Source organism: Sceloporus occidentalis, unplaced genomic scaffold, assembly GCF_023333645.1.
Source record: "Sceloporus occidentalis isolate IW3139 unplaced genomic scaffold, rSceOcc1.0.p SCAF_8, whole genome shotgun sequence".
Taxonomy (NCBI): domain Eukaryota; kingdom Metazoa; phylum Chordata; class Lepidosauria; order Squamata; family Phrynosomatidae; genus Sceloporus; species Sceloporus occidentalis.
The window spans coordinates 49,746,219-49,812,680 of record NW_028316988.1 but is presented as its reverse complement, the minus strand read 5'-3'; the positions used below and the strand labels follow the sequence as shown (position 1 = coordinate 49,812,680).

Below are 66,462 nucleotides of genomic sequence, written 5' to 3'. Positions count from 1 at the left end.
AGGACTGAGCCAGAGGAGTTGAAATGGTTTCAAAGTGGATTATTTCTGCAGTGTGTTTGGGTCCAGTGATACCTTTATTGGTCCCACCAAAATGGCTAAAATATATCTTGCAAGCTTTCGAAGCTCCACTGGCTTCTCCCTCAGGCAAAGAGGCTAAAAACCTTCTGCCTGTTTGTGCCTTCAAGTGATTTCTGAGTGACTCATGGCGACCCTGAGGCAAACCTATCGTGGGGTTTTCTGGTGCCACAACAAACTCCCATTACTAGATTTCCACCACACAGAGCCATGGCAGCCAAAGTGGTGTGAAACCGGTTTATTCCTCAAGTGAGGATGCAGCCTTGGTGTTGTTGGATATTCTCTTGCACCATGACACCACCAAGAGCCCAGGAAAGGGAACCAGGTCTCTTCGAAAGATTTACAAAGGAGTTTATCACACGAGAGGAGGAATTTCTCTTAATTTCAAATGAAAAGAAAGTGGGGCCAGAACGCATTCATGTGAATTCGCTAGTTCAGTGAAATTACGTGAATGCGAATTGCGTTCGAACTGACTCCCCATTGCCTGAAATTGCGTGTGGTAGTCTGTCACGCAATAACATGAAACCCCATGATTGCGTTCGAACTGACTTCCCATTCCCCAAATTATAATAATAATAATAATAATAATAATATTTATTTGTATACCGCCCTCTGGCAAACCAATCCGGGCGGTTAACAACAGTAAAATATAAAATATGACAATTAAAAACCCTTTATCCCTCCCCCCCTTAAGACAGTATTAAATAGTATAACGTATTAAAAACACAATATCAAGCATAAAAACAGCAATTAAAACTAAAAACCCTGATATCCCTCTGTTGATCCTCGACCATCACTAGGATGGGGCCACGGGAGGAATGAGGGAATCAGGGAACCTGGGCCGGGATGGTTAATCTGGAAAGGCCTGCCGGAAGAGATCCGTCTTGACCGCTTTTTTAAAGCTGTCTAATGATGTTATCTGACGGATCTCATCCGGCAGGTCGTTCCAGAGTTTGGGGGCGACAGCAGAGAATGCCCTCTGGGAGGTCGCCGCAAGCCTAGATTTTAGAGGCTGCAGTAAGTTCCTCCCAGAGGACCGGAGAGCGCGGGGAGGATTGTACGGGAGGAGGCGGTCCCTGAGATAGCTTGGACCCAAGCCATTTAGGGCTTTAAAGGTGATAACCAACACCTTGTACTGGGCCCGGAAGCTGATAGGCAGCCAGTGGAGGGACCTCAAAACCGGAGTAATGTGGTCCCTCCTAGATGTACCTGACACAAGCCTGGCTGCCATGTTTTGAACCAGCTGTAATTTCCGAGTCAAGCACAGGGGTAGCCCCATGTAGAGTGCATTACAGAAGTCAAGGCGTGAGGTTACCAGCGCGTGCACAACCGTCTCGAGATCCCTTACTTCCAGAAAAGGGCGCAGCTGGCGTATCAGCCGAAGCTGATAACAGGCACTCCTGACCGTCGCATTTACCTGATTTCTCATCAGGAGCGACGAGTCAAGGAGCACCCCCAGACTGCGAACACAGTCGCTGGAGGAGAGTGTGACCCCATCCAGGACTATTGCGTGTGGTAGTCTATCATACATAACATTAAACCCCATGATTGCGTTTGGTTTGCCATTGGATTATACTTCCAATTCCCCTTGTCTGATAATGTCCAGAATGTCTCGTTTTCTGGAGCTTTTGCTCTTGCAACCAGCTTTCCCATTAACGGTGCCTCCCACACACGACGCCACCAGTTTTCTATAGAGAAATTACCAGTTTTCCAGTTGTTGGCCATTTTAACCCTAGTTGCTGCCATTAAAAAAAAACACTGATTAGTCTTTTATGTTTCAAATTTCCGTTCACATTCAAAAAGGTCTTCTATTCCTTCCTTGGAGTATAATTCCTTTATGAAATCTCTTGTATTGTGTTATATTTTTAACCCCTTTGCCTGATGAAGAAGCCAGTGGAGCTTCGAAAGCTTGCGACGTATATTTTAGGTATTTTGGTGCGCCTTATAAATCCACTGTTTTGTGGGTTTTGCAAGGCAAACGGTATCAAAATCTCAGGGAACTATTTTATTATGGCCCTTATCTGGGTTATTGCCTGTATTTATTGTTGTTTTGGTGTACTGTTTGTTGTCATGTTTTGTTTTAAAACATAGCAATAAAATTTTAATTAAAAAATCATTATGGGCTTGCGTGATTAATTGTGAGGCGACAATGCTGAGCATTTAACAGTAGATGGCACTAGCCATCTATCAACAAATAGTTTTATTATATGATATCATCTTTAGAATTTTTATATCGCTTGTATAATTACTTCAATACATAATTGATCATTCACTTATACTTTTATCTTAATCTACCGCAAATCTAATTCAACCTTTTGTGTGAGACAACTTGCATCTGTGTAGCAAGTACATATCAAAATTAATTTAATCTTAATTCCCTTTGTCTCCAGTAAAATAATCTTTTAGGATTAGCCTGCCTCCTTTATTCTTTGGTCTTCCTCATGTTTTGCCAGCTAAAGAAATTTATTTCTTGGACTTTTTGTCCACTTCTCTTTATTTGGCTGCTCTCTATGTTGTTACTTCAGTATATCTTAATTTAAAAAAACTTTAATCAGAAAGGTAAGAAATAGAAAAAGAGAAGAAAATAAGTCAAAGGATAAAAAGTCATAAAAGGCAGGATTTTAACAGGATAAAAGCATCTTTGGCTGGTATTTATTGCATCGTGTTGTGCCCATCCTGTTGCTGCCTGGCTTTCCATTCGTTACTATGGTGCACCTTTTCTTTGATGGGCAAAATGCGTCAATAGGCTCTCAGTGTCACTGCTATTCCATTCCTGCCTTCATGTGATAGGGTCCTTCTGCCACAGTTCTGCTTCTCAAGCCGTCACATCATGTGAGTGGGCCTGAATCTGTGTAGCTATGTGTACCTAAGTAAAAGGTAAAAGTATAGGTCAGTGATGGTGAACCTTTTAGAGGCTGAGTGCCCAAACTGCAACCCAAAACCCACTTATTTATTGCAAAGCGCCATGTCTCTCTGGCTTTCTAGTAACAAACTCTGGCAAACTCTGTGCTGGGGCAACAGTAGATGTGCCCACAGAGAGGGCTCTGAGTGCCACCTCTGGCACACGTGCCATAGACAAGCCCTCCCTTCAGCCACCGTCTTGAGGGAGAGGGAGGCAGGCTAGCTCCAACTGTCTGCCTGGAAGAAGACAAGCCCTCCCTTCATCCTCCATCTTGAGGGAGAGAGAGGCAGGCTAGCTCCACCAGGCCTGCCTGGAAGAAGATAAGCCCTCCCTTCATCCACCATCTTGAGGGAGAGAGAGAGACAGGCTAGCTCCAACTGTCTGCCTGGAAGAAGACAAGCCCTCCCTCCGGTCCATCTGCCTTGGTCCAGGCCTCAGAGGGAGACAAGAACTGCTGAACCTGATCCCCCTCCCTCCCTCACCATTCCCTTCTCCTTTTGTTTCGTGTCTTTTTAGATTGTAAGCCTGCAGGCAGGGAAACGTCTATTATCCTTATCCCCTCTGTTGTAAACCGCTCGGATTCCCTGTGATTGGGCGGTATATAAATAAAATAAATAAATCCTATTATTATTATCACTGGTATAGGTAGTCCCTTGACATGAATGTCAAGCCATAACCGACTATGGAGGGTGGTGCTCATCTCCATTACTAAGCTATTAAAACAACTGGGTGACTTTGGAAAAGTCACACTGGACTTTATCACACGTGAGGAATTTCTCTTAATTTCTAATGAATAATAAATAATAATAAAATATTTATTTATATCCCGCCTCTTCCGTTTTGGGGATCGAGGCAGGTAACAACAAGGTTTATACAATATGCAACAATAAAATAACAAGACCCACAAGACCCTGGCCCAACCCTCCCTCTAATGAAAAGAAAGTGGGCCAGAACGACCGAATTGGTGCATGGTAGTCTATCATGCAATAACATGAAACCCCATGATTGCATTCAGATTGCCATTGGATCATACTTCCAATTTCCCTTGTCTGATAACGTCCAGAGTCTCAGACAGAGGCAAAGGCAAACCTACTCTGAACAAATCTTGCCAAGAAAACCCCACAATAGGGTCTCCATACATTGGAAATGAAACAATAACAATAACAATGCCCTCTAAATTGGCCTACTGCCCCAAAAAGCAGCCAGTGCTGAAATAAGTTTGACATATCAATCTGGTTAGCATCTGTACATAAAACTGGAAAGAGGAATTTCTCAGGCAGCAAAACATCTTTGGAAGGCCCTGGATATTGTGGCATTTTGAGAGTCACAAATACCATCATTGAATGACTGCTATGCAAAGAGATGTCACTTCACACAATATGAATCACAGCGGGCAAGGGGCATGATTTGCATCTTTCTGGATCCTATTACCTTCTATCCCACTCCCACAACTGTATAAATATGCTTTATGCCTGAGGCCTTAATACCACTCAGTACAGTGGGCCCTTAATATTCACTGGGGTTTGGTTCCAGCAGAACCCTGTGGATCTGTGGATGCTCATCCCATTATATATAATGACATAGTAATATGGTGCACCTTGTAAAAAATAGCAAAATTAAGGTTTGCTGTCAGATTTTTTTAAAAAGTATTTTCAAACTGTGGATCCATGGATGCAGAATCTGTGTATACGGAAAGCTGGCTTTACTGCTTGTGAAGAAGTGGGTTTATGTCCACAAAGGCTTATGCTAAAATAAAAACCAGTTCATCTTAAAGGTGCTGTCGCATTTTATTTTTTGTCTTCCCCTTCCTTCCTCCTATTCAGCTGAAGAAGTAGACTCAAGTGTAGGAAAGCTCATCCAACTTCTTTACTTCAGTTATTCTCAAAGGTGCTCCCAGATCCCTTTGCAGACTGATTTTCCAGACTAACACAGCTATGCATTTGAATTCCTTCTTTCTTTTTATACAGAGACACAGATGAAAGGGAAACTACATAGGGAGGGGGGATCATAAGCAAAGAGGAAACACACCAGCATCATGTAGCATTCTTTTGCATGCCTTATTTCCCTTCAAGCTGATATTTTAATTATTCAACTCTCCCTCCCCATCTTATAATCTTCTGTCCTTTAAAAACATTTGTACAAGGTTACTCCGCTTTCTGCTCAGCTGTTGATCTCAGCCTGGAAAAGTACACAAAACTGAGAGAGGAAATTGGAAACAGCAACACTTTTTTCACTTTCTCACCTCTATGTTCACTGCCAAAGTAGTGGGATAGGGAGGGGGCAGTGCAGAAGGACTCAATAGAGTTTTCACAGGAGCTGGAAGCGGGGGGGAGGGGGTCCTCTATGTGTACCATTGTGCCCGATTTAGGGGAGGGGGGACAGATTGGTGTCTTTTTCTACTGCTGGGCTGCCAAATGAATCTTTCTTCATAAGCTGCTGGGCTGACTATGGAAGAATATCTTCCATTATACTTGAAAGCAGCAGGTCATATAGGTGCAAGCCAGGCCACATGGCATACCACTCTCTTTCCTCCAAATCTTCTGCCAGAACCCACCATCCAAGGCATTCCCTCCACCGAATAAATAGGGCCCCACCAAAATGGTCGGCAACAAGAATGCCAAATGTTCCTCACAGCACAGTAGTAGATGATGTCTTGAGCTCATTTGAAGAAGACTAGGATAAGGGAAAAAAAGTTATCTGCAGTCTCACCATTTAAATTTGCTTATATTTAAATTAATTGTCATAAACAAATTTGGGCTTTGACATTTATATTCTGCCATTCCTCCAGAGCAAGTGTGGTTTAATGGACTAGAACTCTTGAGACCAGACTTAAATCTCTGCTTGGCCATGGAAACCTAAGTGGACCTTGGGCAAGTCACATTCTCTCAGCCTCAGAGAATGGCAATAGCAAACTCCCTCTGAAGAAACCTACCAGGTAAAACTGCATGTTATGTTCAGCTTATGGTCGCCATAAGTTGGAAGGAACTTGAAGGCACACAACAACATACTGTATTGTAATGTGTTGTTCACCGCCCTGATCATGGGAAGGGCGGTATACAAATAAATTTTTTATTTATTATTATTTATTTAACAACTGCAAACATCAATTCTTCCTAAAAACATTGGCCCATACTCATTTTATCCTCACAACCCTATGAGGTAGATTAGACCATGGGGGGAACGGAGATTGTCCCACTAGGGCCAATTCCACAACAATTGGGCTATTTGAAGGTAACAGAAGCATAGCGCTATAGTGATCAATATTGTCTCACAGTAGTGCAATTGTGCTATAATGATGATATACAAACAAAAGAGAAACACAGTTGCGTTCCGCATACAAAAATGACCCTGTTCATGTATTGTTATTATATCGTGATTGAACCTTTCATGCATGCACCGTTTTGGTGCTATTGCGCATGTCTGAAAATCATGGTACCATCCCAAACAGAACAAATTTTTTAAAATCCCACATTATTTTTATCCAGCTCAAGCAAACTTGTGCTCTACAACTCAAAATTCGACAGAAATCTACTCCAAAAACAATCCTAGCAATGAGAATGAATCGCCTGTACCAAAATGCAGTCTGGGAAAAGGTCCCAGATTGCTCCGTGATGACATGAATGAATCACTGTTGGCTTCCACACCTTCACAATAGTGCAAATGAAGCAGCATCGGCAAACCATTCAGAGTGTTTCCCCATTAATAAGAAGTTACAGGACAATTCCAGGTTATTCATAGTGGAAATACTGGATGAGTGCAACATCGTGTGAAAATCTTTGTGCGGCTGCACTATCATGATGGTGATCATCTCCAATGACTGGGCCAGACTCTAGTTAGCTTCATAACTTATTACAGATTTGAACCTAGTCTCTGGTGGAGTTGAACACTCGAATTACTACATGAAAAAAAGTTTTGCTTTAGAACAGTAGAGGCCCTTTTTCCCACCCTGCAAGCATATTATGTGGTGATTTGTGGTGGGATAGTTAAAGGCTGGTTCCATCAATTTAAAGTGAATGATTAAAAACAAATTTGGACGGAAGTCAGACTGGACAATTTCTCCCCTAACTTGTCCTCCCTACTTAAAGGTTGGTTAGAAAACTGTTTATCCTGGTTTACTGACTCTGCTTTTCTTTTAGCCATTAATTTATGACTCATGAAGCCTTATTGTACAACCGGGAATGCTCAAGAGGGCTGGAAATGTTGTAAGTCTGCTAGAAAGGTTGCCTGCTCTTTATTAAGTGAATTTTTTTTACTGAGAACTCTTCCTTTCTTACAGATACACAAACTTTATGAGCAGCCTGGTTTTTCTTGTGGGCCTCTTTTCCCCCACCACCGCTTAGTCTTTCTCCGCCTCTTTTAAGGAACAGTACGGTGTTAAATAAACATCTGGCAAACACTGGCTGCCCCACATCTGGGCAGTATTAGCAGAGTCTGGGACCTGCTCAGAAGAACAAGCGGCTTGTTTTCAGGAGGCTGAAGAATAGGTTTCCTGTATGGACTGAAAGAGAGGAGCAAGTGGGTTCAGAACTTGTGCTGAGATCCATAACTCATCAGGTAAGAGACAACCTACTTATCCCAATCCTTTGCAATGAACCAAAGTGTTCAGGGGAGACAAAGAGTATCTATTTCATTAATGTGTTACAGTAACTACTTTTTGGCTGAGGTTTTTAGAGTGGCATCCACAATTGTCATTAGGCTGCAATCCTGTGCACATTTTTCAAAATCTATTGAATGTATTGTCAGATACATGTATCTACCTGAAGATGTTAACAAGCTGATCTGAGAATAAGGGCTTTATAGCACAAATAGCCATAAGGACCTGCTGTGTCCGAACATCTCCCTTACTGCCTACAATCTTAAATGCCCACATCTTTTCAACATGTTAATTCATGCAGGAGGTGCTGGCTTTGTCCTTGCTGCTTTTTGTTTGTTAACCTCATGCCTTGGTTTCAGCCTGAATTTTCTTCTGCAACCAATTCATATTACTCTGATGTCTGGAGTCATCATCTGCACACTTTACAGATGTTTCAAAGAGTATTCCCCATCCTCCTGCTCCTCTGGTCCAAAGTGTTTTCATCCACATGGTATGAAGGTAAGCGCACTGACAGACTCATGCAAGCACAAAAGAAAGGACTTTGCTTTAACAGCATAAGAACAATAGTAGATCTTTCTTGGCTCAGACCAAAAGCCTACATAATGCAGAACTTAGGAAGTTTATTTAAAATGTAATTAGTTATAGCTGGCATCTCCCAGATTAGAGGTATAGTCACAGGGCTTAAAACGTTAATTTGCTTTTTTTAAATAAGTAAAAGTAACCTGTACTTTGGGACATGGGAGAGGACCTGCCCAACCATGGCACCTCAACTGTAGAATGCCCTTCCTTTGGAAGTCCAACTGGGGCCAACACTCACTTCATTTAGGTAAGAAGTTAAAACTTGCTTGTCCATGAAGATCTTTAGGCCTTCAGCACAAATACTGTTATACACCTGTCCCTCCATATTCGCTAGGATTAGGGGCACAAGACCCCTTGTTTTTACCTGAGAGGATGCCTCTCTAAGAATCTTTGGGTCCTACAGTGAAACTATGCGGTCAAAGTCCGACAGACACTGACCACAGAACTGCGCTGGAGGAGCTACAAATGCCTAGTAGAGTGTCCTCTCTAGGAATCTCTAGGTCTTTCAGTGCAACTTTTAGTTAAAGTTGACCATAGAGTTGCACTGGAGGACCTAGATATTCCTAGAGAGAACATATTAATCAAATCTGTGAATAATCAAATTCGCAAATATCAAAGCTGCAAATATGGAGGGATGACTGTACATTGTTTTAAAAACTTTTCATAGAATCATAAACTCATAGAGTTGGAAGAGACAGTCCACCTCAGTGCCATGCAGGAACTCACAATCACAGCACCCCCTGACACATGGCCATCCAGACTGCCAAAGAAGGAGACTTCATCACGCTTTGAAGCAGCATATTCCACTGTCAAACAGCTCTGACCATCAGGAAATTCCTCCTGAGATTTAGGTGGAATCTCTCATCCCGTAGTTTGAATCCATTGCTCTTTGTCTTCCCTCTTCAATATGACATCCCTTCAAATATTTAAACATGACTATCATGTCTCCTCTTAACCTTCTTGTCATCAGGCTAAACATTCCCAGCTCCCTAAGATGCTTCTCATAGGGCATAGCTTCCAGACTTTTCACCATTTTGGTCACCTTCTCTGGACATGTTCCAGCTTCTTGAATTGCGGAGACTAGAACTGGACACCATATTCCAGATGAAGCCTGACTAAAGCAGGGTACAATGGTACTATCACTTCCCTTAATGTAGACATTATACTCCTATTGATGCAACCAAGAATCGTGTTGGCTTTCTTGGCTCATGTTCAGCTTGTGGTCTGCTAAGACACCGAAATCCATTTCACAAGAATGGTTGAAGAACTTGATAGGGAAGAATGAAGTCCGTTAGTTTCTGTCAATGACAGTCTACCACTATTTTCAGTCAAATATATTTTGACAGCCAGTCTTCATCAATGGCTGGAATTTTTTTTTAACTTCCTTCGCACAAATGGATCAATCAATATAAACAATATTCTCCTGCTTTGCAGGAGAATAACTGTGAACTACTGTTCATATTGATTGATTCATTTGTTGTAAGGAAATTCAAAACAACATTCCAGCCACTGATGAAGGCTGGTTGTCGAAATGCGTTTGGCTGAAAATAGCAGTGGACTGTCATTGACAGAACCAACAGACTTCGTTCTTCCTTATCAATTTTTTTACTATGGTCATTTGCCTTCTGACCCTTATACCATTTGAGACTGATTTCCTCTTTGGCCTTGAAAATGACAGGTGACTGTTGGTCTCCCCAGAGGACTCTGGTTCTTTTTACTTTATACAGCCCACCCTCCCCAATCACGGGCTTGCTTTCCATGGATTTAAGCATCTGCAGATGGCAAGCCCCATTGATCTTAATAGCCACATGTGCATACACTGCCATTGAAAACTGTGAAGCTCAAGGTCCCATGTTTTTTTCATCTGTGAGGGAGTCCGGAACAACCCCCTGGATTTGAAGGGCTGAGTGTACTTTGTATATTGTTCAACTTATTTGATTACTGTATATACTCATGTATTTTTAAAAAAATTGTCAAAAAATCAACCCCAAAAACTTGGGTCAGCTTATCCACGAGGCAGTGTATGTCCTGTACTTTAACTCTTATCAGAATAGAAACTATACCTTTTTCTGAGTAGTGAATGGCGAGAGCATAGTCCATCCTGAGAGAATCTAAAAGAAGCACCAGCCCCCTCTGCTTCCTCCATTGCTGCTATGCATTTTTTAAAGCCTGGGTGGGAAAGTGGTGCTCTTTGGCATCATTTTTCTTTGCTTTGTCCTTTTATATCGCTTGTTATCCTCGACTTATTCATGGATCATATCAAAATCCATAATTTTGGCTCTAAACCTTAACCTCGACTTACACATGAGGTCAACTTATAGTCAAGTATATACGGTATATTCTTTGGCTTATTTGAGAGGGTATTTTTTTAAACAGCATTCACACTCTCACTCTCTCTCTCTCTCTCTCTCTCTCACACACACACACACACATATATAATTTTTCTAGATTGAGTGACATTTATAACCCCTTAACTTCAGTTCCTTTTTCCTTATTTAGGAAGCAAACATTCTGTTTTGGCAAAAGCTTCCCAATGCCAATGTGCAGCAGTTCGTCTTGCTTTGTTGTCTGCTATGTCTGGATTAAGTAGACAAAGCAGGTCTCCATTGCACCACAGACTGCAAACCCAGGAGGCTCCTGCCTCTAGCAAGATGCTTGCCTTAACAATACCTGCAGGGGGGAAGAGCTAACAGAGTCTCAGGAGCTCATGTGTCTCCAATTAGTTGCTTCCAAAGCATCTAGTTTTCCACACCAGGCAACCAGATAATCACAGGAAGCCCACAGGCAAGGCATAAGGGAAAAGATATTGTTTCTTGAGGCAAAGGAGATATTGCCCCATGCACAAAAGCTGACTAGACTGGCAGCTGAATTTTTCTCTCGTATTGATGATGAGACTGTCCTGTATTATACTTAAGGGAAAGCAGGGTAGAATGAAGAACTGGCGAAATGGCACTTTCCTCCAACACCTTGCCGCTTTATCCCAGCATCTGCTGCCTGCCTCACTTTGCTCTATAGGAGGGTTAGGCCTCTTCTGAGATAGCAGAGAGCAAGGGTGGGAAAAGGGGTGTCTAAGGCCTTCAGGTATTGCGTACTGTATTGTGGTCTCCAGGGCCCACTAGAGTCCATTTACAAATAAATTAATATATTTTCACCACAAAGATCCTCCAAATTTCAACTAAAATTTCACAATAGTATAGGAAAACCATAGTCAATTGTGTTTACAGTTTGATTGGGGAGAGCTTTATTTGTTTGGCCCATCCCCCCCCCTCCAACTTCAATCTGCATCTGGATCAAGGATTGAATTAAGATGAGCTGAGGCCTTAAGCAGGTTTAAGAGGCCCAGCAGCATTATCAAAACAGAGGGGTAGTTGTATTTTGCGGCGCTTACGTATATATCTGGCATTGTCCCTACACTTGTGTTTGGGGAATAAAGCTGCCACTGGAGCAAATAAAAGACCTTTCCTCACATGCCGACAGCATGTTCTTGGGGTGGAAAAGCATCCTGACTGGGACTGCAAAGTGAACAAAGGTCAGTCATCCTTCTCCCCATTCCACATCCAGTCATGCTCCTGATAAAACTCAGCACCCTTCCAGCTATTCATAGAGGAAAATTTTGTTCCCAAGAGCCAATCCAAATGAAAGACTTCACATCTGTACTTTGATTCTTAGGAAGCAAGGGTCAGTGACCCCTGTCTTGAAGCCTTGGAAAATTGCTATTATTTGAGTTCAGGGCTGTGAATGTGTTAGCCATACAGATGTTCTTGAACTATTGCTCTCATTACCCACAGCTAACATAGTCAATAATGAGGGATGATGGGAGTCACTATCCAACAGCATCTCAAGGGTCACATTCTCATCCCTGAGCTAGGTTGCTCAGAATAGTCTGACTCCTGTAAGATATATTTATATCTGTTTTCTAACCAACTGTTGTCTGTCTGCTGAACTGTCCTTCAGACAAGACCACAGTCTGCATATAAAATGTCATGGTCAAGTTTTGTCTCTAAAGACCCAACATTGCTAGAAAAACTTAAAGAAATAAACCACTAAAATGATGCATTCACACACATTGCCCTGGCAATTTCAGTGGTTTAATTGATCAGGTTTCTCTGCCTACACAAGTTTGGCAATTGGGTGCCTGCCCAGCCCCACAGATGTCTGCCTTGCTAGGGATAACAATTATAGGAGAAATTTGGCATTAGAACAACCTCCTACTGAGTAAATACAACTTTCCTTTGTCTCTTGTGGTCATAATAGCAGAAACTGTAAATCTTGCCAAGAAAAACCTGTGATAAGGTCCTCTTAGGGTCATCGTAAGTTGGAAACAACTTGTAGGCACACAGTGATAACAACAGCATGAATTAAAATTTTATTATGAAAAGTTTGAAAATAGTTAAATAAACAATTGACCCTCTGTACCCACATGTTCTGCATTTAATAGTCCACAGCATGAAAATATTCAAAACAACAAAACTCTAAAAAACTAAACCTTGATTCTGCCACTTTATATAAGGGACAAATTTTACTATGGCAATGTATATAGTGCGATTTGAGCATCCTCAGGTTTTGGTATCCATGAGGGGTCCTGGAACCAAGGGCCCACTGTGAATACATCAATATTCAGCTCATAGTCATAGTCCTAGTAAACTGATTCCAGATTCAGTGCAGACATGCCTAGTCTATCTCTAGACTTTTAGCTATGAGTTGTGGCTAAACGAGAAGGTTTTGGTTTCTGCATTCCATCTTCAAGAGGAGGCAGTAGAACAACCATAGTTATGGTCCTTGAACTGTAGTTGTTCTAACCCATGAGGGCTGATTCAGCCCTTTCCATCTCAAGAGAAGGTAGGGCAGGCATCAAAATTTCCCTTGAGGCTGGTGGTATGAAAATGTGATGCTACAGACAGCAAACAATTCTGGAGTGAGTGGGAAAACAGTACATTATAGGAATTTGTTGCACATAGTGCATACATCTCATAGAGATGGTGATCGCTTTGGCATATCTAGACCAGACCTCTTTCTTACTTTGCCCCAGCAGCTGCTTAACTTTGTAGCAATGCGATTTCTTAGCAGGAGAAAATCTAGACAAATACCGCATGGTTCTACAAAACGGCAAACATTTTATTAGGATCAACCAAAACACCATAGAGCTTGGAGCCAATTTTTAAGCTTTCTTGAAATGTTTTTCCTACTGATGTCAAGCAAAGTTGGGACTGGTGTGTATGTGCGTGTGTGCATGCACACACACACACACTTAAATTCACCTTTCAGAGTAAAGAGCAGACTAGAAACGTGTACCTTTACAGGCTAGTTGTCCATCAGCAAAGAATGTCAATCTGCAGGGGTTTTTACTCCTTGCTTTGTAAAATAGTCCCCATTCCCACCTCAGTCTTAATAACTGCTTGGGAAAAGAACTTTTTGGACTATAGTTCTCAGTAGCCATGCTGTTTGGTGAATTTGGAGGACTATAATCCAGAAAAGCAACTTTTTCCACTTTGGTCTCCACTGGTGCTTCCCAAAAGTTTTTTCAGGCATCTTTCAGCCCAAGAAGCCTGTCCTGTTCCACAAACATTAAGGGCTTCCTATTAAAAAAAACTGCTATGGCAACCAGCTCTGCCAACTCCTTCAGTGGTTGAAAATGATTGCCTTAGGCTGAACTTGTAATTGACTTCAACAAAATTTAAAAGTTTTTGCAGGAGGGAGCTTGAGCAAGATGATTGGGCCCTGAGGGAACCCCCCTTCCCTAATACCACTTTTTAAAAATCACTCTTGCTTCTGCTCATTTGCTTGCCCTCTGTCTTGGGTAGGTTTGAAGGGTTCTGTGCAAAATTACATCCTGTGGTTCCTTCTCCATCACTATGCCCCAGGAATGGTGTACCTAGCATGTATGAGACCTGGCGAGGGCCAAGACATCATAATTGCTTTCATTTCATTATTATTACTGAAAATTTTGTTGGGGCGGTGTGTTAAAATATGATCTGCACTGGCTATCAGACATGCTACGTAGACCACTGCCGGGACATATTGATGGAGAAGGGAACATACAGGAGGCAGTTTTGCTCAATGCGGCATTTCTCACCTGCTGGCCTTCAGTATTTGGGGAGCAGTGGCATCACCCCCCATAGCATGTCAGCTGGCATTCTCCACATATTCTGGTGATGCCCATGTATCCCAGCAGGCTTATCTGATAACAACTCTAGCAGCACTCTGTGTAGGGCTCTAGGCACCATTTTAATTTCCCACAATACCTAGAGGTAAAGAATACCTGGCTTTGATGCCAGTCTGTCCTCACAGCTCAGTTTGCAACAGAATAAGGTAAATTAAGTTTGTTGCTGCTGGTGGTATGTGCGTTCAAGTCATTTCCAACTTAATGATGACTCTAAGGTGAACCTGTCCTGGGGTTTTCGTGACACACCAAGAAAATCTTCAGTGATGATTTGCCATAGCATTTCTCTGAGGCTGACAGCATGTGAATTGCCCCAGGTCAACCACTGGGTTTCACGGCTGAGCTGGGGACTGAACCCTTGTCTCCAGAATTGTAGTCCAACACTCAAACCAATATGCATGCTGCCTCTCTAGTTTGCTGTTACTTCCCTGCATTGTTCTCATTCATTTGGGAAAAGTTGGGTGAAAAAGCAACAATAGAAGAAGTAGAAGAATAAAGGGTTGTCGTAATGCCCTATCTAGAACTGGGCCCTTGGCGCACTCGTGGTTCACAAGCGCAGCGCAAAAAGAACCCGCTTTTTGCGGGTTCTTTTTCTGCCGGCGGAAAGCCACGCGGTTTGTCCGCTGCATTCCCCCCCCCCCCTCCCCCCTGGTGGAAAACTAGGCACCAGCAGATACCCTTTTTGGGCGATCTGTACCAGGCCAACATCTGGCATTCTGCTTAGCAGAGCTGTGGTTTCAGAGCTAATGTAAAAAAAAAAAGTGCCTCATTTCAGGCAAGGGAAAAGGTGATGGGCCCATTCATAAGCAGGAAATGGAATAATTCAAATAAATCCCTGGGTGGTGGAGAGGATGAGCTGTGCCTTTGGTATGAGAGGGAACCCAGTGGAAATGTGACTTTATGCATCTGGAATGTCCAATTCATTCGGTTCCATTTGCCACAGAAGATATTTTTATCTCCAGAATCGGTTATGGAAACAGTCTTTGCAGAAACAGTGAAGGAACAAGAAAAAAAGACAATGGACAGTTGCAACATGCCATGTGGCATATTTAAGATGTTCCAGTTGGTGTTTTGATGCAGGAAAGCATCAGCAATGAAAGCATTGCTTTTCCTGGAATCTGGGATCCCGCTTGTAATTCTTCAAGTGGGATCCCAGATCCTTCTCCAAGTCTGCTCTGGAAAACTTGTACAGACACCTCATTTGAAACCAAATTTTCCACATGCTAGATACCCAGAGGATCTCTTGAAAAAGGCATTCTATGAATGCCAAACATTACATCACAGTAGATACAGAAAACTGCCTTTTCCTGAGTCAGACATTAGTCTGTTTAGGCTAGTAAAACTGATGCTAACAGACAGCAAATTGCAAAGGCCCTGATCACTTTTATATTACATATTACACAACTCATATGTTCATATTACAAACAAACAGGTTCATTTATATACCACTTCATACTGAACTAACAGTGTCTAAGCGGTTTACAACTGTAAGCTAATTTCCCCCAACAGTCTGGGTACTCATTTTAGTGACCTCAGAAAGATGCAAGCTTGAGTCAGGCTTGAGCCCTTTCGCTGGTATTGAACTCGCAACCTTATGGTTTTGAGTGAGTGGCTGCAGTACAGGCATTTAACCACTGCACAATCCAGCGAAGAAGGAGAGGGTTGAACATGAACTGGGATGAGATCTAAAATAGCTGATCCCCTAGTTGCCTCTTCCAACTTTTGGATAATGAAATTGTTTGCAAGGCAAGTGAGGAATTTGTTATACCTTAAATTTTTGTCAGAGTTTGACTTTCAACAAATATTGGGATAGTTAAAATCTCCCTTTATTGCTACAGTCCACCATCTGTATCAGCAGACTTGCCATCTGTGCATGTGTGGCTACTAGTGCAGTGGCAGGCACTCGCCGCCATTAACAACGGGACTTGGGCATGCACAGATTTTGGTATCCATGGAGGGGGGTCTAGAATGGATCCCCCGCGGATACAGAGGTTCAACTGTATATCTCTCCTTTCTGAATGTCTGGTCATCTTTTCCAGGAAGACCTCATTCTCCTTCATTTCTCAGTGAAGTCGGGTGCCGCAAAGCAGAAGTGTTGTAATATAGTTGTGAGCAAAGGGGCCACTAGAATTCTCACTGGGACCAAGAGATACAAGAAGTGTTTATTAAATCCTCTCCACAATCCTAACTCAGACCAATATTCTGAAATTCTCATTTGAATCAGAGTATTAAATTCATTCAGCTGCACTGTGTTCAGAACAAAAAAAAAATTCCCAGCTGTCACTACTGCTATTGTTTAGCTTGGGAAGAAGGCTGCTCTTTAGCATGGGAAGAAAGTTGATATCAGTGATGTTTTTTCCTATACCAAATTCCAGGTCCAAGATTATACACAGTTTGAGATATATTCACAGAGCAGGGATGTAGCTAGGATTTTAGGAAGGGGGGGTCCAGACTAAGTGCCACCATTATAATGGGGCTTGGGTGCAGCAGCGCAGCAGCACACACCATTCATGTTTCTAATGGAAGGGGGGGTCTGGACCCCAAGTACCCCCCCTTGGCTACGTCCCTGCACAGAGGTTGTTTTAACCTTAGCAGTAGCACAATTTATCAGATTTATCCCACTAAATCAGAATGTTCTGAGCTTCTGTCTGTTTATTCTGTCAAAGAAATGTTTCTTTAACACACTGGAGAATAAAAATATACCAAGCAATCACTTCTGTATACATTCTAATGGAGAACTAATAAAGTCATAAGCAACAAACAGTCCTATGCACTCTACTGAAGTGGCCAGTAATCAATCTAGATTTTTTGGTTTATGAATACAGTAGACGTAAGTCATCTGGCTATGTCTGCTTCCATATCCTTTCCTGTGCTTCATAGACCTGGAATACAAATCTGTTTAGTCTGGTGCTGCATGCTAACCAGGCTGGTGTGTGTGTGTGTGTGTGTGTGTGTAAATATTATAGAAGAGTCCTTTTTAAGGGGACAATGTGCTTCAATTATAGCTTTCTTTTGAGACTGGGTAGGCAGTTGTCAGACACATTTACACTTGCACAAAACTCTCCTCTTTCTTTTATTAAATATAGTAAATTCAGCATAAGTTGTTCTTTACAAAGCAGGTGACACCTGTCCTGGGAATGTAGCTAATTCCAGCTAGACATTCTCAGCATCCTGTCTTCCTCAGTCTCATAGCTCAGAACTGTAGCTACCTGGGTTTGGGGAGGTTTTTTTTAAGGTTTTTTGGGTTTTTGCAACAGCAAAAATAGCCCCCCAAAAAACTATTAAAAAACTATTCCTGACTTCTGTCCATATAGAGAGTTTCTGGTTCCTGGTCATCTAGGCTTAACAGTGCAAATCTGTCCATAAATGTTCTTTAAATTCTGTTGGATTCTTCTTCAGATTATATTTTGGAGTCATGATTGATTTGGTATACTTCAGCTTTGTTCTACTTTTGGATATTGAAGTTTGCAGTCTGTGCTGCAGTCTGTGCCTGGCCTCGTTTTAGCAGGAATAATGGAGCTTCTCCATCTTCTGTTAGCTATTATGTGATCTATTTGAGTTTTGTGTTAACCATCCAGTGATGCCATGTGTACAGTCTCCTCTCTGGTTGTATGAAGAAGGCTTTTGCAGTAAATAGATTTTTGGCTTCACAAAACTCTTATCAATTGTTTTCCTGCTTCATTTCTTGAACAGATCACAAAACTCCCTACTGTCTTTGATTTTGTTCTTCTTCCTACTTTGGCTTTCCAGTCGTCTATGATTTCAAAGCAGACCTGTTTTATTGTTTATTGGCTTTCTCTGAAGCCTTATTGACATAAACGTCAGTCAGACTTTACGTTATTTCCTTTGACTGATTTTCTTCACATGTTACCATGCTTCACATCAATAGTAACAATGTTTCACAGCTTGGAAAAGTTACATTTTTGGAATAAAATTCCCATAATTTTCCATCAAGCATGGCCATTCATTCTGCAAGATTTCAAAAAGGTACTTAACAGTAGTGGCTATTAAAAAGAAAGACCTAAAAGACAACTGAAATAACCGAGAATTTGCCCTGATCAATAGTGCCATTAGCTTAGATTCAGTCCCCTTTAAGCATGGCCCATAACAGCATGAACTGATGGTATTCTGAGTTGGGCTAGAAAGAAAGTTGCAATTAGACTAGTAAACTTTGTTTTATTCCTTTGTTGTTAGGATCTGGCTATTCTGCTGCAAAAAGGCAAACCAACGAAGTTCACATGGAGGATAGCTCCCATGATCGTGTCCCAGAATATCGAGGTATGTTTTTTATACTGATGAGATTTTAACCAACTTAAAACCTTTCCAGGGCCTTTTCTGATTTCTAGAAAGAACTCAGGGCCGTCAAAACGGTACAGACATACAGACATAACCAAAGGAAAACATTTGTTTAAAATTAATGGAAGCCTCAAGCTCCTGTGCTCCCAGCCCCAGGTCTGTAGCCAGAGCAGGCTTCATTAATAGCAGACCAGCCTGAATCTCGAGTAGCAATTGTGTCCATGTTCCTGCCTTGCTTAGGGTTTTTTAGTCTGAACACATTGCCACATTAAATATATATATTTCTAATATATAAAAGCCCTTAGCAATTTCTCGATTATATGTCAATGATCATTCTTATACAGCCTAAAGGATAACAACCTGCTGTATCTGTTTCCCAACATAGAATCATAGAGTTGGAAGAGACCACAAGGGCCATCCAGTCCAACCCCTTGCCATGCAGGAAATCACAAAGCATCCCCAACAGATGGCCATCCAGCCTCTGTTTAAAGACCTCCAAGGTCTCCACCTCTCTCCAAGGAAGTGTGTTCCACTGTCGAACAGCCCTTATTGTCAGGAAGTTCCTCCTAATGTTGAGGTGGAATCTCTTTTCTCACCAACATGCCCTCTTCTTATGTGGTCTGTATTACAGACCACATAAACCATATCAGCTAGTAAGAATATTAAATCATAAAGTACAACAAGTAAATATAAGCAACCAAATATATCAATTAACTAACAAAAACATATCACACACACACACACACACACCCCACATTACAGTGCATACAAAGACTGTTTATTCCCATAGAGATTTCCAATGTGAAGTCGAAGGCTTTCATGGCCGGCATCCATAGTTTTTTGTGGGTTTTTCGGGCTATGTGGCCATGTTCATTCAGAGAATGAAGATGCCAGCCACAGATACTGGTGAAACGTCAGGAAGAAACTCTTCTAGAACATGGCCACATAGCCTGAAAAACCCACAAAAAACTAAGGGCTGTTTATATCATTATATATCTACATTAAGCACAGCACCAGTATACCCATAGCCTATTATTTTATGGCACATAACATATTGTACAGGACAGAAGCATAACAGCATATCCATCAGCAGAGTTATAGCAGGACTAACCCAATCCTATACACATCAGGATGATCAATGTAATGGTACATCTATTTCTTTAAGAGCAGTCTATAGTTTGCCATGATTTATGCCATTAAAAGCTTTGCTGTAGTCTGCAAAGCCTGAACTGAAGGCTTAAGCGGAGAGACTTGTCATCTCTAAGGAGTTTATCTCCTGCATGGGAAGACCTATCCACCATGGCACCAGTTTTGAGTTTTTGGTACCTTGTGCAAGAGACAGAATAAGCGTGCTGCTGGTATACCGCCTGCCTCACAGACTATCAGTCTCTCCCATCATGTCAGAAAGAGGCGACTGCTACTTTGAAAGAGGCAGTGATGCATTCCTGAAGTGGATCTCCCTGGACTCAGAGGTACATGAGAGCTACCACCACTTCACCTGTATTTCTTTTTTTCAGCAAGATGTTCAACAATGTGTTGGCCGGACAGCTACACACAGATTATCTGGCTTCATTTCAGTCTGCTTTCAGGCCAAGGTTTGCTACAGAAAGCATCACAGTTGCCCAGACTAATGACCTGCTCCAAGTGAAAGACACAGTGCTTCCTATTTCCATTCTGCATTAAAATACCCATAGACAGTGTTATAGAAAAATCACTGAGATCCAGCATGATCCCCAGGGTGGCACTCCCCGTGTTTTTCAGATCTAATAATTTCTGGGATAGAAATTAGATAACAGGCCCCCAGATACTCTGGAGAATTCCAGCCATGGGAGCCCTTGGGGACAGCCAACAGCTGCTGTACTATGTGGCTTGGTTGGCCCTGGACAAAATAATTGATATTTGGGAGGGGAGATAGTCAAGACAAAATTAATTTACAGTGGTTGCTGAATTTAAAACAATTTTGCAGAAATGTCCAATTGGGGACAGCTGGTTGGAGACACTTCAAGGTTGAATACTGAGCTGTTGACCATTGTTTTTTGTTTCTGGTGCCTGGAAATGTTAAGGGATAAAAATGAAGAGAATTCTATGGACCATGTTCTGAGTGCTTTCTCTCACAACCAAATAGCAATAAGGCTAATGGACCAGGACAGTCACAATTCAAGTGAAGGCAGAACCCGCCACACCCTCATTTCAGAAATCAGTTATTGGTTAGAATAGATAATAAAATGAATGCCTAGACATTGGTTGGCTCAACAAAGATATCAGTGTTTTTTGGATGTTGGATGTTATTGTGCTTTGCTGAATGGCCAACATGGTTACCCCTGTATATGTTTTCGAGACAACAAAATGTAACACTGATTGAGAAAATAATAATTTTGAAAAAGTGCTGTAATATTTGTTTTCAGTGTTAAAATGAATCAGTGACCACAGTGAACAGTACTGTGGGGCCACAGCATAAGTCAGAATTCCATTCTGAGATGAGAGATGGAGCTTTCACCTCTGAGGAGCAGATCTGATCTCAGATCATTTCCCCAAGCCCCCAACAATACCCCAACGTGAGGAGCATTTACACCAGCCCCAGATTGGTTCCAAACTGGTTAATTCTTCATAAAATCACAGAATTGGAGAGTTGGAAAGGACCCCAAGGGCCATCCAATCGAACCCCATTCTGCCATGTAGGAAAGTGCCCCCCCAACAGATGGCCATCCACCTTTTATTTAGTTTCTGCCACTTGGTGTGAGGTGCAGCCCATCCCTTGGCAGAAGTCCCCCCTCCTGAAACCGTAGGCCATGGTCCAAGAATCCAAATTGTTTTCAGTTACACCATCTGTGGAGCCATTGTTCACTCACACTACTTTCTTCTCCCTTCTTGGATCATGCCTTTCAACTGGGAGAAGAGATGAGATAACAACCTGTACATCCAGCTCTTTCTGCTTCCTATTGCTGACACGATCCTGAGTATTGCCAGGAGTTGCTTATCTACATTGCTTTCAATAAAAGAAAACAGTATTCTGTTTTGTGATGGGATTTGCAGTGAGTTGGGCATTACAGAGAAACTGTGATCTCAGCCACAGCTGGTGTGATAACATCATAGAGGAGGCAGGCATGACTTAAACTGTTCAAAGACATTCCTGGGGTAAAATCTGGCTGTGAGAACAAAGAGAAACAGAAGGGACAAGTATGTTTATTGTTTCTAACGAACAGGTAAACAGCCCACTATAAGTTTTAATTTGCTGTGATTAATTAGGCATTTCTGATACTTGCTGCTTAGTTCTGACAATGAACATCTCTGGTATGACCTATAGGACCAAATAATGGTTTGATGAGTTTTAGCTGTTGAAGCCTGGATTTCTGAATGTGGTTTATTGCCAAACTTAACTATTATGAGCACCACAATCCCCCTCTCTTCTACCTTGCTAACAGGAACCTATCTAGCTTTTGGAAATTACAGAGCACTCTGATCTCAGTACTCGAATATAATAACTATTATTCATTTCTTTCTTTAAAAGTACTCTCTACCTTCCAGTCATTATTGTCTCCCACCAATGGTTTGCCACAATATCCAAGGACAGTAAATGACAATAAAGTGGTATAAAGCTGTATGGTTAAAAGAGAGAGAGAGAGACTAACAATTCCCAAAGAGCTAACAAAGTATTGATTTAATAGATGTAATAAAGTGGGTCATGTAGGACATCTTGTCCATCCATGTTATTTCCAAATCTGGGAACATATAGAGAAGATCTACTGAAACGTCTCAACTTGGGGGCAAGTATGTCCTTCAGATGCTGACAACCTTTGCTCTTGCTCAGTAGCACTTCCAGTGGTTTCTCTCATTTTGTCTAGTTCCCCAGTGGTGTCATCTGTTAAACGTTTACCATGGAGAGGCTACCTGTTACTCTCCTCGTGGAGGGAACTACCGAAGCAGCCTGGGGACGCGCTGTGAGCTCTCCTGTGACCGTGGATATCGCTTGATTGGCCAGAAGTCTGTGCAATGCTTGCTGAACCGCCGCTGGTCTGGGATTGCCTATTGCAGACGTAAGTGGGAGATTCAGGTTCAGTGGCCATTCCCCACTACAGCTGTGTCTCCGGGAAATATATTACCTTGATGTCATAGTCTGCATGCATGGACACACAGAGAGAGCTAAGGGCATGAACAGACAGGCCAAAATAAAGCTGCTTTGGGTCACTTTGGAGGTATGCTATTTTAATGCTGCATGTGTCCTAAGAGGCCGGAAGCCAAGCCAAAGCCACGCTCCAGTCCAGACCCATCTTTTGCAACCCAGTGTGTCTCTATTCCAGTGAGGTGATAGGCCACTTTGTAGGCAGAGAATATGAGGATTATAGTGAGCAAGAGAGATACCAGGAGTCTCAAACCAGGGTCTCAAAAAGAATCTCAAACATATGTACTCAACACCCTCAGGACAACTTATAAGTAGAAGGAGCATCCAGCACAGTCTCTGCTTCACCACAGGATTACCCTTGCAAAGCCCAGGGATAGTTATATACTTTTGTAAGCCCAGACAGGTCAGGTGGTCTGAGGAAGCAATGGTGATATGGCTGAACCTGTATAGCTGTTTTGTGTTTGCTTCCATTTTAGCAACATCTCTTGGTGAGAAAGTGCTTAAAGATTCTGACTCTTTGAACCATGACAAGTGCTGCCAGAGTGGTGCTAGAGTGCTGGATTTGCATGGAGGTGGACTGGGTTAAGTTTAGCTCACTGCTTGCTGAGCCACCTTGGATATGCAATATCATAGATGGGACACCAGCCCACAGGTTGGATATAACTCATAGGAAGCCCACATATGGCCTGCCAATTTCTTCTGCCCTTATCTGTATCCCAGTGGTAATAATGGAATAACCTTATATATATGGAAGTCCTGACTTTCTCAGAAGTACAGTCATAAATATAACTGGGTCATTTTTAAAATTGCATGGTTAATGTAGAAGTGTAGCAATTTTTAAAAAACTGCATTTTTACATCTAGACATCATGAAGTGGTGTGATATTTAACACATAATTACAATTGTCACCTTTTTCCCCTGGCAAGGCTGTTATGCTTTTAATGTGCCAAACAATAAATGCTGTATTCCTTCCAAAGCAGCCTGGATTATATGACAAGGCTAAAGAATATTTAAATTATTTCTGTCTGCAGAGCTTCGATGCCATACCTTGCCAGCGGTTTATCATGGTTCATACCAATGTTCAGATGGAGTGAAGGTGGACTCTCACTGCGATTATACCTGCCGGCCTGGATACTACCTGGAGGGTGACCGCAGCCGTGTGTGCATGGAAGATGGACACTGGAGTGGTGGCGAGCCAATTTGTGTAGGTAAATTCTCACCCTTTCTGGAGCAAACATTGGTCTTCTTGCCTCCTGAGATCTACAGGAAAAGTCACCACTGTCCTGCTTTTACTAACCCTATCTCATATGCACTTCATCAGTTCCCACTGAGAGTTTGGAAAAGCTGCTTTCTGCTGGCAAAAGGCACTCTGGGAATTCTCATCCAAAGAAAGCTAGAATCTCTCACATCTATGACAGAGAAGTACCTTTTAAATGGTACAAATGTGCGGCTCCAAACCTCCCTAATAAGTAGAAAAAGTGTGATTACAGATAATCATATATTATGATTATTATGAAGACCTACAAAAATGTTGTAATTTCAAATGCTTCTGTTCAAGGGTGCCAATGGATGACAAAACAGTTGCTCACTAGTCTGCCAAACATGGAAAGTCTCTCCCTCCTTCTGCTTGTTTTCATGAAGTTCCTTTCTTCTTTTACCCAAGCAGATATAGAGCCTCCTAAAATCCAGTGTCCTGATTCACGAGAGCGACTGGCAGAGCCAGGGAAACTGACGGCCATCGTGTATTGGGATCCACCCCGGGCCAAGGATTCTGCTGATGGCATCATTAAACAGTGAGCTTGGGGAAATGGTTCCAGAACCTGGTTCTTCAGCTGAGATGGCTATATTTCTTCAGGGGAATAAATTCGTCAGGGGGAAAAAACCTTCCAATCCACTTCTTGTCATCCCATCTCTGACAATGCTCTCTGTTTTTTTAATCCAGAGTGACACGCCGAGGCCCAGAACCAGGATCTGAGTTTTCTGAAGGCGAACACATTATTCGCTACACTGTCTATGACCAAGCATTCAATCGGGCTAGCTGCAAATTTTTTGTGAGAGTCCAAGGTAAATAAAGGTAGACTACTGTTTTACATATATCACAGTGCTAAATACACATTGTATTAATGGTGTGGCTTTTTCTTTTTTAAAAAGGATTCAATGAAAGGGATGCAGATTTCCCCTAAATTCAGAACAGTATAATAGCAATGTTTAATCCCTTTCTCCTTTGCTGTGGCAACCCACATCCCAGCCAGAGCTGGAGAGCATGTTTTTTATTAGAATCTGAGCATGAAGGAGGAGGGTTAAGTCATTCTCCCATCATCCATCCCAATCTGAATCAGCTTCCTCTCTTCCTGGGGCACACGCAGGACATTTATGAAAGTCACCCTTTCACTTGCTTAAAATGATTCACATAATTTAGAATTATTAAATTTTTAAGAATTTAGAATAAATTTCTAAAATTGCTCCTTTGCAAGTAATTTTACCAGTGACTTGCTTAGAATGACCTACACTTGAACATGCCTCTGATCTTAGTAGCCTTCTTTTGATGTCTTTCTTTTCACCCATTTCTTCCTGAAGGTTTCTGCTACCTGAAATGGCACACGGAACGATACCCGTGCTGGCCCTGCCATTATTTACACAAATAGCTACGGGGCATTCCACAGACCTACTTCAATAATCACAGTGCCCTCCTGTGTTCTGTTCTGTTTTATGTCATTTTGCCTGCTTATTGTTGACTGGTTTTTTTGGCAGTAAGTCGCTGTCCTGTTCTGAAGGCACCAGAGCATGGTTATATCAGCTGTGACTCAGCAGGCAACAACTACGGAGCTACTTGCGAGTACCACTGTGATGGAGGCTATGAACGCCAAGGCACCCCTTTGCGGATCTGCCAGTCAAGTCGCCAATGGTCAGGCTCTCAGCCTACTTGCACGCGTAAGTGTTGGGGCTGGAGGGGAGGAGACAGCTCTAAGTCCCATGTTAAAAGCACCACGAAGGGAGTATATCATAAGAGGAACCATGTGAGATCACCCCAAAGGCCTATCTATGCCAGGATTCTGTTCCACAGTAGTGACCAGATACCTATGCAAACCTGACAAGCAGCACATGAGCAGAATAACACCCGCCTGCTGTTCTTCCCCAGCAACCAGTAGAGAGGCATACTGCCTCAGATGCTTCGCTTGCTATATAGCCATCATGACTAGCCATCCATTGATTCTTAAAGGATTTCCCCATTCCAATTTTAGTCTCTCCAAGCTCCTGGTCATCAGACTATCTTGTGGGATCAAGTCTGTTTAGGGAACAAGCCCCCTGACCATCCCTGGCAGGTTATATGGAATTTCAGTCTTGATAATAAGCATCCTTATCTGGTCAGATAACCAACATCTGTACCTTCTGGCTCTGGTTCTCTGAAAGGCTGTGGTAGAGGCAAAGAGAGGTCACTGAGGGACAGGGGTCCTTCAACATTCACCTCCCTATCTGGCCAGGTGTCCTCCTTGCCACTGCAGCTGCTTTTTGTTTTCCAACTCTGCTGCTTCTCTAGCATCCCACACAGGGGCATTAGGCAGAATGATGTGGCTGCCTCAGGCAGAGGTTTTGGAGTGTTGTGAAAGGGCAGCAAGTTTATTTTATTCTTACTGGATTTTTTTTTCTCCCAGGGATGGTCATAGGGCTTTTCTGCCTCATGTGCAAAAAGAACATGGCCATCTGTGGGCACTGTACACATTGTGGCTCGGATATGTAGTAGGCATCTTTTGCTGCTGTTCTGTTTCAGGCACTAACATGTCTTGAGTCAGCCCTGAATCAGCAGCCACCATAACATACTACTCCCTTTATTCAGCCATGCAGATCAATGTGGATGTAAATTCTGCTGCCAGCCTCTTGGACCAGTTTTATGAAAAGCGCCGGCTTCTCATCATCTCTGCTCCAGATCCCTCCGATCGCTACTACAAAATGCAGAATGCCATGTTGCAGGTTTGAGCCCCTCCCCAAAATTCTATCCTATATTTTTACCCTTCCCTCCCTCCCTCCCTCCCTCAAGCACTGGGTGCTGACCAACCACTTTCTCTTCAATATAGCAAGCTACCTGCGGGCTGGACTTGCATCATATTACTGTTATTGAACTAGTGGGGCTGCCACCCCATGAAGTGGGGAGGATCCGTGAGCACAGGCTTTCAGACACCATCATTGAACAGCTCAGGTTAGTGGGAAGTTAAATTGGACATTGTGGCATCTCTCAGTCAGTGCACAGAAAACAACATTCAGTTACCAGGAACATAGCCAAGGGGGGGTTCTTGGGGCCCGGACCCCCCCCTTCCATTAGAAAAATGAATGGTGTGTGCTGCTGCGCCACCGCACCCAAGGCCCATTATAATGGTGGCACTTAGTCTGGACCCCCCCTTCCTAAAATCCTAGCTACGTCCCTGCAGTTACTGATTTAGGGTCAATGCTCACAAGGTTATTATGCTACTTTATCATCATCAATACATTTATTTTGATAGCCAAAGTAATATGAAAATTAAAGAATGTGAAAGTATGATTAGCATCAGTACCTAACCATTGGATTGACTTCCCTGACACAAGGTGAGGTGATAAGCACAATGAGAGGGTGCTGAAAGGTTCTTTGCCTGACCAAGAAGGAAATGACCTATAATCATGGTACTCCACATGCTCACCCCAAAGTTTGATGCACTTGGCAAATCATTTCTCAAATTTCTTTAATCCTTCAAAATAAAAAAAACCTCTGATTTCTGGTCACTGAAATACTGCTCTGCTGCTGCTATCATGAATGATTCAAAAATGTCCTTCCTTTCAAACTCTTTTTAAGGTTTAGAAACAGGAAATTGTCAGATAGAACAAGATCTTATTTTTTTAATATTTATTTAGGTATTTATATCCCGCCCTTCAGCCCTAATGGCTCTCAGGATGGCTTAGATTTATTATTTTTTAACCAGACAGTTCCCTGCCCGCAGACTTACAATCTAAAAGACTGTAAATAAAAATAAAATAAATAAAAATCTGGTGATTAGATTGGATGGTCTGTGCCTTCAAAACATCCATCATCTTGCCAGTCCTGTGAGTAGGTGCATTGGCCTACACAAAGACAACACCTTTTGCCATTTCCCTTCAATGCCTCAAAACATCCACACAGCAAGTTAAGAGTAGTATTCTGCATTAACTATTTGGCCCTTCTGAATATAATCAGCCATCAAAATACTTTGCTTATCCCATAAACTGTGGCCATGACGTTTCCTGCTGACCTTTGAGTCTTGAATTTCTTAAGCCATGGGGAACCCGAGTACTGCTACTGCAAGGGCTGTTGTTTGGTCTCCAAATCAACGATGTACAACACGCCCATGCCATACATAGGCTTGCCATTAGCGGACTTGAGGTCACGTGGACGGCAAGCCCTAGTATGGTGAATGGGGCATGTGCCATAGGCAGAATTTGCCTTATGTGGGGGGTGGTCCGGAATGGTTCTCCCGTGTAAGGCGAGGGCGCACTGTACATGTTTCATCAAGAGTGCTGAGTTGATCCAACATATTATTTAGATCGCTCAAAAAACTTGGAGGTATGCACTCGATTTAGTTTCTGGTCAGCATTCAGACATTTTGGTACCCACTTAACCAGAACTTCTGCATAGCTAGAATTATGTATCTTCTCATGAATTATAAACCTACTGTGCTTCCAAGATACCTCTAGGGTCTTAGCAATTCTTTTAGCTGAGATTCACTGATCTGCCAAAATCAGGTCACGAACATGCTGAACAATTTCAGGAGCTGACACTGTTAAAAGCCTCCCAGACCTTGCTGCATCTTCAGTCTCAAAATCTCCATGCTGAAAGTTAGCATGCCAGTTCTTCAGTTTAGTATGATGTACACAGTACTTCTCATTCATACACTCATGGACTTCCTTTGGTGTTTTCTTCTGTAGGAACAAGAAGTTCATGACAGCCCAGAATTCATTACTTTAAAATTCCACACTTATTGCTGACATGGTATTATCAGTGAGCAGAAAGGTTATGATCCTGTGAATTGGCAGTTTGCAATAGAAAAGAACACTCTTTCAAGCTACAGTGACAAAATTGTGCTCAGATTTTGGAAAGTGGGTCAGGCTGAGGACTTTTCAGCACTCTCTCGTGTCTTATTAAGAGTCAAAAGGGATTGAACCAGGTATGGGCAGCCCGTGGCTGTCTGGAGCACGATAGAAACTAGTCCAGCAAGATCTGGAAGATTCACAATTTCCCAACTACTGCTCCAGGGTTTAAGCTCTTGTCTATTCCTAAATCTAATTTAACACAAACAATCTATGGCCTGAGGATAGGGGATGCTCCACCCAGTGTGATGGGAATGAGGCAGTCCCCCAAGTGTGGACCATGGCTGTCAGTTCTCTTCACACACTGGCTTCATGGTCACCCCAGCTAATGCTTTCTTTACCCTCCAAAGTATCTTCACTGTATTCCTGCACTTGGTTGGTGAGACAAGAGTGATCAAAGTGAACCCTTTCCCTTAGTTACTCTCGGCTTGTGGCTCTAAAATACACTGTGGCATTCATAGTTCACTTTAGGAAATAGCAGTCCCCTTAGTATCACGTTTTATTAAACATAAAACCTGGATTGAGTTACTACTGTTTAAAAGTGCTCAAAACACCTCAAACACTTATTTAAATCTTTATGACAATGCATTTGTAAGGAGGATCTCTGGTCTTATAGAGCAAGAATGGAAGATACAAACCATTGCGGCTAAAACTACCAAGAAAATTCATAAACCCAGTGCAATTTGAAACAAAGACTCTTAGGCCTGTTACAGACTGCCAAAATAAAGCTGCTTTGGGTCTCTTTGGAGGTATGCTATTTAAATGATGCATGGGTCCTAAGAGTCCGGAGGTCGCACCAAAGCCACACTCCATTCTTAAGCACTGGAGGGCAGCTTTGGTGCAGCTTCATTTAAATAGCATACCTCCAAAGAGACCCGAAGCAGCTTTATTTTGGAAGTCTGTAACAGGCCTTAGATTGCACAATATTCCTCAAGGGAATATACTAGTTCAATGTCAATTTTGTTTCTTCAGGCATTTCCTCCATATCACCCGCCACCGTTTCAATATAGTGTTTGTCGACAAAGATGGGGTGGACCGTGAGCGCTACATCCAACCTGTGACACCAGATGAGCTCTTTTCTTTTGTTGATAACTATCTGCTTAGCAGCCAGGAAGAGGTCCAGAGGGAACAGAACCAGAACACATGTGAGTGACAATGGACTGCTGTGCTCCTAGGAGTAAAAACTGGATACCTTTGGCCTCTAACACCTCTACCTGCTAGAAGACAACTGGAGTCTCTCCCTTCGGCACCTTTCTTTACTAGAGGTGAAACCGAAGAAGAATTGCTGGATTTAAACCTTCAGGGATAGCACAGGCTGCCATCAGAGGCTTCTGGGTTGTATTCATGTGAAGAAATACTATTTCTCCTGTTAGGATTATTCTGGAAAGGGCACCTTATTTATGTATCTACTTCTTTTGTGCAATCAGTACTTTCCCCATGAGGAGGATCACACAGGAAGGTCACCACAGCAAGAGGGAATAACCTTGAGCCATCCACATGGTTGGTGTTTTTTTTAAAGTAAAACTCCCACCATCTCTTACTATTGGTCATACTAACTGAGACGTCAAGGTCAAAACATGTGGAGATCTAAAGGTTCCACATTCAGGAACCAGAGGATAACCCAGAAACCTTCATCTTCTGTTTTCAGAATGAGAAGCTATTCTTACCCTGCGGAAAAGAGTGTTAGTTTTTTAGGTGTTGTCAGATTCAGTCTTCCACCAGCCCCACTAAGCATGGTCAATAATAAAGATGGGAGTTGTAATCTAACAATATCCAGAGGCTGGAGACTCCCTATACCAGCTGTAGAGGAAACCTAACTCTGGTTATGTTTATATCCAGCTAACAAATCAGCAGCAGTGGCAATACATCCTCTTTAAAGAGAAGTACACATTTCTGCTCACTCTTTTCTTAAGGTGGGAGGGAAGTTGATGGGACAGAGGAAAATACACAGCAAAAGAATAATGTGAGACTCTACTTTTTGCTGTGCAGTAATGAATGTAACCCACTATATGGATTTCTTATCTCACCATACAGAAAATTTTGTTGCCTTTCCTCTGTATTATAACTACAAGCATGCCTTATAAAGCCCTGGGCTCCACAGGGACTTCCAGCTTTTCAAACTAAAGATGCAAAACAGTACTTTCTAACAAGTGTCTCCACCTTGTGAGATGGCAAAATGTTTCTGAAAAGAATGGTGAGGAGAAGTACATGCTTCTACTATGGAAAGCGGATGAGTGTATGCCCTGTTTTTGCTGTATTTGTTACCTCGTCACCTTTTAGGATTTGGCAACCGGAACTGTGCAAAGTATTCTGAGTTCATTAATGCTTTCATATATTTAAACTTTATTTCAGTGTCTCTTTCACTCAGGCACAGAGCAGAAGGAAATTACATTTAAAAATAAAAACAGGATGTAGACATGTGACCTGCTCCAGAAGATTTGATGGAAAGGAAAAATGTGAAACAAAAACAAGGAATTTTTAAAAGTCACTTTGCAACCCCACCAGAGTAAGGGTGCATACAGAATGTAATTACAATAAAAATTACAAAACCAAGATCCCTTTAAATAAAATAGGCTGCCAAGGACATCCCTTTCAAAATGAGCCAGTTTCAAAGATTACTGAAAACTCACTCTATTGCTACATGTGCCAGGAGCCAAGAAATATTGTTCTCACTGCCCTTGAGACAGCCTTCCCCAACCTAGTATCTTCCAGATGTCCCCAACCAGTTATGTTGGGTGGGAACCTCTAGGAAAAGCAGTTCAGAAGACCTGGAGGTCAGCAATTTGAGAAAGACTGGGCTGCCTTAAGGTCTCTGGTGCAGCAGCCCTGGTACTCCTTTCCTTCCTGGATTCTGTTCCCAAAAAAGGCTCAAGCAATATTATGGCCTTGACCTAGCCATAGTAGCACGTAGGGGAAGAGTCCCTTCTACCCATGATCCTGGATACTTGCGCATTTTCTGCCAAAGACTTATTTCCTCGCCTGTAGAATCCATCCAGTCCACCACCTGGCCATTACTCATTCCTAGAGACAGAGAGAGAGAGAACACAGACAGTAAAACAGAGCTTTTGTCTCCAATTGTGTGTTGTAGCTGAGAGAGAGCCAAAGCAAACTAGATACAAGAGTCAAGAAAAACAAAATAGTGGCAAATAGTGGCAAAGGAAACTAAGATATTAAACCAGATTATGCAGAAATCTCAAGGTTGGGGAGCCTGTGAACTTCCAAATGTAGCCCTGAGAGTTAGTAGCAAGGGGAACAGGTGCTTTCTGCCCAACATTTGGGAAGCCAAACATACCTAACCATATGGTCTACTTTGTTTGCAGCACCATTCCTGTCACTCATCATGTCCAGTTGTTTGTTTTTTTAAACTAGAAATGACAAGGATTGAGGCCTTCAGCATAAGAAAAGATTTTCTGCTTATTTGTTACTGTTCCCTCCATTCAAGTTGTGAGATACAATGCTTCATATACAGACAGACAGAGAATGTGCAACATCTCTTCATATACAGACACATACTGAATGTGTAACAAGGAAGAAATTATACATCTTGGCTACTTTCATTAGGCATACCTCTGCTACAAGGTGTAGAAGCTACAAGGTTATCAAGGTGCTCCTGATAACCCTGACATTTGCTCTGACTACCCATCATCTTTCCTTTCCCTTATGCAGAACAGTGTAAAACCCACCACCATATATTATATCTCAAAGCAACTGGACCTGACTGTAATTGCGCATTTTCAAAAAACAAAAATGAGTCAGCAATAATTGTTCCGGTACTGATTGATGTGTGTTGTTCCTTCTTTTGTTGCCTACATTGTTTCAAACTAAATTTGGTTCATTTCAAAATAAACAATCTTTGTTTCAACTCTATTTCAATGTAACATATTACATTCCCACAAAAAGAGAAGAGCAACTTGTGTCTCCATGGGAAGGGCTTTCCTGAGGTCTGGTCAATGTTAGGTTGGAAGAACTACTTTTTTCTTTAGACTAGAACCATGAAGTCCAAAACAGTGGTGCATGCTAAAAATTAAGGAAAATAAAGCAATGCCCCCCAAAATAACCCGCTCTGCTTTTCTCCCAACTTTTTTTTGTTTTAGCAATGTACAGGGGAAGTGCTTAGAATAGTTACTTTTTTGAAACGACAGTTCCCAGAACCTTGAGTGGCCATGCTGTCTGAGAGGTTCTGGGAACTAATCCAAAAAGTAGTATCTTTCAAATTTTGAAATTGGTATTTTTAATTGTTCTGCTAACATTTGCTGATTTACTGCAAACAACTCAAGAGCTCTGCAGTCAGCCCTCCACATTTGTGGCTTTGACTTTTGTGGATTTGATTATTTGCAGATTTGGTTACTATGTTCTCTTTAGGTATTATTATTATTATTATTATTATTATTATTATTGGCTCCATACAGACAGGCCAAAATAAAGCTGCTTCAGGCCACTTTGGAGGTATGCTATTTAAATTATGCATGCGTCCTAAGAGTCTGGAAGCCACACCAAAGCCACGATCCAGTCCTAAGGACTGGAGCACAGCTTTGGTGCAGCTTCTGGACTCTTAGGATAATAATAATAATAATATGTTTTATTTATAGACCGCTATTCCTCAATGATCATAGCGGTGTACAGTAAAAATTGTAATACAATACAAAATACAAGGTGACAGTTAAAGGAGGGAGAAGTCTCATCCTTCAGGCAGTCCCCGATGTTGCTGGGTCTGCCTGATAGCTCCCTCTGAGGCCAAGATGACAGTTGAAAGAGGGAGGGGCCTCTTCCTTCAGGCTGCCCCCGATGTTGCTGGGTCTGCCTGATCGCTCCCTCTGAGGCCAAGATGACAGTTGAAAGAGGGAGGGGCCTCTTCCTTCAGGCTGCCCCCGATGTTGCTGGGTCTGCCTGATCGCTCCCTCTGAGGCCAAGATGACAGTTGAAAGAGGGAGGGGCCTCTTCCTTCAGGCTGCCCCCGATGTTGCTGGGTCTGCCTGATCGCTCCCTCTGAGGCCAAGATGACAGTTGAAAGAGGGAGGGGCCTCTTCCTTCAGGCTGCCCCCGATGTTGCTGGGTCTGCCTGATCGCTCCCTCTGAGGCCAAGATGACAGTTGAAAGAGGGAGGGGCCTCTTCCTTCAGGCTGCCCCCGATGTTGCTGGGTCTGCCTGATCGCTCCCTCTGAGGCCAAGATGACAGTTGAAAGAGGGAGGGGCCTCTTCCTTCAGGCTGCCCCCGATGTTGCTGGGTCTGCCTGATCGCTCCCTCTGAGGCCAAGATGACAGTTGAAAGAGGGAGGGGCCTCTTCCTTCAGGCTGCCCCCGATGTTGCTGGGTCTGCCTGATCGCTCCCTCTGAGGCCAAGATGACAGTTGAAAGAGGGAGGGGCCTCTTCCTTCAGGCTGCCCCCGATGTTGCTGGGTCTGCCTGATCGCTCCCTCTGAGGCCAAGATGACAGTTGAAAGAGGGAGGGGCCTCTTCCTTCAGGCTGCCCCCGATGTTGCTGGGTCTGCCTGATCGTTCCCTCTGAGGCCAAGATGACAGTTGAAAGAGGGAGGGGCCTCTTCCTTCAGGCAGTCCCCGATGTTGCTGGGTCTGCCTGATCGCTCCCTCCGAGGCCAAGATGACAGTTGAGGAGGGAGAGGCCTCTTCCTTCAGGCAGTCCCCGATGTTGCTGGGTCTGCCTGATCGCTCCCTCTGAGGCCAAGATGACAGTTAAGGATGTATGCATCATTTAAATAGCATACCTCCAAAGTGGTCTGAAGCAGCTTTATTTTGGCCTGTCTGTATGAAGCCATAGTTTATTTTTATAGTGCTGTAAATGTACACAGCGCTGTACATACAAATGATCAAATCAATAAAAATAAAACCTGCCAATGGCATACAATCTACAAAATCTCTAGGTTCTCCAGCATAACTCTGCTGGAGATTGACCATAGTGTTGTGTTGGAGGAATGAGACATTACTAAAGAAAATACTTCTGTAGGCATTTGTAGGTCCTGCAGTGTGATTCTGTGGTCAGCTTCTGGCAGATGTTGACTATAGAGTTGCACTGGAGGACCTAGAAATTCCTAGAGAGGTGTTCTTTCAAATAAAAAATATTGTTGTTGTTTTTATTTGCAGTTTTTCCACTTTCACAGGGATCCTGTGCCCTTAACTCCAGCGAACATGGAGGGCCAACTGTACCTGTTGAATCTGATATATCTTCTGCACTACACCCACACTATGCACTACACCCACAATATGTTGCTGCTAGAGCACATGTACAAATTGAGAGGTGCCAGGTTCAATCCTGCCTTTAGCTAATCCAGAGGAGGCAGGGCTAAATATTTGGTCTTGTAAACTGTGAGCTCTGGAAAAAACCCTCTGCCATGGAGAAGACAGATGGGAACTGAGTAGGGTTTCTTCCAATGGAAACCTAATTGCCAGTATTGATTGCAATGGCCCTATGAGAAAATGGCGGGCACAAGCAAGAAAGGAAGTAGTTCAGTGGCACAGTATATGCTTTGTTTACAGAAAGCCGCAAATTCAGTTCCAGTATTGTGGTGAAAAGACCAGCAAACCAGCCAATCACTAGCCGTAGGCCATTAGCCGATCAGACGTTGGCTGGGGAAATTTAAAGATTCTGTGTGGCAGTTGGTTTAGTCAGTTGGGCTTGGAATCTTGAGAGGGAGGTTCTGGGGAGTCTAGAGTAGAGTTGGTTCAAAGGGCTCCAGTGAGAGTTAGTCAGGGATGGTTAGGGGTAGAGTCTTAGAGGAAAAGGCTCCCTACCATTATATACGTCCAGGACTCTAGGAAAGAGAGTGGCTGAAGTATAATATCCTGAGGGATATCTTTAGTTGGGGGTTGTGAAACCCAAGTTTAAATAGAATAGACTAATAGTGGGACTGTGGGAGTCCTAAATAAATATAGTGTTCTGTGTTAAAAGATTTTAAAGTAATTAATATCTGTAACAAGTGCATAAACCATCTGAACCAGTAACATATTTTCAAACCATTGGCCCGTTACAAATGGGCATAAAGTACGGACTGGGTCCGTATTAGGGTTAGAAAGGGGCATCCCTTCCGGACGCCCCTAACCCTAATACGGACCAAGTCCGTAGAAAATGGTGGCGCCCATTACACACGGGGGCCACCATCTTTACGTAGTGGACATGCTGCGTCTGCATGTCACATGGCGCATATGACGCTGCGAGCATGCCATTGGCACCTCACGGCGTCATAACCGCGCTGTGGAAAGAAGCGCCATTTTGGGGCTTCTTTTTGCTCCGTGAGGGAGTCGCGCGGTTTGGCTGCTGCGGCTCCCTCGTGGAGCAACCAGCAGTGCCAGCAGACCACCGCTTTTAGGCAGTCTGTAACGGGCCATTGTTGTAAATAAAGTTTTATTTGTGTTTTTTAAGAGGTAAGCACCTGGACTTGAGTTAATGACACGCTACTCACATTACAAACACTGGTGGCAGAGGTGGAATAAGAAAAACCTCAAGACTGCCATCTTAAAGAAAAATACTAAGGTGAAGGTTTGGCAGGCACCCTTCACATATTTGGTGGCAGTGGTGGGATTAAAAAGTCCCATGGGAATGCCATTTTAAGGAGAAGAAATAAGGTGAAGGAGTCTTCTATTCACAAGTATCTCCAGGTAGGCCTGGGAAAGAATCTTTCTGAACTGTCAACAACTGCAGCCTATCACTGTTGACAACAGTGGTCTACTTGAACCAATGGTTCAACTGAATATGGCAGTGCAGTGACCCTGATGTGGAAGTGGTCAGGTAGGAAAGAGTGGGTGTGATGGAAAAGAATGCAATGCAGCAAGGAGTTAGCTAGTTAAACTGGGCAGTTGGAGAGAAGATGAGAAAAATAGCTCAACATCAACGTTGCTTTTAAGAGTTTATGTTGTTTCTATATAATTGCTGCACTGGGCTCTCCATGTATCTTTTATTTACCACAGAGACTTTTATTCTGCTGTTAAAAAAATAAGTAAAACCTATTCTTTTGAAAGGAATCCAGGAGGGCATTTTAATCCAAACAAGGCCTTCCATGATATAATTTAATTTTACCTTTTCTATTTTGAAAGAACAGAAGATTTCCTTGTAATTTCCTTTTTAGTCCAAAGGAAGGCCTATAGAAACTTTTAAAAGGTGAGAAGGGCCAAAACCATGCAAAATGGTCATGGGTGTCCTCTTCAGAGGCATGGGGGTGCTACTGGATATTTGGGGGCAAAATTGGGGGCAAGTGAGTACAACCCTCCAGGGTTTCATGGGGGCTATGTGATTCCCCAATCCTTGGCAGTTCCCACTCCCACTTTAGATCCTATCTACACTGACTCTAGTGAGTAGTGGATAACATTTACTACTCTGCCAGCAACATAATTGGACTGAGGCTCTGCCTCGACTTCAGCCAACCCTCAATCCCACCTCACCATTTCCAACTCCAAGCCGGACTCCACCCAAGAAGTCATTGCTGGAAAGGGGTTCTCGGTCCCAAACAGTGAGTTCCAGGCAGATGTGTGGCAGCTCTTCTGGACTGATGTTGTGGTAGACCAAAGTGTGGTTGTAGTGAGGGTTCAGACTCTTCTTCACAACTGGGGTCTTCCTTTTAGTGGCTTTATTCCTCAATGGTAGCAAATATCTATGAACAAAGAAAAGATGACTGTCCTTATTAAAGATGTTTCCAGGATCAAGTCTGGCAGAAACTGAAATGGGAAAAGTGAATGAGGTCTACAGGGCATTTTGAGAATCTCTGCTTTCAATAGGAAACGGGTCAGAAGAGGACATTTCAAGCACTCTATGGAACGTTCTCATGGCCAGAAAAAGCTGGATTTATTTACACCAAGTAAATAATCTGCACAGTGCTCAGCTTTTCTTGGACATGAATTGTCCCCACCCCCCACTGACTAAACTATAGTTTACACACCCCTACATATGGTTGCTTCCCAGAGCCAAGCACACTCACCTAATATTTGAGCATGCACAATGCCAAGACAAGTACAAGAGAATTATTCTTCCAATGTGACATAAACACATATGCTCAGCACTAGATTCCAATGTATGTGGACAGGGCAATGTTAACTATGATCCCTGGATCTCTAATTCCTTTTCCATCCAACACCTAGTTTTAAAAAAGCCTTTTTGCTCACCCTTTAACAAAGCTGTCAGATGTTCCTCCAGATTTGGCTGCTGTCAAATTTTTGGCCTCTTTGATCCAGACTTGAAGTTCACCTCCCTCTTCCTTTTTGCCTAAAGAAACCCTTGTTAGTGGCATGAATGGCAGAAGTCAGAAATAGAAGCTTACCCCCCTCCAAGAAAATTCTGTTTAAAACATAGTACTTAAGGCTTGATTAGAACACTGGGAGACCAGGGTTCAAATCCCTACATGGCCATGGAAACCCACTTGAGCAGATCACACTCTCTCAGCCTCAGAAGAAGGAAAAGAAAACCCCCTCTGAACAAATTCTGCCATGAAAACTCCATGATTAGATAGCCTTAGGGCTGCCATAAGTTGGACATGACTTGAAGGCACACAACAACAAACAACAAATGTAAGGCCCATACCAGACAAAACAGAACCTGAAATCTGAAAACATTTTCTCTGCTTACATTAAGCAAATACCAAACAGGTTTCCAGACCTGATAGAGTAAACAGTTCTGTGTATGAACAGGCAAGATTTAATGAGAAAACTAGGAAACCACAACACATGGCTACTGAATACCTTTCGAATACTCACCTTTTCTTCCATTTCCTGAACTGGCCTGTTTGGCAGGTGGGATGAACTTCAAGGAAACCACCAACTCTCCTTTGTTTTGAGGAGAGGCACCCAAGTCCACAGAGTTCTAGAATAGATATGGGGAAAATGTATTGGGATGAATATGGGCATTTTTTAAAAATTTGAAGCAAACAAAATCAACTCGGTTCCTGCAATATTTATTTATGACAACCGGAGGGTAGGAGAGTTGTGCATAAAAACATTGTGAAGGAGGCAGTTGTAACACAGCTTCAGTATGTGTCAAAACGTTTTTTCTAAAGGGGTTACCAAGGAGTATAAATACAGATATAACAAAGTCTACAGGGGTAGGAGTGGTGTAATTCAGTGGGTAGCTATAATATACTTTTTTCTAAATATGTATCTATCACCCTTTAGTGATAAAATCTATAAAATCTTCCAAAAATAAAAATACCATGGCTGCAGATACAGAGCAACAAGAGGTCAGAAGATGCTTCCAGTCTTAAAAGTTCAAAAAGGGGTGTCAAGAATTATTAAAAAAATAAAATATTAGAAATTGAGATCAATGGCTAAAAAAAGTGGAAACAGAAAGGCCTTCACCTGTTCCCAAAGAAATAGCTTAATGGGCAACAGCCAAGCTTCCCTGCAGAGGGAATTCCACAAGTGAGGTGCCACTGCTTAAAACTAGACTAGTCTTCTTTCAATGGACATCCCCTAGATGGGTGCACTGACTCCTATCATCCTCACCATAAGACTCCCAATTGGATAGTGGGAACTGTAGTCCAACACAACCAGTTGAAGGAGACTAAATGACTTGATGGTAAGAGTTAGACATAGGGAAGCTGATGCTGGTTGGAAATGTGGAAACAATCACAGGTTAATAAACAATTAATGAGATATTCAAATTGTACTCTCCTGTGTACTGTCTTGAAACCAGGGTGGAATCATGCAGTTTCCAGGAGGGCTGCAGGATTTCCATCCTTGTTTTAAACTCTACTAAGAAAGAGGTACCACCCGATGGATTTTCCCTAACATAAAAGTAACATGTTTATATAACCACTATACCTTACTAAGTTATTAAGGAAAGACCACTTACCAATTTCATTTAAGGGGCCCTTATATTCTGAGAATGGAAAAGCTACAAGTGGGGACTTCAGCCCCCATAATTTCCCAATGAGCACAGACAGTGTCCATGAAGGCTAGAAGATTCTGGGAGTTAGAAGGGAAGAAACTAATTTTCTCAAACTCTATTGTTGCCAACATTTAAAAATAACAAGGTATATATGGGTGAACACAGGCAGGTATTTAATCAAACCTATAGCCTAATTTGGAGGACATGATAGGGAAACTAGAAATTTCACTTTCAGTTTCATTAAACTTCCACTGTGCATCCAATATCACTTTTGGCCAAAGTTGGCACTGCATAGAAACAAGCACAGACATATGACAGACCTTGCCATGTAGTGGAAGACTTGCTTCCAAGGGGTGTTCCATGTTCCAGGACTCCATTGGGACCTCTGCTTCTCCCAAGAATGTATTTCGGCCAAAGCGATCATGATGCCAGACAGAGAACTGCAAGGTCCTGGTCAGCAAGATGCTTTTGTTGATATCATACTAGTATAAAGTGACAAGACAGAAAAATGCTTAGCCATGGTACCCAATAATGCAAGGTGCCACTATGTGAGACACAACCCATGGTCAATTTTCAGTGACAGATCCTAGTGCTAAACTTCTCATAGGAAATTTGCCAAGAAAATCCCATGATATGGCCTTAGGGTCACCATAAGTCGGAAACAATGTGAAGGAACACAATAACAAATGACAGTTAAAGTGAAATATAGTACTTTAATTGTGTAGTGTGAAATGGCCCCTGATAAGTGGATGATTTAGCTCAGATCCTCCTCCCTTGCAGTCTAAGAAGGAGCAAGCAGAAGTAGCTGCAAGTGGATTCTGAGGCCAGCTGGTAGTTAAGGTGCCAGTCCACAAAAACAGGCCATTCTTGTTGATTTGCTGTGTTTTGTCCCCTGGTGATGACATTGTTTAGGTACTTAAAATGGAGGACATAATCAGTATATTACTATCAAAAAAGCCACTCCCAAATGTCACACAAGCCTACATGTCTGACATATTCTTAATTTACTTTATTCCACTTCAAAAATATCACAGCAAGAAAACAGACTTTAAAAATGATGAAAGCTGTCTATACTGAACTGTGCACTGATGTGCCATATCTGTATTTCTGCAACACCTCAACAGGGAAGCCCAACATACAACATGCAACAGGAAAGCCAGCCAATTCCCTGCATACAACCCCCCAAGACAAGCACCTTGAGCAGCTCATGGTACAGGGGACTGACAGTGTTCCGTTTGATGGTGGTTTTACGCTTCCCTTGGCGGGATTTGTCTGGAAGAAGGTAAGTCTTCACATACCTGCAGAAGACAAAGGAATAGATTTGCATCTTGCATTTCACAGTTTCACACAGGAAAAATGTTGTCGCAATTATCCATTTTTATAGGCAAATCAGACAATTCATCAGGCAGTTCATCCTAGAATGTTCTGAGTGTGATAGCAGGCTGGAAGACCAGCCACTGAGCCCTACCATCACACCATCTTTAGAACTCCACAATGATGCTTCAACAGCTATCCAAACTGCAGTCCTCTGTATGTTTACTTCTGTGTGGACCAAGGAAACCACCAAATGCAAATCCTTATACAGCCATGAAATTCACAAGGTCACCCTGGATCACTCTCACTGTTCCTCAAGAATATCTACCTCACAGGTTTGTTGCAAAATGAAACATTGGATATTTACCATGAAGGTCCTTTCTGGGATGGCTGTGAGGAGATATCCACACAGTTCTGGTTACATTCATCACTACCCAGAGAGATATAGGGACTCACATGATCTAAAGCTTTGCTGACAAGTTGCCTCTTCTGGCTCCTTCTTCCTTGCCTTCACCAGAACAGAGCTCTCTTTCTATCTCTTTTTTCTTGTTCTTGCTCAGACCAGTCTTTTCCTGCCTTCTTTCTTCTTTTTCTTTCCTTTTATTTTCATCAAAGATTTTACCTGGTTTGCTTTTTGTTTCTGTTTTTTAAGTTCCTTCCCTTTTCTGTTTCCTTGTTCTCTCTAATGGCAAACCTATCATTGTGATTTCTTAACAAGATTTGGTCAGAAGGGGCTTGCTGTTGCTTTCCTCTGAGACTGAGACAGTGTGATATGTCCAAGGTCACCCAGTGCGATTTCATGATCAAGTGGGGATTTGAACCCTGGTCTCTAGACTCCTAGTCCAACACCCAAACTGTACTGGCTCTCAAAGGCAATGCAATAACTACTCTACGTGCCTTTTTGAGAGCCTATAGAACAGGCACCCCTTAGTTCCTGATGGAACTGAAAATCTGGGCAATGGCAGCAACAGAAGAGATGTTGTGATCCCAACTCTGATCAGAGAATGGGGACAGAGGGCGAACTACAGTGGACCCTTGTTATACGCTGGGGTTTGGTTCCAACATTCCCCGTGTATAACAAAATCAGTGGATGCTCAAGTCCCATTAAATATGACATAGCAAAATGGTGTCCCTTATAAAAAATGGAAAATCAAGGTTTGATATTTGAAATTTATAATTTTTTGAACATTTTCAAACCGTGGATTCTTGAATCCATGTATTAAAAATCTGTGTATAAGAAGGGCTGACTGTATCCTGAAGGAAGGGTGGGTTAGAAATGTAATTAGTCAGAGATGAAGATATGTGGCATTCTGTAATTTGTTCAATAGGATCTTCCAGAATTTTTTCATGACTAGCTTTGTCACCTTGAACTGAAGGAAGCTGCACTATAAAAATATCTAGCATGCTCCATACTGTTCATATAAAGAAACTAAAGGTGACTGTAATGACTTTTTAGGCTCTATCACCAAATATAATGATGACAAATCCCTGTTTAAAACTCAAGTTCACAATATTATATAATATAGTAGCATGGATATACTATATATGGCAGACAAGCCTTTAGATAAAACAAAATATGAACTTTATTGAACAAAGGGTTTAAACAGATATGACTTGAACTAAATGGTATTAAACAGCTGTTAGTTCAGGCAAGTATTACTTTGTTACATTTGTACTCTTTATTTCGTTACTGTTATTTCTCTTTCCCAAAATATTCTTCAACCACCTAAGGACTTCCCTGTCCCTCTTTAGGCACTTCTTTTTTACTAACTCAGCCACCAAGGCTATAATATCTCTCAAGCAATTATGTAACTCCAAACCCCTCTTCTTGAGTCTGGTTAAACAGAGCCTCTCCTCAAGACTCTCCAAAACAACTACTGTCCCACTCTGGACCTAATAGTTTCCTCAATAACTATTCCCTCAGGAATTATCGGAACCCAGTCCTTTCTTGGACTCTATAGTTCCCTCTCTCTAAACCTAACTCACTCCCCAAACTCCACTCCAGCCCTATTACGCAGGATTCCAACCCCTAACTGACTCCCAACTGTCCACATTCCAACTGCCAAAACCAACGGACGCATAGGGCCTGTACAGACAGGCCAAAATAAAGCTGCTTTGGGTCACTTTGGAAGTATGTTGTTTAAATCACATATGCATCTTAAGAGACCAGAAGCTGCACAAAAGCTGCGCTCCAGTCCTTAGGACTGGAGCATGGCTTTGGCATGGCTTCTGGCCTCTTAGAATGCATGCATCATTTAAACAGCATACCTCCAAAGTGATCCGAAGCAGCTTTATTTTGGCCAGTCTATATGGGCTCATAGAATGTTCAAAAGTTCCAGCCCACATTGGTCAGCTGGATGTTCTCTGCGTCACAGTGACAATGACCTGGTGCTCCTCAGTTTGGAACTACAGCAACAGAGTTTTATTCAATTGATAGAACTGACCCATACTGCATAATGTTAATGCAAAACTTGAAGCAGGTGTATGTTACTTACCTTTCTGCCACAGTGTGTGTATGCATGTGAGTGTCCTTTCAACATCACACTAAAATCATGGTTTGCATTAACTACAATTTAAAACAAAAGTCTTCTTTAGCTTCCAGACAAAAAGCAAGGAAATCACACTTTACACCTGCTTGTCTGCTTTCACCTTCTGTAAGCTCATTCTTCTAGCCACAGTGGGCTTCTGGATAGAGCTGGGATAAGTTACTTTTTACAGTAAAACTCTCTGAATCTACCAGCCAGCATTACCACAAAATTTTCCAAGCACTGCTGCTGGACAGGGAGACAGAATGGCTTGTCAATTCAGACATCATGTTGAAGATATTCAAGGATTTGGTACAAATTGGGCACTGATTTGAACAAATTGTACAAATCTGTACTCCATAATGTATTCAAACCAGGCCTAAAACTGAACTGCCAAGCCTCACATCTCCCCTCAAACAGGGTGAATACTGTCCCTCCAACCCTGTTATTCACAATGGTATACACTCACGGGTTGGAGCGTTTCTTGGCTTCATCAGCATATGCCAGGTGGCGGCACTCCTTCACATGAATGAACAAGGTCTGTGTCTTCTCCTCATAGCTCAAAGTGAAACCAATCTCACCCGTAACGCAGACGTTGCCGAAATCACCTGCCTCACTATAAATACTAACCATGCTTCCCAAAGTGCTCTAAGAAAATTTAAAAGACAAAAAGTGTCATAAATCATTTGCTGCAAAGGGGAGGAATGTTCCCTATAACACCCCAGATTGCAATTCTCATCAGCCCTAGCCAGCAACAGCCAACAATGAGGGAACATGGGAATAGCAGTACAACCTCTAGAGCCCCATGTTGCCTACCCTTAATACATGGAGAAGGAAGCTGAATTTAACCTTCCTTGTCAAATTTCTACTCACATCACCTTGGGCATCTGTTTCATATTTAGATCAGTTATACCAGGTCAAGGGGCCACATGTAGTCCACCAAAGGATTTTGAGTGGCCGGTGAGAATGTGGAATGTCAGAGAGGGCCATGCGGAGGAGAAGAAGAAAAGGCAAATAATCATCCTGCAAGGCTCCTCTGCTGCTCAGCCTCCTTCTGAGGACATGGCCATGAGGAAGAGGAGGAGGACACGCAAATGGCCGCCCTGCAAGGCTCCTCCGCTGCTTGGCTTTCTCCCAAGGAGACCAATGGGTGAAGGAAGAGGAGAAAGAGGGGCCAAAGCTTACTCTTCAAGGATCCTCCATCATGCGGCCTTCTTCCAAGGAGAAGGCCAGGTGGAGGAGGCGAAGGACAGGTAAGGCCTGTCTCCTGAGGAGAACACCGGTCAGAGGAAGAGGAGGATTGAATTAATATTAATTAGTTCTAATTAGCATTAATTAATAATATTAATAGATAAATATTTAATTCAAACCTATTTGCAGCCCAAAATGGTTTAGCCTATTTTAATTTTGGCCCTTACCTACTGCCAAGTTGTGCAGGTCTGAGTTATACTCAGTTGATGCAGCCTACCTCTGCATCAACTAAATATGCTACATGGTCTGGGAACCATGCCTTATGAGGGGAGACTTAGGGAGTTGGGGATGTTTAGCCTAGAGAAGAAAAGGTTAAATAGGTGATATGACAGACCTGTATAACTATTTGAAGGGGTGTCATATTGAGGTTGTTTTCTGAAACAAGAAAGAAAGCTTGTTTTCTGCTGCTCCAGAGAATAGGACAGGCAACAATGTAAGCAAGCTACAGGAAAAGAGATTCCACCTAAACATCAGCAGGAACTGAGAGTAAGAGCTGTTTGACAGTGGGACACACTCCCTCCAAGTATGGTGGAGTCTCCTTCTTTAGAAGTTTTTAAACAGAGGCAGGATAGCCATTAGTCGAGGGTGCTTTGATTGTGAGTTCCTCCATGGCAGAGGGTTGGACTGGATGGCCCTTGAGGTCTCTTTCAACTCTATGATTCCACTTCTTCCAGACTCCAAGGATAGGAAGAAGCTTTCTTCTGTGTGATAGAAGTGGAGCTGAAATAGTCCCCCCCCCCATCCCTGGTTGCAATGCTCCCTTTCCTCAGATTAGTCCCCATATCATGACTTACTGGGAAATCTTAGTATATTGCAGCAGACTAGCAAGAGTTTCAGATTCCCAATTATTTAACAATAGAAACAACTTAATTTTTTTGTAAAAAGTTCCTTGCTCCAAATCAGATTGTTGAAAAACTAAGTGGGTGGAAAGAAGGAATTGGTTTTTGTTTTAAAAGACTGGTTGTCTTGGTTCAGGTCATAATCATAAATTGCTCATCTGAGCATGATCCAAGAACATTTTGTTCTTAATCCTTAATTTATGTTTACCTCAACAGCCACTGGCTTCCACTGGTAAGGGTACCAGTTAAAGTGAATCCCATAAGCCCACCTTGCATCAGTCATCCTATCCTCCACTCACAGAATTTTTATAACAGATATTAAGGCCAGCACTCACTGAGGATGCACCACTGCGCATGCTGCTTCTGGCCGCTCTCCTCCGATGGATCTCTACCAGGCTATCTATGTCTTCCTCTTCCTCTTCCTGGGGAAAGGCATACAAAAGAGTTCCCTGTTATGTCCTAAACAGCTTCAATGTGCCCTATGCATATTAAACTGTTACTACAACACTACCACAACCCACATACTATCATAGATCATGTTCCATGTTAAGTGTGTGTCAGCTGAATTGCTCTGACATTACAACCAGAAATCCAGATGCTGAAAGTGGGATTATACTTAGAAAACAGCTCAGGACTGTGCCACCAGCACAGGACTAAGGTGGCTTACAAAAGGCTAGAACTAGGTAAGTAAGTTAAAATACAATTAAACAAGTTTAGATTAAAACTCCATTAATTTTTTAAAAAAAGAAAGATCTCATTTACAGATGACACACAACTATCAACAGTTTAAAAGTTGTCAAGTTTTGTTTTGATCTCATATACTTTGCTGCAATCAGATTTTACCATGAGTGATTTAAAATGCTTCAGCTGTGATAAGATTACCTTCAAATTCTTTCCTACTCTATTAACATTGGCTGATTTGGGGGCCTCTTTTCTGACCCAGAACCCTCCAGGGGCTACAAAAACTGCTAAAAAGCAAGAACCAACAAAACTCCAGGAAGCTAAATGTCCATCTCTGGTTTTGAAAAATCGGTAGGATTTTTTAAAAATGAAAAACAGTACAGGCAATCTATTTTAAAGGTGAAATTACCTTCCTGAAGATGTCCAGGAGAGAATATGCACTTTGTTCCCTTTTTTGGGAGCAAAATGACAGTACAAAAAAAGGGGGGTTCTGTCTACCCTTATATTAGATTAACTGAATGATCTTCCCAAAAACCATGCACATACTGAGGGCATCCTAGTATCCAGAAAACAGCTCAGAATCCTTGCAGTAATGATATAAAGTGGTAAGGAATACCAACTTTTGGCTAGGCACTATAATGGCAGGCAAGCTCAGCTCAATGCCTCCAAGGGGATAAGGCCACAGAGATGAATTTAGCAAAGAAGATAGCAAATGACTAATCACAATTCCTGTGGAAACTTTCAGCTGGGCAGCTCCCCCATGCTTTTGCTCTCACTGTTTTGTGATCAGGAAAAAAATTATGTTATTGATCAGCTCTGAATGACGATGCAGCCAACCATCTGACTTAGGGAAGTCAGAGAGCTAATTGGGGAAAAAATGATCCAATCTCAGTCCTGCCACCAGCCTCACTTGGTGAGGACACAAGAGAGGGCCCTTCTCAGTGGCAGCTCCCACTCTCTTAAACTCCCTTTCATGGGAGGACAGACTGGCTCGCTCCCTGCTCAATTTTGGCCAGTGGACAAAGTACTTTTTGTTTAAGCAGATTTTTAATATGTAAGCAGGGGACTTTTTACTGGGATGTTTTATTTATCTTTTTAAATTTTTATAAGTCTTCCAAATGATTTAATACTATTTTATATGATGAATTTAATTATTTTTTTGTTGTGAAGGTTTCTTAATTGACTCTTTCTGTGAGCCTCCTTGGGTCTTGCTTGTGTAGATTTTGTGGTTTACAGATATATTTTTCCTTGATCACCCAAGCTGTGATTAAAGAAAATTCGCTGTGGTTATTTATTAATTCCAGCAAGAAGCACCAACATGTATACATTTCCCTTCTGTTAATAAAACTTAATTTTTAGGTAAGTAAGAGATTTATATCTAACCACCTAACAGCAACATCACCACCAGAGGGTAGCCACACTCCAAAAAATGTTATAACTGTATTTATCCAGTCTCTCTCTAGGGAAGGAAGAAGAAGCTTACAGGGCACTGTACAAGTGGGAAGAGGTAGGGAAGGCCCAACTATTTTCTCAGTCTAATTGGAAATGGTTGGTCCCAGGCCAGGGGAATCAAGTGTCTTAAGACAACAAAGTTAGATCCAACTCCCAAGAACAAGGAAAGTACAGTAGTGGAATTTTTGCAGACCCTCACATTTGTAGATGAGGTGCAAAGTGGGGGAAAGGCTAGGTCCTAACCCTGGGACTCAGTGAGTCCTTTCTCTCAGTTGGGGTATGCAGCTTCAGAGGCTCAGGAGGCCAGGCCTATTTGCCATTAACTTTGATCTGGCCCTTCCTGGGAAATGGGGAAGTGACTTCCTGATTACTTCCAATTTTCCAAAAACAATTTGTTTTCTTGCCCTAAATAAATTGTGGGAAATGTACCTTATTTTGTGCCAGAATTATTTCCCCTGGGGCTTCCAGAAGCACCATCCTCCATTTTGGTGTCAATTTTGTTAAAGATTGGAGCGGTTATAGAGAGGATAGTCTCATGGTCACACAGCCTTCAGGAGTCACACATAGCAGAGAGACCACATGGTTCCCATCCATTTTACAAGCTTACCATTTCAGCACTGAGGCCAGGAACTGACTTGCTTCTGTCCCCCAGAGTTCCATTATCATTAACGGACTCTTCCGGTCGCAGGTCAATCACTGATTTGGTGTACTCTAACAATTGGAGAGGAAATCAGAGGACCAATGGTTTCAGCATCAGAACTGGAAGGAATCCCAGCCATCAATCAAATCCATCCCTTTAATGTAAAACAAGATTATCCCGTACCCAAGGCACATCTCAAATAGGTGCTTCTCCACCCTTCAAGGAATCTGAAGAGGAAAAAGTTCCATCTTCATCTCCACCTGCTTTTTTCCCAGCTGAATGATATTTACAGCCAGATCAAACACATTTAAAGAAATGCATGTCATAAGAGCTGGGAAAAGACCCAAGAAAGCTCCTGCTAATTAGGAGGTGGCAACCTGAGAGCTAGTGTAGCATAGTTATTTGAATGTTGGGCTATGATTCTGGAGACCAGGGTTCAATTCCTAGCTTGGCCATGAAACCACCTGGGTGACCTTAGGCAAGTCACACACTCGCAGCCTCAGGGGAAGGTAATGGCAAACCTGCCCTGAACAAATCTTGCCAAGAAAATCCCATGATAGGGTCAACATAGGCTCACCCTAAATTGGAAACGATTTAAAGGCATACAACACACACACAAACAACACAGGGATTGATGGACCAATTACCCGGTTCAATCTCTGTTTATGACACCCTGCTCCACAGAGCTCACAGTCAACCACATGGTCCCATTTTGCACTTTAGACTCATAACAATCCTGAAAGACAGAATAGGATCAGAAGGAGCAAATCACCTAATGTAAGTAATCAAGTAAGATACATGGCTGAGTCAAGATCTGAACTCAACTCTCTCTAGTCTAAAACGCAACACCCTAAACACAATACTACACCAGCCAGCATAGGAAACAGCAGCACATTATATCTTAAACAGAGCCTGAAAATTAGTTTGGGGCATCACAATTCCCAGAATCCCCAACCAGCACTGTTAGTAGCTATGCTAGCTGAGAAACCCTGAGAGCTGTCATCCCCAACACTAATTCTCCCATGTTCTGCTCTGAAGGAATCTTACCTGAGGGTCTCTGTCTTCTTCTAGGGTTCTTCTTGAACAAGGTTTCATTCTCATCAGCTGAAGCTGCACTTTGGCTGCCCAAACGAACTTCCTAGGAAAGAATTAGCCAGCTTCAAAGAAAAGGCACAGACAGAGACACTACAGCCACATCAATCACCCCACTGCAAGCTTGTTGAAATATCAAGTAAACTCAGTTCCAAGAGGCAACGCCTGCTGTTGTTGTGTTGATATTGTGCCAGTCCCAGCTGTAAAAGGTGCCAAGTACTTCATTGGCATTTTCAAACCCAAAAATGTTCAGATACGCAGAGGGTTTGATGCCCCCACTTATACTACACAAAGTACCAGTCATCACAGTGAACAGAGACTGATACAAGCCGAGCATGCTGAGAACTGGGCTGTTCTGGTAAAAGGGATTCTTGAGTTTTCCAGATACCCTACACTCATCCTCTTCAGAGGAGAATTACATTGCTCAAGCAAGTTAATCCTCATTTTAAACATTATTAAATATTTATAAACCATCCTCAGGATGGTATACATATAAAAATCAATTTAAAAAGTTAAAATTTTAAACAAGACACACTGAAAACATATTAAACAATTTAAGAGATCAACAATTTAACACATTAAAACTGGTTAGACAGTGCCTGACGCCAAGCTGATGGATTCTGGAATCCTTGGCCAGCATCACAGACAAGCATTATGCAGCTGTCCAATGGTGTGGAACTGTCCAGTTCGTATATGATAGAATTTAAGCATCACCATAAACTTTGGCAAAAGATTCCTATTTCCCTTCTCCATTATCCCCTCCCCCTATTTTTGGTTGCTGTTCGTTCTCTTTCCTCCTCTCTTTTCCTCACCTCCCATCCTTTTTCCTTTTGTTTTTAAATGTAATGTGAAAGATATGAAGGAGTTATTTTACTTCAGCTTTGCTTTCTCCATTCCCACCATTATGAACTGAAGAGAAAGTGGAGGCTTGTGCCTGCATACTAAATATTTGTTTGTTTGTGTTTTCACATTAAAAACTTTTCTGTGTAAGTCACAACTATAATTTGGCTTCAAAGTAAGGAATGTGCACTCATGCTTGAGGACATGAATTTCTTGGATAGGGACAACTTTTGAAGGTAGGAGGCTGCATCAGCTTCTCAGAGACCTTGAAGGGCTGCACTCTTTGCTGAACCCACAAACACACACATACAAATCCACTGTATCCCCCTCCCGAACTGCTTCACAGAGGGAGGCAAGTTGGTCATTTCAATCCCCCTGAGCCATTTTAGGCCCAGGAGAGGCCTTTGCTTTCTGTTTTAAAAAGGTCTAAAAGAGAGATGTGTGTGTGTGTGTGTGTGTGTGTGTGTGTGTGTGTGTGTGAAACAAATGCTCCCTATTCTCCGTAGAGACCACTAGGGGGCAAAATGAGACAAACTTTGCTAACCCTAGTTCATCTACTGTATTCACCATAACTTTGGGGCCCAGCCACATAATGAGGGGAAGTGAGGTTTCCCTGGTGTGTATACTTGTTGCTTCCGTACAATCATAAAATCATTCAGATGGAAGAGACCTCAAGGGCCATTATTTACAAATCTGTTTTTAGACAGTGGCTCTGATCAGGCCAGGACAAAAATGTACAAGAAATGTTCTATTTGTACAAATGTCTAGAGAAGAAGTTCAAACTTACACTGTCAGAACAGGAGGGGGAAGCCTCTCTGAAGCGGGCAGGGAGGGTCAGGCTGGATGCATTGGACCCTGAAGGGCTGACAGTTTTTGTCCTCTCTTGGTGAGCACTGAAAAAACAATACAAAAAGCCTGTGGTGGTACAGATCATAAGCAGCACACCAAAAGGGTCAATCGACTTTAGCAACCCATTGACCCCAGACTAGAACTCTGAAAAGTTACTTTTTCAAAGAAAAGTTACCAGAATCTCCCAGTGGTTATGGTCACTGACCATGGAAGCTGGGTGATTCTTGGCACTGCAATCCAAGCTACTTTTTCCAAGCTATGTCCTAGAGTGAATAGTCCAGCCTACCCATCCATGCATCCTATACCTCCCTCCTTCCCTCCCTTTACTTCTATCCCATCTTTCCCCCAGACTGGAACTCAAGGCAGTAAATTATAATGAAAACACAAAAACTCAGTATGGAAAGACAGTTCTTCAACTGGGTCTGAGCCATATAGGACTTTATACATCATAACCAGCACTTTGAATTTTGCCCAGAAACAGCCCAGCAGTGAGCGAAACTTATGCAACCAAGGAGCTGCGTGCTCCCTGGAACCAGCACCCATTAACAATCTGGCTTTAGACCACACAATTATATATGCTAATAAGAAGGAGAACAATGTCTGTAAAGGCCATATATCTTCCCACACTACCCCCCTTTCTCTGACTTTAAGCAACCCTCATTCACTCACTCTGCTCTCTCACAACTGAACTCAACGGATGTAACTGTCTAGAATGCTACTTCAGAGAATTCAGAGATCCTCCACATTCTAAGTTCTATAACAAAAATGGTCAACTGTGATACTTCCAGATACTGTAGATTGCAACTGCCATCAAGTGTATCTAACACAGCCAATGGTGAGTGAGATGGGAGCTGCAGTCCCACAATTTCTTGGGGGCCCAGTGACTCACCCTTGGTCTAAAAGGCTGAAACATTACTCTTTGACATTGCTATAGGTACTGTTTTTTTCTAACCTGGCAGCTGCAGGAGGAGAGATAGGATGGTAGCCATCTAGGCTCATGTTCTCAGTAGATTCTGTGTCACTCTTTGGGTCCCGTGGCTCCAAGCGTTCCGGGGCCAAGCTAGAAGAAAACAGCACATACAGATAAGCAACAAAAAAGGGCAAAACACCCAAGTCAGACCTACCATTAAGGAAAGTGATTCAACTCCTTGGGCAGAAAGTAATGGAAGGCAGAAGCAATGTATTAGAAGAGAGGTAGGCTGTACACTCCAAACTTCCCTAATTGGTTGTGGTGGACACTGCTCCACTGCCAGTGTTGAAGTAAACTTCCAGTCCAACTGAGAGAAGGTACCATTTAGTTCTTCACCTCAGGCAATAAAATATCTTGGGTCTGAATTTCAAAGGTAACATATCAAATCCCTCAAAACTTGAATTAAACAGTCAGGTAGTAGGTAGGATGAAAGACTTCGGCTGGAGACCCTAGAAGGTTAGAACATCTGATGGCAGAGCTTTGAAAAGTTCTTTTTGGACAAGTCCCATAATCCCCCAGGCAGCAGAATTAGCTCTGTGGAGTTGTGCATGAATTGTGGGACTTCCTTGTCTGGGTGATTAACTCATCTACATTCAGCCTGTTCAAGAACTGAGGTCTCCTGGAGTAGCCTTCCTGTGTGTCCCACCAGTATATGCTATGATGCCCTATTTATTGAATGTCCTCCCTTGGAGGTCCAATTGCTGCCATTGGTTTATTTTCAGTACCAAGTCTAAATATGACTTTTATTAAAAACTTTTGAGGACTAAGTTACTTATTAGCTGTACACCTTTAAGCTGTTTTTGGCTATTTTGATTCTGCTTCAGATGTTTTATTGTTTTAAATCTGGAATTGTATTAAATTATTTATATTGTTTTACAAGTCCACCCCACTAAGATTTAAGATTTATGATAAAGGGTAGGATATAAAACTTTCTGATTATGGGATTCATACAACCTATTAAGATCCTGCCATTCCGAAAGGCAATTGGAATAAGACTCATAAGTCAATCTCATGTCTTTTTGTTAGGCCTGAGCTCCAGGCCAGCAGTCAGAAAGAAGCAAGAAACCAAGAGCTATACAAGCAAACTCAGTGCAGGTAGGAAGATGCAACTGATGAAGCAGACTGGCATTCACAAAAGCTTCTGCAAAAAATAACAACAACTTTTTCTCAGTTTAAACATTCCTTTATATGTTTTTATGCTGAAACAGACTAACATAGCTAGTACATGTTTGAATACTATTACAATGTAAAAGGTTCCTGAATTCTAGTGTTTTGAGCGAAAGTGAAGGATTCTCTCATTCACTGCCCACAGTGTCGTACAGAAGCCTTTTCTATGAGAATCATCCTCTTTCCCTAGCATAAGCTACTTCCCACAAATCCTGCAGGACAGCAGCAATTTGCAATAAAAAGCACTTAAAACTGCTTAAACTGCTATGAAAACTGGGTTTTTAAAGAAAATTCTGCCCTCTCGCCATTACCCACCAAGACAGGAACAGATAATTTGTGGCCAAAACTGGGAACTGGAGGTGATGTGCCATCACTTCCAATTGCCTGGGATGCATCTATGCTGCCATGGTGATGAGATGTATCAGCACTGTACACAACTGCCCATCTCATCCTAATGGGTGCTTCTCCCACCACTGCCTCCTCCACTAACATGACTGATGATGGTACATATTAATTTAGCCCCATTTCTTTCCTCAGGTGAGACAGAAATACTCCGCAGAGGGGAAATGAAAGATGCCAGGTGACCTAAGACCCTGGCATGGGGAAAGAGTCACCTAGCTTCCTTGCGTGGCTGCTGAGGGCTCTTCTGCCCTGCTCTGGGGCTGCCTTTGGGATCACTGAGCTGAGCCTTCTGAAGGAGAGCTTCCCCAGCTGTCTCTCTTTTGCTAGCTGAAAGGAAAAGAAAGTTAAATATGGCCCAGAACAGATGGGCACGAAAGAGCAGCCCAAGACTGCTCCAGCCAGAAGTGGGTGAGAACCCCTGTCCACATGGCCCGCTCCCAAGGCGGGATGTTGATGCAGGAGCCAACTAGCAACACCAAGAGTCAGATTATCCCAACTCCTTTTTGCTCTGGGTCTAAGGACCAGAGCATGGCTTTGGCACATTCCGCCCCCTTTGGAAGTGTGCGTCGTTTAACTGGCACGCCTCCAAAGCAGCCGGAAGCTACCTCATTTGGCTATTTCACCCATATGTCTTAAAATATTGCACTTTTCACAGTTTTAACAGTGATTTTAATTTATTTGAATGTCTTTGTCATTATGTTATCTAATTCAAGTTTCTGTTTTTAATTGACATTTTATTATGGCTAGCACCTGAGCACCTTTTCTGGCACAAAGCTCGGATGCCACAAAAATTAATACACCTTTTTATGTCAAAACACTCTGACAGCACTTGAAGCAAATGCATCAGAATTTGTAGGGACACATAGTCAAGAATAACCTACTCCAGCCAGCCAGATTCTTTGGAAAGTGCCCAGGGAGAGCTAGAGAGCAAGTGTGGTCTCTAGATTAGAGTGGTGGGCTATTTAGCCATGAAAACCATTGGCTGATCTACGATCAGTCACTCTGTCTCAGCATGACCTACCTCACAGGACTGTTGTGAGGATATAGTCATGAGGAAGAGGAAGATATAAACTCCCTTGAGCTAACTAAACGGAAAATGGATATAAACATAGCAAATTTTAAAAAACAAATTAAAAAGTAAACAAAGCAATGGCTCTCTTCTTTCATATTCATCACAGTAATTTGGTACTCTGAAGCATATGGCCTCTTTGTATTCCCAAGACGATACTAGTAAAATAGACAGGTGTACTTACTGGCACCAGTGTAGCAAAATTATCCAGGCTGACTCCAGCAAGATAGCCAAGTTAAATGAAGAAAAATGGGTGGGAGAAGTGGATTAGCTACCTACCTGAAACAAACTCAAAAACAGCTGCAACACAGAAGATATTTGGTGGTTTTCTTATTTTTAAAAATTAATTATATTTTCAATTGGAAAATACTAAAATATATATCCTATATGAGGACCAGTGGCGATAGCCTCTTTTTTGCTGCCCTCCAAACAAGAGTAATCATACCTAGTGGTTTGCGCCGAAGAGACATTCGAACGATGTCACTGCCCAGCCTATTAGCAAAACGATTCACTCTTTGGTCAAAGAACCAGTCGCCTGTTGATTTTTTCAACTCCCTGCAGGAAAAAGGAAATAAATAAGTCCACAAGCAATTATATGTATTCATTTAACCACCGACTGCCAGTTCACCAGTTCAGGGCAGTAGGCATGCTGGGATAACCATTTGTGTGTAGACTCTGCCATGTATCACAGAATTTGATATTCTGAGAATTGCAGTTTTCATTTAATTTAAAAAATAAAACCTAATTTTCTAACTTTTACTGGCTTGCATAAAGTACATTATTTAGTCTGAAACAAGGCTTAATTAGGAACTGTCTCCCTGCAGTGGTCCATACCTGGCTTGCAGACTGAGAGGTTTCCCATTTCTTCTCTACCCAATATGAGTGGCAAGTAAGCCTTGAGGGCTAGAATGATTTTCTTTAAATCCTTTTTTAAAATCTGAATTTTTTCTCTACATTCCAGATCTTGGATTCCAGATGTTACTGACTGGCAGCTCTCATGATCCCAGATAACCAGCCATGCAGGCCAGGGATTTGGGGAGCTGTAAACCAATAACACTTGGGGACCAATATTTGGAAAACCAATGAACAGAGATTGTAAACTATATATCATGAATCAGACTGCAAATGTGGGTTCAGGGCCAACAACAAACCACAACTAGCCCAGAAACAAAACAGACTGGGGTGAGAACAGGAAGTAATCTGGACCAAACCAGGCTGCCGGACTTACGCCTCCTTGGTACAGACTTTGCAGCGCCAGGAGCTATTGGCACTGTAGGAGCGGCAGTCACTACATACAAGATGGTTGCAGCTGCGGCATGTATTCGTTCTGGAGCTAATCCGGCCCAGGCTAGTCTGGCAGCGGGCACACGTCCGCTCACTGTAGCGCTGGCTGCCACGTTTGGCTCCTTTTCTGCGGATCTCGAGAAGCTCATTCTTCAGGCGCCTGTTGCAAGGAGCAAGGAGAAAAGTCACTAAGAGCTGCCCATATAGGGAATTACTCTGAACTCTTACATGGCATCCACTCCAAGGACCAGAATTTGGGAATGTAGCTTCTTTGGATCACAACTCCCAAAATTCCACAGCCATATTTCAATCCAGATAGTGGATTTTAGGGGATGCTGAGTGGGGAATTCTGAGAACTCTAATGGGGGGAGGGGCATTTTCCCTTGTTGCAGATCCTTTAAAGCAGTGCATGTTCAGCTATTTGATGTGCCAAACCTGCAGGGATTTCCTTCTGATGTGCAAGGGACTGGCACCATACTTGTGCTCATTGACTGCAATGTTTTCTTTCTTTCTTCAAAGCTCTCCAAGAACTTCTGACTAACAGCTGAGGGGCTAGCATCAGTCTAAAGACCATTACTTTGAACAGCAATGTTCTAAAGCAAGGGCAGGCAACTGTTTTGTTCTCATTGCTTTGGACTTCAATCCTGTAATCCTGTATTACCTATGCCAGTTAAAGCTGATAGCAACAATAGGGCAAAAACATCAAGAGGACCAGAGCCACCTAGACCTTCTCCAAAGCAAGATTGGCATCTCTCTCTGACTGACATCATCTTGACAAATACTTGCCTCCTGGCATTCATACCTGATTCGCCTCTCTTCTGCTTTCCGCAGCTCTTCATCCCGCTGCAGAACCTGGAGGATTAAATCCCGCTCTGCTTCCAAAAGAAAAGAAAGGTCGACAGCCTCCATCATGTCCTGTTCTGTCTAGGAACCAGCTCTCCTTCCCTGGGTGGAGCTGCAACCTCCAAGCTAGGAGAAAACACAAAACAAAGAGTTTAAACAGGGAAAGAACAACAAAAGGAAATATCACATTTGATGAAAATCCAAATGTTTTTGCCAAAATGTTTACACTGAATGCAAGTGCAACTGATATGAAAGGTAAAGATCAGAAGCACTGCATCTTGTTCTGTCCATACAATATTTGAGTGTCCGCAAAGCTGGAGAAAAACCCAGAGTATCTTAGCATTTTAATATATGGGTTTCAAATTAAAAGTCAGGAACAAAAGTTCAATTTCTTAAATTATCACTCACATACGTTGGGTGAAAATAGACCAGAGAAGTGGAACATGTGGTCCTCTGAATGTTGTTCAGCTGCAACATCATCCCTCACCACTGGCTGTAGTATCCAACCACATCTGGTTGGCCACATGTTCTCCACCAAATGGAATCAATTAGATAAGTGAGATATAGCTAACTTAAGTCACACTGATTTCAGTGATAATGCTGCTAGCATTACTAAGTCAGTATACACAACTTTCTGTTAATATACTCATAATGTAAATATAAATTAATACTGTATCTAGCAGCAGGTTTATCGCCTGCCTTCATGAACAGGCAGTGCAGTGAGACAGCCTCTGTGCTACCATCATGCCCTTTGGCAACTAAAGTACACAGCACTTACATGGATCTCCACCATTCCAGATGTGGCCTGGAAAAACCCAACAACCAGTCCAGATTTTTTGACCAATTGTTTAAAATGATCCAAACAATAGACATTTCAGATTTTGTCCCTAAACACCTTATTGGCCACTAAGGGGCAGCAAAGTATTCAACTGCCTGCCATGCAATTATTCTATGATATTACAGTGGTCCCTTGCCTTACGTGGGGATCCATTCCTGACCCCTCCACATAAGGCAAGTTCCACCTATGCTCAAGTCCCATTGAGGATAATGGGGCTCGTGCACACGGCAGCGTGGAGGCACAAGTGTTGCGGGCACATGCGCCATTCATTGAATGGCGCGGGGTTTCCAGCAGAAGCTGGAAGCAGTGTAAAAGGCGCCCGCTTATGACGCGGGCACAATGTAAAATCTGTAGTAAAAGGGTGTATTTTTTTTAATGCAGACACCACATTGAGCAAATATGTTTACCTAGTACCTAATCTTTATGCCAGCTAATTCCCTCGCACCTTTAAAAAAATATTAATATAGTTTAGTTTTGACAAATATAGTTATATTTGTGTTTTGGGAACTATTATGTTCTAATATAATAGTTCCCAAAACACAAATATAACTACATAAATTCTCCCAAAGATCCTGTTTCTTAGAGACAATTTTTCATCACAGCTCAATATTTGCATACTATTCATTTTGAACTTTATTTGATAGCATTGTATGGTATTTGCCATTGTTTAATGTATTTCTATTGTTACTACTTTATAGCTTAATTTATTTTCTATTGTTTTTGTTTTAGGACTGGGATGGGGCTGTTGTCTAGGGATTAATTTTGAATTTTATTTGACTTGTGTTGCAATCTTGTATTTGATTTGACCTTTAATTGATGTGTATTGTATTGTAGTTTCTTATTGTTATATTGTATTTCCTTATTGTTGTAACTCGCCCTGATTTTATGTGATTGGGTGGGCTATAAATAATAGTTGTTATTATTATTATTATTATTATTATACCACTTGATGTAATACATTTTCTAAGCGGTTTATATTAGAATGCATATCTAATAGAGTATAAAAATAATATAGAACGTTTAAAAGCACATTTAAAACATATAATTCAAAAAGACTCCAACAGCTGCCTGAGGTGCCCACCTTGCTCCTCCTTAATGACAGGGCCAGCCCTGAGTACATTCATGGCAAGAGAACTCTGCTGAACTATACTGCAGAAAGGCCAAAAGAATGAGATGTTTGCCAGGCACTTTCTAGCCAAACAACTTCCTTTCTCCTCCCAACCCAGAGTACACATACAAAGTTTATCTTCATGCACACTTCCCTGATCCACTGCCCTTAAAGCTCCCACAATAGGGAGGGGAAATGTCTAAGAAAACACTCAACTCTGACATCAGAAAGACAAACACTTCTTGGAGAACAGGAAGGGAGTCTCATGGCTTCAGGAGATGTTTGGGATACTTACCTTTGCGCTGCACCATTACAATGCAAAGAGCACCCCGGCTGTAAGCCCTACAGTTCTGTTTGGCTTTTTGAGAAATTTTATCAGATGCATTCCTGAATTCTTTACCATTAAAGCATTAAAAACGCAAAACACCATTAAGTACTGTACCCTGGCTAGGTCTTAAGCAAGCTGTACACACAGGCACTGCATACACACCTCTCTCAAGCAGCAGTCAGCAACTGCAGTGATCACATTTGTTGGGGTTGAAGGATCCCAGTGAATGTGGAAAAGCTGCAAATAAAAACACTATGCATTTTACCTAAAAGAACACCTATCTAGACATCCTCCAGTGCAACTCTGTGGTCAACATTTGCCAGACGTTGATCACAGAATCATGCTGAAATGCCTATAGAAGTGATTTCTCTAGGAACGTAGACTGGGGGACCTAGAGATTCCTACAGAGAACATATTAATCAAATCCACAAAAGTCAAAACCACAATTGCGGAAGGCCAACTGTATTCCTTGAACCTATTACTAACCGTATATAGCAGACCCTCCACTTTCACTGAGGATAGGGACCGCCATAAAAGTGGGGAAACAGCAAATAAAAAGACCCAGACCACTAGTCAAGATGATTGAGGCTTCTGGGAGCTGAAGTCCAAAACACCTGGAGGACTGAAGTTTGGGAATCGCTGGTAGAGAATCCTAGAGATGATATTTTAATGAAATCTGTGCATAATCAAATCCACAAAGGTCAAGGCCACAAATGTGGAGGGAACAACTGAACTTGGGGAGGCATAAGCCTTTGCCCCAAGATGCTTATATTTTTACCAGCTGGTGAATACTAGATGGCATTTCCACCAAGTCAGTCCTGGTCAGTCCTAAAACAGCTGACATTTCCAGACTTACAACTCCAGAGTTTGTGGGTTACCAACAGTTATAGACAAGGGCAAAAGCATTCTGTGTCTCTTCAGCAATTATCCTTTATAAACCGACTCAAGAGGACTTTGCCTTGAAAAGCACCATGTGCATCCATCCATCCAGTCAGTCAATAAAATAAATACAACTTTATTTGCAGAATTCAAATTAGTTCAGGAAGAACCCCGGTGGGATCAAACCCTGGGGCAAGCCCCCTGTGTGTGTTGAGTGTTTGCTATTTGCCCTTAAGTTAATGCTGATCTATGGCAGCCCTATTCCAGGGTTTTCTTGGCAGGTTTCAAATAGTTCTTACCTGGACCACTAGAACTTGCGCAGAAGGCCACAGCGCCAAAATGTGCAAACTGGGATGAAACTACGCCCAAGATATTAAGAATTGAAAGGCATAGTAGCCCTCTTAGGTCCAAAGCACACTGCAGAACCAATCCAGCTTGAGACTGCTTGAAGTGCCCTGGCTCAGTGCTAGGGAATCCTGGGAATTGTGGCTTATTGTGGCAAGAGAGCTCTCTGACAGAGAAGGCTCAAAGTCTCACAAAACCAGAGTTCCCCAAATCCCTTAGCATTGAGCCGGGGAAGTTAAAGAAATAGTAATAAAGAGTTTAAAACCAAGTGTTTAAAACCAATTCTTCATAAGCCACTTGCTGTCTGCCACTGTTTCCTCCTCCTCCTCCTCCTCTGCCCCAAACTCCCCAAGGACCAAGGGTCCAGAGCCTACCCCTTGGAATAGGGCTGGAGATCAGAAAGGCACTCTGCATATGCTCAGAGGCAGCAGGCACGTTCTCCAGAGAAGGAGGTCTCCCTGGGGTTTCAGTGCCATGGAGGGGAGTCAGGAAGGAGGGGACCAAGAGGGAAGGGAAGGGAAGGGAAGCTACCTGTTTGCAAAGCTCCACTGCCTTGCTCTCCTGGGCCCCGGCTGAGGGAAGAAGGGCGGCTGCTGGCTGCCTTCCTGCCTGCCCTGGCCTGGCCCTGGCCCTGGCTGGGGAGGAGGAGCCATTGCCTGCCAGGCAACTCCCTTCAGGCCCAGAGCCTTAAAGGTGAAGTAGGCTGCTGAACAGAAAGAAAAGAAAATCAGGGCCTGCTGCTCAGTGATTTTGGACTTCAGCTCCCAGAAGCCTCAGCCATCTTGGCCAGTAGCCTGGCATTCTGGGAGTTGAAGTCCAAAACCAGAGGGCCAGAGTTTGGGAAGCATTGCTCCTGTTCCACATCAGTTCAATTAAGGTCACAAAACAAAACAAAACAACAACCACTGCAGAAAAAAATATCCATTTTGAGACCATTTTAACTGCCTTGGCTCTGTGTACATGTGTATATATGGAGTTTATCAGACAAGGGGAATTGGAAGTATAATCCAATGGCAATCCGAACGCAATCGTGGGGTTTAACGTTCTTGCATGATAGACTACCTCATGCAATTTTGGGCAATGGGAAGTCAGTCCGAACGCAATCATGGGGTTTCATGTTCTTGCATGAGGTGATCACGCACAATTTCAGGCAATGGCAAGCTGTTTTCAGGCAATGGGAAGTCAGTTCAAACACAATTCAAATTCACATAAATTCACTGAACTAGCGAATTCACATAAATGCGTTCTGGCCCCACTTTCTTTTCATTCGAAATTAAGAGAAGTTCCTCCCGTGTGATAAACTCCTATGTTTTTACCTGAAAGAACACCTCTCCAGTAATCTCTGGGTCCTCCAGTGCAACCCTGCGGTCAACATCTGTCAGACATTGGCCAAAGAGTTGCGCCAGAGGAGCTACAAATGTCTCGTGGAGTTTTTCTTTTCTTTTCACACTACGTTTGGGGTTAACCAGAACAGAAATTTGAAATAACCCGCAAAAGCGGGTCGTTTTTCAGGCAATATTTGCATCAGTGAGAAATAACGCAACATTAATCTGAATGCAACGTTGACAAAACCCATTCCTGGTGACTTTTGGAAACTTCCTGAAAGTAAAAAAGGAGTGTGTTTTGTCGGCATTGCATTCGGATTAATGTCACGTTATTTCTCATTGATGCCAACGTGTTTGAAAAACATCCCGCAAAAACGGATTTTAAAATCCCGTTTCTGCACAGGATTTAACCAATTTGCCTCCATGTGATAAAGTTCTGTGTGTTCTATCCTTCAATAAATCGTTCTGAGAAATCACCCTGAGCCTGGTTATTGGAAGAGAACAGGGCTTGCTTAACAGTGAATGTGACACCATTTGTTTGCATTTTTAGCTGCCACTGTATCCTCAGCCCTTTTCTCCAGTCAGTACATCTCAAATGAGTTGGTTTTCTTCCTAGCTGGTTTCTTCACTGTCCAGCTCTCACATCTGTACATGGAGATGGAGAATACGAAGGCTTGGATGATGTTGAGGTGGAATCTCTTTTCCTGGAGCTTGCATCCATTGTTCCGGGTCCCGGTCTCTGGAGCAGCAGAAAACAAGCTTGCTCCAGCCTCAATATGACATCCCTTCAAATATTTAAACAGGGCTATCATGTCACCTCTTAACCTTCTCTTCTCCAGGCTAAACATCCCCAGCTCCCTAAGTCTCTCCTCATAAGGCATTTCAAAAGAGAGCTGGAAAAGTAAAAAAAAATTGGACTACAGCTCTCAGAATCTCTCAGGATTCGGAGTGCTGGAAGTAACTTGTTCAAATTCTGAAGTAACAAGGAATGCAGTCAATTGATCTGTAGCATGAATTTGTTTCTGATGCAATATTGGTCCCGAAAAAGATTTGTAGTACAGCCGGCCCTTCTTATACATGGATTTTTTATACACAGATTCAAGCATCCACGGTTTGAAAATGTTCCCCAAAACTATAAATTTCAAATATCAAACCTTGATTTTCCATTTTTTCTAAGAGACATCATTTTGCTATGTCATTATATTTAATGGGACTTGAGCATCCACAGATTTTGTTATCCATGGGGGATCTTGGAACTAAACCCCAGCGGATAACAAGGCTCCACTGTATCTCTCCATGCTAGCCAGGTAAGAGATTCCAGCCTCATAAAAGGCAATCTTGTAAAGTACTGTATTACATGCAAATCATCTAACCCTGGAAATATTACTGTGGGACAAAACACACTGCAGAAATAATCCAGTTTGAGACTGCTTTAACCCCCCCCCCCCCCGGCTCAATGCTAGGTAATTCTGAAAACTGTAGTTTTGTAAGACATTTAGCCTTCTCTGTCAGAGAGCTCTGGTGCCACTGCAAACTACAATTCCCAGGATTCCTTAGCACTGAGCTAGAGCAGTTAAAGTCATCTCAAATGGGATTATTTCTGCATCGTGTTTTGTCCCTGTATTAAACATATCATAATCTCAGTGGGACAATAACTGCACAGTTCTACATTGCATTTCCAGCAAGTTGGAGAGGGTATGCTTCTCTGCTTTTGGCAGAGGCTTTAGAGAAAACTATGGTCCACTGACTTTCTAATCGTGGCTGATGGGCCCTGCAAGCAGGGACATAGCCAGGATTTTGAGAAGGAAGGGTCCAGACTATGTGCCACCATTATAATGGGGCTTGGGCGCAGTGGCACAGCAGCACGCACCATTCATTGTATCTAACGGAAGGGGAGGTCCGGATACCACGGACCCCCCCTTGGCTAAGTCCCTGCTGCAAGCCCACTGACATCTGAAGGGCCACGGGTTCCTCATCCCTTCCTTTAGGCCAGTAATTCCCAAATTTTGGTCCTTCAATTTTTTAGACTCCAACTCCCAGAAGCTTGGCCAACAGTCAGGAATTCTAGAAGCTGAAGTCCAGAACATCTGGAGGACCGAAGTTTGGGAACTACTACTTTAGGCCATGTACAGCCTCCTCAGGGGTTTCCTATCCATCCTACAATTTCTTCTGCTGTTATATCTAGTCGATTATTCGAAATACGTTATTCAAAGGTCATTGAAGCCTATTACATAAGCATCCAATGCGAGCAAAATAATACCATCTTTTATTGCAGAAAACATAATTTTCGGCCTGAGAGAGGCCAGGGATATTTTTCGCTCACTTGGTTGCGTGGGGCTCTTTGTTCCCATTGTCAATCTGCCTGCAATGACCACGGTCCACAACCATCTTCTTCTCCTGCTGTCATTAACTTTAGCACCTTGGCTACCCATGCCAAGTTTAATTTATTTAAAATATTTCTATCCTCTGCTCATCCCACCGTATCTGGAGATCTCCATAGGGGCCGGGAAGGAGGGAGGAGAGCGCCTGCGATCGGCGCGATCGCGGGCGGCCCCCACTCCCTTTCCCGGCCTCTGTGGAGGCCCAAGCCTCCACAGAGGCCGGGAAGGAGGGCCAGGGCCGCCTGTCATCGCAGCGATCGCCGCGGTGGCAAACGGCCTCCCCCTCCTTCCTGGCCTGGGAGGAAGCCTCGGCCTGCTCCCAGGCCGGGAAGGAGGCGGGGGCCGCCCCTCATCGCGGTGATTGCCGCGTTGGGAAGCGGCCTCCTCCTCCTCTCGGTCTGGGAGCAAGCCTCGGCCGGCTCCCAGGCTGGGAAGGAGGCGGAGGCCGCCCCTCATCGCGGTGATCGCCGCGGTGGGAAGCGGCCGCCTCCTCCTCCTCCCTGGCCTCGCTGGGGCCCAGGAGGGAGCGGCTCCGCGGCTGGAGCTCCAACCGCGGAGAGCCCTCCCAGGCCTCAGCAAGGCCTTGGAGCCACCGCGGCGGCTGAGGTGGCCGCAGTGGGCGGGGCCGTCCCGGTTTCGGCGCCAAACCGGACCGGGACCGGGATGGCACCACCCAAACCGGGATTGTCCCGCCCCCCGGCGGGATATGGCAACCCTAAGCATACTGTAAGGAACTATAAAACAGTTCAACAGAGCACAGTGAAACAGAGGACACAACCACAGGCAATGAGGGCAGAGCAGAAATGGGTTGGCCTGTTCTGAAGTGTGTACATGAGAGATACAGGTGCTGCACAACGTCCACCTGTTCTGCTGGAGTTCCTCCCCAAGAATACACAGACAGCCCAACGGGAGATAAAATTAGGCAGGGTTGGGACAGATCGGTTTCCAAAGGCTGCAGAAGACATTTTTATATTTATTCGTTATTCTTGCCTACAAAGTCTTTCAAGACTTCTTCTGCACTCACTGAGTAACAGGGTGCTTCCTCTAACTATGAGATTACTGCACTACACTCTTATTGTGCTGCTATTCCATTTTTACAACTCGGGCAGCCTCCTGTTGCATTCTAGGCTTTGTAATTCAGCGAGGCCTAAGAGTCCTTTGGCTAACAATTCTAAATGTCTTGCCCTAAACTGCAAATCCTGGAATACAAGAGGAGGCAGTCAAAGCAATAAAGGTGGAATAGCAGCACTATAAGAGTCTACAGAATACTGCACTACACCGTTATAGTGCTGGTATTCCACTTTTACTGCTCTGGCTGCCTTTTCATTTCCTAATCTTTCCCTTGGCAACTATGAATGTTGCTGCTGCCGCTTGGCACAAGTTTCAAGACACGATGACGTATCTTTCTGCCATAGGGGGGTGCTTTCCAAAATAAACAGAAAGCTGAGCCAAACTGACTCGCCCTCCATTTACTCAGAGCTCTATGATAACCACCACTACCACCAGAAAATTTAAAAAGGACAGGCCCACAGATTGGATATAGTCCCCACCCAGGCAACAAGTCTCTCATTTTTATCCTGAAGGAAGATAAGGATTACATTAAGCCATGGGGCAGTGGCTGTGCGTTCCAGACGGAATCAGCCAAACTCTCATAAGGGCGCATAGGAATAAGCACTGATAAAATCATAGAATCATAGAATCGTAGAGTTGGAAGAGACCACAGGGGCCATCCAGTCCAACCCCATTCTGCCATGCAGGAAATCCAAATCAAAGCATCCCTGACAGATGGCCATCCAGCCTCTGCTTAAAGACCTCCAAGGAAGGAGACTCTATCACCCTCCGAGGGAGTGCATTCCACTGTCAAACAACCCTTACTGTCAGGAAGTTCCTCCTAATGTTGAGGTGGAATCTCTTTTCCTGGAGCTTGCATCCATTGCTCTGGGTCCTAGAAGTTTATCGCACTGGGGATAAAACGTTCCCTGATGTGTTCTAACGAGCATGAGCGCGAATGCGCACGGAGTGTGATGGGAACCCGATGGGGCCCAGAACGCGACTTTACTGCACAGGGAATGCCGCCGCCGCCGCGCGTTACCATTGCGTTCCCATTGGGTTCCAGAGGGTGCCATTTCTGAGAACTGTTTCGAAGCGTTCCCAGAAATGGTGTCCCCTGGAACCCGATGGGAACACGACGGGAACGCGTGGCGGCGGCGTTCCCTGTGCGGTAAAGTCACGTTCTGGGCCCCATCGGGTTCCCATCATGCTCCGTGTGCACCCACACTCGTGTTCATTAGAACGCATCGGAGAACGTTTTATCCCCAGTGCGATAAACTCCAAAGTCTCTGGAACAGCAGAAAACAAGCTTGCTCCCTCCTCAATATGACATCCCTTCAAATATTTAA

The 66,462-nt window shown here is 42.9% G+C and overlaps 3 protein-coding genes across 4 annotated transcripts; 2 read left to right on the top strand and 1 right to left on the bottom strand.

The window, feature by feature from the left end:
• Positions 1 to 7,163: 7,163 nt before the first annotated feature.
• On the top strand, positions 7,164 to 31,081 carry SRPX2 (sushi repeat containing protein X-linked 2). The gene is made up of 11 exons (XM_089536691.1): positions 7,164 to 7,531; positions 7,931 to 8,069; positions 18,505 to 18,588; positions 22,449 to 22,640; positions 23,758 to 23,934; positions 24,393 to 24,519; positions 24,669 to 24,790; positions 25,478 to 25,657; positions 26,562 to 26,695; positions 26,800 to 26,921; positions 29,789 to 31,081. The coding sequence occupies exons 2-11, from the start codon at positions 8,000 to 8,002 to the stop codon at positions 29,967 to 29,969; spliced, it is 1,389 nt and encodes a 462-aa protein (XP_089392817.1). The 5' UTR covers positions 7,164 to 7,531; positions 7,931 to 7,999; the 3' UTR covers positions 29,970 to 31,081.
• Positions 31,082 to 31,139: 58 nt separating this feature from the next.
• Positions 31,140 to 60,977, bottom strand: SYTL4 (synaptotagmin like 4). The gene is made up of 17 exons (XM_089536688.1): positions 60,889 to 60,977; positions 56,819 to 56,985; positions 55,961 to 56,176; positions 55,178 to 55,287; positions 53,876 to 53,990; positions 52,077 to 52,184; positions 51,063 to 51,168; positions 49,391 to 49,481; positions 48,311 to 48,414; positions 45,906 to 45,992; positions 43,950 to 44,128; positions 40,837 to 40,939; positions 39,962 to 40,123; positions 38,513 to 38,618; positions 37,925 to 38,024; positions 37,208 to 37,416; positions 31,140 to 31,837 (listed from the first exon to the last, which is right to left on the bottom strand). Exons 2-17 carry the CDS (start codon positions 56,926 to 56,928, stop codon positions 31,695 to 31,697), a joined length of 2,049 nt encoding a protein of 682 aa, XP_089392814.1. The 5' UTR covers positions 56,929 to 56,985; positions 60,889 to 60,977; the 3' UTR covers positions 31,140 to 31,694.
• Positions 43,848 to 56,824, top strand: LOC149308912 (uncharacterized). Of its 2 annotated transcripts, none has more exons than XM_089536690.1 (3): positions 43,848 to 44,733; positions 53,121 to 53,189; positions 56,536 to 56,824. In XM_089536690.1, the coding sequence occupies exons 1-3, from the start codon at positions 44,306 to 44,308 to the stop codon at positions 56,555 to 56,557; spliced, it is 519 nt and encodes a 172-aa protein (XP_089392816.1). In that variant the 5' UTR covers positions 43,848 to 44,305; the 3' UTR covers positions 56,558 to 56,824. The 2 variants fall into 2 exon arrangements, with proteins under 2 accessions (XP_089392816.1, XP_089392815.1); XM_089536689.1 differs by having other exon boundaries at positions 55,694 to 56,824.
• Positions 60,978 to 66,462: the final 5,485 nt, after the last annotated feature.

What these genes read in the sequence shown, in the direction of transcription:
- SYTL4 (XM_089536688.1), bottom strand. Translation starts at nt 56,928, where the DNA reads ATGATGGAGGCTGTCGACCTTTCTTTTCTTTTGGAAGCAGAGCGGGAT. An exon ending in CCCCCTCCTGTTCTGACAGT is followed by an intron (nt 49,482 to 51,062) that starts GTAAGTTTGAAC and finishes ATTCTTTCCTAG; the next exon opens with GAAGTTCGTTTGGGCAGCCA. An exon ending in GCCAAGAAACGCTCCAACCC is followed by an intron (nt 40,940 to 43,949) that starts GTGAGTGTATAC and finishes TGTCTTCTGCAG; the next exon opens with GTATGTGAAGACTTACCTTC.
- SRPX2 (XM_089536691.1), top strand. Translation starts at nt 8,000, where the DNA reads ATGTTTCAAAGAGTATTCCCCATCCTCCTGCTCCTCTGGTCCAAAGTG. An exon ending in TGGGATTGCCTATTGCAGAC is followed by an intron (nt 22,641 to 23,757) that starts GTAAGTGGGAGA and finishes TTCTGTCTGCAG; the next exon opens with AGCTTCGATGCCATACCTTG. An exon ending in ACCATCATTGAACAGCTCAG is followed by an intron (nt 26,922 to 29,788) that starts GTTAGTGGGAAG and finishes TTGTTTCTTCAG; the next exon opens with GCATTTCCTCCATATCACCC.
- LOC149308912 (XM_089536689.1), top strand. Translation starts at nt 44,306, where the DNA reads ATGGAGAAGGAAGCTGAATTTAACCTTCCTTGTCAAATTTCTACTCAC. An exon ending in GTGGAGGAGGCGAAGGACAG is followed by an intron (nt 44,734 to 53,120) that starts GTAAGGCCTGTC and finishes TCTTTTTGTTAG; the next exon opens with GCCTGAGCTCCAGGCCAGCA. An exon ending in TACAAGCAAACTCAGTGCAG is followed by an intron (nt 53,190 to 55,693) that starts GTAGGAAGATGC and finishes TCTACATTCCAG; the next exon opens with ATCTTGGATTCCAGATGTTA.